This window comes from Microchirus variegatus, assembly GCF_963457635.1.
Source record: "Microchirus variegatus genome assembly, chromosome: 13".
NCBI classification, from domain to species: domain Eukaryota; kingdom Metazoa; phylum Chordata; class Actinopteri; order Pleuronectiformes; family Soleidae; genus Microchirus; species Microchirus variegatus.
In genome coordinates, this window is record NC_139814.1 from 16745023 (window position 1) to 16816678 (window position 71656).

A 71656-nucleotide genomic window follows, 5' to 3' on the forward strand; every position below is an offset into this window, starting at 1 on the left:
GTTCAATCCCTGACTCTGCTAGTCTATATGTGACCTTGAGCAAGACTTCTAACCCCATGTTGCAGCGGGTGAATGGCAAAACTATAGTGTAAAGCAGCTCATCAAGACTAGAAAAGCTCGATTTAAATACAGACCATAATACCAACTCTTCTTCTTTTGATTTTATTTGGTAGTAACTAGTAATAAAGATAGTTGGAGGAAATGTAGTGGAGTAAAAGTAAAAGCTGCTGGAAAGATAGATAAAAAATAATACAGATGCATGAACTTTGAACACCGCATGTAATACCGTGTTTTGAACACAGGGGGGCAGAAATGTGCCATCATACAGCCTAAAAGTGGAGACACCGTAAACTCAGTGGGAATAAAATCCCCAAAATCCATCCCGTGATATCTTAGTGCGCCGTCGCTATGGAGACGTCCTCACCTGTCAATCAAAAGTGTCTCATGCTCATATTAAAAGTTTATTCTAGTGCTCAGGTGTTTAATTTAACTTTATTTTTAAAACTTCAGCTTTAAAACTGAGGCGATGACCGAGTCTCTCTCTCTAGTGTTGGTGGGTAAGGAGTGGCTTAACTCTCTCTCTCTTTCTGTGTGTGTGTGTGTGTGTGTGTGTGTGTGTTTGTGTGTTTGTCTGTGTGCGCGCGCCACCCGCTGCGCTCGCACGGGAATAAACCGTCATCAGCCCCATAATAAAGAGGCCACCGTGCACAACAGCAGTTCCATGTTGTCAGCGTCTGCTGAGTGGACACAAAAAAACACACACAGTTTCCTGTGCGCCCGGAGCTCCTCAAGGTGTACTCAGCAGAGCTGGAGTGGTGAAGTTGTGTCCTCATTTGACTAAAAATAACCTGGGAAACTTTTTTCTTTCTTTTTTTTCTTTCTTTTCCCCCCTGACTCGTGATGCGCAGAGCGCTATGAAGGCAGTTTCTCGCTGAAGGTTTCCCCGGTGGATCACTGAAGGTAAGACTAACTTTGACACGGATGACAGGTCGGGAGAGTGTCTCTGTGGTTTATTCCATCAGCGTATTATTCACAGTGAAGTTGTTTCTACTGGATCAGAGTTTATTGGATGGGTAAAAAAAAAACTAGAAATTGATTATGTGTTACCTACTTCCATGGTTCTCAAACTGTGGTGTGTGTACCATCAGTGGTACACAAGGTGCTACTAAAATAAAAGTGCGTTTATGTACCACCAAAGCAATGGAAATTCATTGTAGAGCTGATACTAGTGATTCTTTTCTGGTTAACCTGTTGATCGCTGAGAATGATTTTAACCTACTATTCAACCATTTGGTCGACCACACTTTAAGTCACTATATCTCATTGAAAAAATGCATCAAGCTGAACTCACTAACACTTAATGTGACTTGTTGTGAATGTTGTACTTTATGTTGAACAGACGTCTCAACCATTTAGTAGAGGCCTGTATCTGAAATACTGTAGGATCTAATTTAAAAATAATAAATATTGATTGTCGTTATTGTTATCATAAGCAAATAAAATAAAATAAAATATTAAAAGATGCCAAGAAATAATTTTTCCTTTGCTTTTTTATTGGTGCGTACCTTAAAGGGTTAAATATCAATGAGGACGTCCTGAAAATGACTTGTTTTATCCACAAAATATTCACTTGAGGAGAAAATGGTCTAGAGAAAAATAGTAAACTCCTTTAGTTTTCAACAGCTGCCATTTCCAGCTGCCCGTCTGTCACATTGGTTGGTTTTTCTGCCACATAATGAACATTTTATGGGGCAGTGAAATCGACAACTGGTGTAAAAAGAGGTGGATTTTCCAGTTTGTCCCACCTGTTTCCAGCTTTGCCCCCCTTTAAGATCTGCACTGAGTCAGTGACACTGATATTGTGTGTACACAAATAGATAAAGATGAGAGAGAGTCAACTAAATCTCCTTTTGCTCTGTCTTTTACTAAATGAGGATCATGCACAACCTTTGGTAGAGAACTAGTCCAGAATTCCCGATGTCAACAAGCTGTTTGTTTACGTCTCAGTGAGGATCAATTATGGGCCACAAGCTGCCAACAACGCGAGGAGTTTGAAATGTGTTGACATAACCCTGGAAAGCTCCGAGTGCTTATTATTGTTGTTGCTCCTGAAGGCATCCTGTACACAACTACATGTTTTTAGTTCGGCGTAAGCTGGGAAAAACCCAAGAAAGTGTCGTAGAACTGTGCACTTTATGCATTCAGTGGCTGCAGTGAAGGCCCTTTGTCAGCCAGTGACTCGAGGGTCTATTACTTTTCACACAACACTCGCCATTGTTCCTCTCCAACGTCCCACCACACAACACGGTGGGAAGAAGAGGAGGGAAGGGGCAGGGAAAGGCAAGGGGGATGTGTCAGATTTCTCTGGAGAGGATGGAGCGCTAGCTGCTTCCTGTTTTGCGCCGTGTGTCGGAGAAAGCTCTTCCTGTTCGTCGAAGGGAAGAGGGTAGGACATCGGAGTGTGACCCTTTGCACAGTAGCAGCTCCTGACATGGAGGAAGATAACATATACAGTATATACAGTATAAAATTGTGACTTTTTCTGTCCTGAGCAGGTCTCTTAGGGCCACAGCATGCCAGCACCTCCTCCTCCTCCCCCTCCGCCTCCGCCGGCTCCACCTCCACCGCCCCCCACCGCTGCCTTGCCACAGGTAAAACTGTGCTCTGTCATCACTCTCTCTCTCCTGTGTCTCATGCAGATGTAAACACACACTTCTTCCTCCTCCTTCTCACTGACCATCATCCATATACCTGCCAGTTATTTGCATTATTGATCGAGGTAACACACACACACACACACACACACACACACACACACACACACACACACACACACACACACACACACACACACACACACACACACACACAGAGAGAGAGAGACAGCAGACTCTCAGTAGCAGACGAGTGTAATGTTTCTACAGCAGATGTCCTCATGTTGAATGAGCAAACAGAGCCACACTGCAGTTACGACATAACAATCCTAACCCAATTACTGTAATAAACTTAAGCAGTTCATCTGCGTCCAGGTTCACTTATGTTTTGTACATCTTGGTTGTGAGTTGATGTTGCCTTTCTTTGCCTCTGGCATCAAAAAAATTGATTTTCTCCGACAGAACTGCTGCTCACTGGATATTTCTTCTTTCATGGGTGAAAATCCCACTAGATCAGCGGTTCTGAATTACTCAGACCAGTCACCACGATCACCTCTCTTTCCCATTCTGATGCTCCATTTGACCTTCAGCGGCTCGTCTTGGCCGTGTTTACGAGGGATGTACATTTTTGGGTGGCTCACGATTGTCGATTCAAAAATTGATACAATGCATAGTGGAAATTATGGCATCAAAACAATGCAGTTTGTATAAGATAATGTGATAATGTGATCACACAAAGGCAAACTTAAGGGGAAAAGTTAACATTTATCAATTCAAAACAAATAAAAACTTACTTCCTGTACAAAAACATAACTTGCATAGATAAAATCTTAGACAAGCTGCCCTTTTCTCCCAGAAGTTACAAAAATAAATTGTACACAAATAACACAAACTGGTGTTCTGTGTGATTTTTCAAAATAGAAACAATAATTATTTTTTTGGACATTTATGAATCGATTCAGAATCGTGGATAATTAGAATCGCGATTCCTATGTGAATCGATTTTTTTCCCCTCACCCCTACTGTCTACATGGCTAAACGTGCTGAGTTGCTGCCACGTGATTGGCTGATTGGATTTGTCTTAACGAGCAATTAAAGGTGTACCTAATAAAGTGGCCAGCATACATAGTTGTGAGTCATAATCAAACGATATCCTCTTTAACAGATGATAAATAATATGAATGGAACAAGGTCAGAGCTGGAACAGCAGAACCATTATTAACAATGGCAACTTTTTTTTATTAGCGTATAAATAGCATATACGTGGACACTTAATGTGCTTTTATGGGTGTTTTATTGGGTGCTTCTTTTTCCTTTTTACTATGTAGTTGTGTGTTTTTATTGTTCTTACAATGTAGCACTTTGAGTGTGATATACACTCTAAGATATGATTATATGAAGGTGTTTTCCTCTCTCTCTTTCTGCCACAGTGTCCATCTGAGCCTCCTAAGCTCCAGTCTGGAGGAGGTGCAGGAAGGAATGCCCTGTTGGCCGACATCCAGAAAGGAGCCAGGCTCAAAAAAGTGGCTCAGGTCAACGACAGAAGTGCCCCTGCTGTTGACCGTAAGAAAAAAAACATCAACACCTCAATATACAGAGATTTGATGACACTTGCATGCAACGAGAATCACAGAGTCATCCTTTCTCATAGTGGAAGTGGGCTTTAACAGTGAGTGTGTGTCCACTTCAGGAAGGAATGCACTGCAGCAGATAAGGACAGGCATAGTTTACCCTGGCAAACACAAGAGGGCTGACGTGTATTGTATCACCATCAACTTAAGAAAAACAGAGGGGAAACTTTCTCTTATCATGGTCAACTAAAAACAAGTACAACTGCTTTAAGTTTTGGCATTCTGGGGTTGAAGATTTAAATTTGGTCATCTAGAAACAGTATTCAATTACTTTGAATACAAGTGTAGACCTTGACAGAGCAGTGACACTGTGGGAAACGGTGCGTTCTTCACTTTCATGGTCAAACTGCCCCGTGTGGTGCTTTACTCACGTTCTTGCCTGAAGAATTGCAGTGAAACTAATGACTCGCCTGCTCTGCACCTGTGTGTTTTCTTTGCCCAGAGCCAAAAACCAGCAGCGGAGATGCCCCGAGCAGTGTGGGAGCTTCTCAGACAGCTTCATCTGTGGGACCGTCCTTGGGTGGACTGTTCGCTGGAGGGTTTCCCACTCTCAGACCTGCAGGACAGAGAGATGCAGCAGGCAAAACTGCAGGTTGGTGTAAAGTGAAGTCAGGTTGAGATTAAAATCTCTTGTACACGATTCATACGGACACTGTTTTCATCCATGTGTGTTAAAGTGTCTCGCTCCAGCTCGTCTCTGTCTCTGAAGCCGCAGTGGAACGCTCCGGCGTCAGCAGAGCCCGACCATTACCGGACCCTGGAGCCCAGGAACTCCGTCCACCGTGCGCTCGCTCCGTCGTCCTCGGCTCCCCCCTCTCCGTCTCACGGCCACAAGCACCCGCCTCCCTTCCTCGCGTCCTCTCCTCCTCCTCTGACTCCTCCTGTCCATCCCTCTGTTCCTCCCCCACCTCCGCCACCTCAGGCCTTCCAGGACCGTCCAGCCAGCAGGCCTCCTCCAGTCCCCTCCTGCCCTCCTCCTCCCCCTCCATCCCAGGTCACCAAGCCCACCTGGCTTCCCATCCAGCCCTCTGCTCCACCCCCTCTTCTTCCTCCACCTGCTGTCCCCGGGGATCGCTCCTCAGGTTGCTTCTACCCTCCGCCCACATCTCCATTCCACATCCAGCGGGACAGCCCTCTGGGACCTCCTCCTCCGCCGCCTCCTCCTCCACCTTTGCCGGCATCCTACACCCCCACCTGTCCGTCTTCTCTCCCTCCACCACCACCAAAGATGCCCCCAGTGCCCTCCCCAGCCATGCGCCCCCTGCCACCGTCATACCCTTGCAACGCCCCCACTCGACGGCCTCCTGCTGTGCCTAGAAGTGCAGGTACGTGGACACGTTGAAACAAATCTCTTAGTTGACTCATGTATGCATTGAGTAAAGCTGATATTTATTATGTTAACCTTTCAAACTAAATAAATCAGAGGCCTGCACAATTAATAATTTGGATGGATGCTGGATATAAGATAAATAATACAAATCTTTGAATCTTTATTTTACTACACATGTCATTATCTCATCATTAACAATGGCTCTGCTCTAGGGCTGTGCAATGAACCGAAACTTGTGTTTCAACTATAATTATGACTCCAAATAATCAAAACAAAATGATTATTACAAAGCGGGGGGCTTTTATTTTGAAAATAAGGCTTTTAATGTTGTCTGGCAAAACCAGAACACCCACAGAAGACATTCAGTGGGTTAAATACACAGTGTGAGTAAAGATATATACAATATACAATAATTTATAGTTATTTTAAGGTAAATTCGAAAGGTTAATTCCTAAAAGCATGAAATAAATTCCATTTGTTTCAACTTCAACTCAATGAGTAATTGTTTGAAATAATTATGATTTAAATTTGACCAATGAGCAATTTTTTATTATAATTTTTTTAATAATGGAGCAGCCTTACTCTGTTCCGTTCATGTTAGTCAGGACAGTGCATCAGTTTGACACTGGGGAAGCTAAATGGAACTCAGCCATCATTTAATTGGGTTATTTACACCTGTGATTTGCCCACTGTGACCTGTGAAAAGGGCAGGAAAAAGAGCTCATTATTAGGATTTTGACACATTCCATTATGCGATACATTTATTTGAAAGGTTTTACTTTGTGTTGTCATTTCCTCGCTAATGTCAGACTCGTCTAATCGCACCCCCGCCCCCCGCCCTGTTGCAGGTGCCAGTCGCCTGGCTCCTCCCCCTGCTCCTCCAGCACGTTCCCCGTCCACCGAATTGTCCATGCGCGTTCCTCCTCCCCCTCCACCGCCTCCTCCGCTGCCCCTGTCCAGTCTCAGGAATGGACACCTGCACAGTCTGGGTGAGACTTACAGACAACGAGGTTGTGAGATTAGACTAGACACAAGTGAGTGAACGCGTCTGCTCTCTGTCCTGGCAGATGATTTCGAATCCAAGTTCCAGTTTCACCCGGTGGAGGATTTACCTCCGCCTGAAGAATTCAAGTCTTTCCCTCGCATCTACCCCAGCAAAGAACACAGAGGTAAAGAGAAACCAGCAGCTTCTCTCTATTCCACAGTGTGTCCATGACCTCTTATGTCGTTTCCTCTTCTCTTTCAGTGAACCCCAAACCACCGGGAATCAGGACACACCTCAGATGAGTCGAGGCCTGCTCTTCTCTCTTCTTCTTCTTCCCCCACACAGCAAAACAGACCTTCTGGATACAAGCTGAGCATGTGTGTGTGTGTGTGTGTGTGTGTGTGTGTGTGTTTTTGTGTTTACTGTATCAGTGTGTATGCGTGTGCGTGTGCGACAGATTGTCCCCGCCTTATACTGACTATGTGACATTTGACCTTTTCCAGTGTGGAATGTTTTGAATGTGTGTGAGGAGGAGGGCTCTCCCTACTCATGCTCACCAACGACATACGCCGCGGTTTGTGGGGCTATTCTTCTGAGGACGCCTGCGTCGACTTCCATACATTTGGACAACCTCAACAACAACCTTAACTATAACCAGTTAATCCTAACCTTAACCTAAACGCAAATTAGATCTTAGCCCTCCTACTTCCTCAGAAATGAGGTTCTGCCTCATGAGGACCACGTTTAGTTTCTCTATGAGGACACACACACACACACAACTCTATACTCCAACAACAGTGTCTTCCAGCAGCTATAATTAACATGACTCTTGCCACAGTTAGTAACAGCTTCTACACAGGGGACAGACCTTTTCTTTTCTCTCTCTTGAGAGACATATTGTCGTGACATAAACAGGAGTACTTTTAAAGTGAAGAATTTAACATTTAACAAACTTTAGGAAACCTTATTCATTTGTCGAAATACCTCACATATTTTAATGCCTCTGCATTACTTGGGGTTTGCACAGAGCCAACGATTTAGCCTGGTTTCACTGTAAGGCTTCCTGTGTAAATGAGATGAGATGCAGGGTCAACACACGCCACAATTCACTCGCACAACCTACCTGGATATTCATTTATAATTCCACTTATATTGTCATAGTGTGGCTTTTCTTCATTTTTATGTGATTCTTTTTTCTACGTACCAAAGCAAACTATGACTGCAAACAGTATGGAAATACATGGGTTTTATACTTCACCGAGTAGCTGTGTGTTATTAATAGTTGATGAGTGAGGTTTACTGTTTCCCCCAGCTCCCTCTGTCCGAGCCTATGCAGAGACAGTGCCACCTGCTGGTTCAACGTATACATGTGCACGTAATGACCACAAACAATTTTGACCACATACATTCAATCAATTGTTTATTTAGACATAAGGGAAAAAACAGATGCACAAATCTGCCCAAATCAGGGCAGCCATTTGCTTATTGGGATTAGTTCTGACTTGTTTACATGAGCAAAAGTAAATTCCAAAGAAACAGGATGATCTGGATTCTAGTCTGCGCTAAGGGAACATGTTCTGGTTTAATAGTGGAGTGTGCAATACTTCAAATACAGCCGGCAGCACTCTGGGAAAAAAATAATAACAGGTACAGTTATTACCCAGTGTGCCATCACATGAGTCTTCTCTGGATATGTAGATAAAATCTCTGTCAATCAAAGTCAATTTCTGGGTTTTCTCTTCTGAATGTGGCAGTAAAACTGTAGGACTGATCAATATATCCTTACTGTTTTTTTAGTACCGTGTTACTAAAGAGGTTTAAACTTTAAAAAGTCAGACCATTTTCCCAAAAAGACAACATTTGGTCATTTGCCATGGAAAGAACACACAAAAAAGACAAAAAAACTGCATCACATACGGTAGAAAATTAAACAAAAGTCACTGTCCCATCCCCTGCAACAACACCGCTTTAAAGAGATAATTTGGAGAAACCTGAGAGAATCTTCTTCATCCATGACTGCGAGAGACTTTACAGTTCATCGTGTCTGTATGTGAACTCTCTGGAGGATATGAAGCCATCTTTGTTCTTATCCTCTTTGGCAAAGATATCTGTCGCCATGTTCTCGTGCAGAGTGTCATTGGGAGGGTAGCCGTGACGCTCAAACTCCTTCTTCAGGTATTCTTTGACCTGAGATTTAGAGACCGGGTTGAAAGAGAAAAAGAAGATGTGTTTGTGCAGCATACAGATATAATAAACTATAGGTACCTTTCGTGATATGGTGAACGCTGAAGGGTCATCTAACAACCTAGTAAGACAAATCCTAAAGTCCTATGACCAATAATACACCTGAAAAGGTGATGCTTCCATGGGTCATAGATATGCATTACTAGCTTAGAGTTAGGGAATTAGAGGCTGATGGCTAAACTGTCAACAAATTGTCTTTACCTCATGTTTGGAGAGTTTCCAGTCATCGTTGAGGTCCATCTCCTGGAATGACTCGTGCGATCTCGGTCCATTCCTGATCTCAAGAACTTCTACGATGAAGGTTAGCGTGCTCTCAGGTGGGATCTTACCTGTTCAAAAGGATAAAAGACCATGAAGAGCTGAATTAACTATTGTCTACTACAACTAGTACTGAGTACTACCTGGTTTGGTTAACTCAAGCTGTGCAGTTAGTCATAGCAAAAGTTACAGAGGTGCAGAAGAAAAAGATGTTAGCTGGTGGTGTAAGAGTTATTGTTATTGGTTGTTATGCGTCTGCTTACCAGGACAAGGCTTAGTACAGTTCACATGCTCCATGTTGAGGAAAAAGTGGACTAATGTGACTGAATGAAACCGTCATTCAGTGTAGCAGTCCTAGAAAGCCAACAAGACTGGTTTACATCCAAACATGCATGACACACAGCATGTACAGTACAGAGAAAAGAGTGCAAGGTACGGCACCTTTTCCTTCCTTCCCATAAGCCAGTTCTGGAGGAACGATCAGTTTCCTCTTCTCTCCGGCACACATGTCCTGCAGGCCTTTATCCCAGCCTTTTATCACCTCCTTGATTCCAAGTGTGAACCACATGGCCTGCTTGTCGCCCTCGTTCCGACTTGTGAACAGACACAGACACAAGTTTATATCCGTATTAGACACACTTTCCAGCAATTATAATATGTTTATAATCTGTAATGATCTTTTTAAATGTCCACCTTCATTGTATTGGAGGACGTTTTAGAGATGAATAACACAAAATATTAGCATACACATGGATGTATTACAGGGATCAGCAGTAAATATGGTCAAAGGCCAATTTTTTTCGTAAGCAATTGAATATCGGGACAAAAAATCATATCTTCATCAATCAAAAGTGCCTTAAACCATCTTCAGTCAGAAAGCAAAAACATGTTTGCTGCCTTAAACTAAGAATAATGTGGATGTTGTCTTTAATCACCAGCTGGTACTGTTCATTTGTTTTGCATCTTTTCAGTTCTTTGAGCCTAATTTATAGTATATAAGTAGTTATTTTACATACAATATTAGTGTTTTTATTTTTGTTTTTCAAACCAAGTTCATATGTTTTCAAAATAAAAGCTATTATACCCGCAGCTATTGCAGGTGGAAATGTTCTAAATTAATTGAAACTTAGTTTATATTCTTTGTGCTGTGGAATTCAAAAATTATATACAAAATAATTTTTAATATCATTGTCACCAAGTTTCTTCAGTGTTACATAAATGTTTAAACTTTGGATCTGTGGCAATAGTATTGCAATAAAATGAAGATAAATTAAAAGAAGGCAGTTATTTAACATTATGGATGCTAACTGCTCTGCCCCTTGCTCACGTCCCCATAGGTAGAGGCGTAACCATGGGGATTCATTTCCAAACGAGCCCCCCCCCCATGTGCAGCACCTTGAAGGTCTCGTGTGAAACATACCTGGAATGAAACATGGTCCCGTTCTCAAAGTAGCCGTCGTGGTGCACGAGCAGGATGTCTCCATACTTAGACTTTCGGCGACAGAGGAAAGGTTTGTGCATCACTTCTATCTCCACCTCAGCCTCGGGCACTTTCCCCCCGCTGACCGAGAGCAGCAGCAACAGGAGGGAAGAGCAGAGGCAGCTGAACACGGTCAACATCAACATCGTCCCGCTTCTGCTCCGCCCGCTCACGAAAACACGAAAAATAGTGGATTCACTTTAAGTTGCACACGCAGGAACAACATGTGAGATCAATCAATCCTCTACGTGGCAGTGACGTTTCAACAAAGTAGTTGTTGCCGGATATATTCCTATGATTGGTTGCTTTCCACCCTTAGACACGCCCCCCTACAAGGGTTGCCAGGTCCGCTGAGCCAGTTGTTTTGAATTACAATGGATGACAATTTACAAAAACACCGTCTAAAACCGTGGTCGACCATGATAATGAGAAGGCAATAAATTAATTAAGAACTTTTTGAGGCCTACCCACTTTACTTTTTATGTTTATATAATTAAGTATTTGTTTCATATTAAATTCAAGAAAATAACATTCATGTTACACCTACAACAAACCAAAAACAAAACAACAACAATGGGAGTCTACATCGTCAGATTTCCATGTTTATTTTGTTATTTCTATTTGATCATTGTTCCACATGGTTTTATTTCATCCATACATGTAATGTATTTCATTAACAGGCAGGAAATGTCAAAACTTTAAACCAGGCCTCATATATACAGTATATAAATCATAAACTACCATAGTAATCAGTGAGCATGACTGTAACAATGTTATTTTAGGCTTAATAACAAAACTGAAAATATTGAAAATGACTACTCTTTTTTTATTAATTTTTTATAACCTCTCATGCATGGCCTACCTGCACTACTTTCACATCCCACCAGGAGATAAGGCAGTTTAAAAGGAATAGTTCAGGTTTTTTTTTTAATGTGGGGTTGTATGAAGGTGTGACCACCCTGTGTTGTTAGAAAGGACACTGGCTCTCACATTTCCTTTCAAGGCATCAGAGGTTAAGGTTGGAGCAGAAAGAAGGACTGGATATTCAATATCCAGTCCTTCTACACTATGGCTCCGTTTACACCTGGCATTAACATGCAGTTTCTGTGATCAGATTACAATCGGATATCGCATGACCTGGGACACACTGAGGAACAGAGCCGACCTGTGGCAGAGGCAGCATAGACAAATGCTAAGAGGAGGAAAGTGTAACCTTCACTATAATACTAAAACTAGTCAGTACTATTATTTATTAATCTGAAAAAATCCCACAATAATATGACTATATAGCAAATACTAGGACAGATTGTTATCCTGCCAGCAGGTGGTCAAAGATGCATTGTGACCTGGCATTAGAATGTGTTTTTTTGTGATCAGATAGCAATCAGATAGCTCTTCAACATGCATTTACAACTGGTATTTATGTGTCTCCAGTGTCCACACCAAGATCTGATTGTGATTGCTATCTGATCACAGTCATATCGCCCTTATGTCACCTCCCCCTCTGCATGCTGCCATATCATCAACAACAACAATAACGTTCGCCACACGTGTAGTCGCACTCTTGTACGGACTTCTCTTTGCTTTTTCAACACAGCAAAGAGGAGTCCGTACTATAGCGCGACTTCACGTCATCTTCGACAAGCTGGAAACGGGCGAAAGAAGAGGAGACTGTGCAGTTTTGTCGCCGATGTCTCGTTAGCTGTGCTCGGAGCCACCAAGTACCTCCGCTCCGCTCTTCGTAGTTGTTATAGTCAACTAGAAAAAACAAGGACGACAAAGAACAATAACTTAAAGAATGGTATAAAAAATGGTATGAAATGTGAATTCTGAATCACTAATTAAATCAATTGTTTTGGATTTCTTCTGCAGGAAAAAGTATGTGTTTAACACCCAGTTAAAATACACCAGAATGGCATCTACTTCTTTAAAACTTTATGGGGGACACCCCCCCCACTCCCCACATTACAAATGCTGCTGACGCCCCTGCCCAAGTGTAAATACAATGCGTCTCCGCTCCTCCCGCAACAACTACTATAACCGGAAATACGTCATCGAGCTGCGCTAGCTTGACACCAGCGACACTGGCAAAACAACAACAACAACAATTTGTTTGCAGACAACAGGCAAATGGAAGATTACAGAGGATGGAGCTCCGACGAGACGAGGTGTTTGCTCGCGCTGTGGTCGGACAAAAGTGTGCAGGTGAAACTGGACATGTCGTACCGTAACCGCGCCATTTACGAGGAGATAGCGAAGTCCATGGCGGGCATTGGGTATAAACGCACTTGGCTACAGTGTCAGCGGAAGATTAAACATCTGAAACTGGCGTATAGAAAAGCAAAGGATAGCAACGGAGGGAGCGGTAAAGGCAGGACAGCCTGTCCCTTCTTCGAGGAGATAGACGCGGTGGTCGGCGGCAGACCCGTGTCTTGCCCCGGTTCCAGGGACGCGTCGGATTACATGGAGCCTTTGAATGGAGAAGAGCAGACCGGTATGTTATTGTTTGACTCCTGGATAAACTGTTTACTGTTCTTAATGTGTTATTAACGTGGTTTTACGCTGTTTACTGTAACTGATAACCGTCCAGACAAGAAATGTGAGTTATTGTGTGACAAGCACAATATTTGCTGTCAAATATGTAAGTTATTTGTTTGTGTATTAGGATCTTCATTAACTTTACTTTGAGCACATCTAGACTTCCACCTCTAAAACATACTTTTCTATTGTGCCTGCCTAAAGTTATAGCCACTTATTGTTATGCTAATACTATTATAAGTCAAATTTGTGATGATAACTTCTCTGTTTTGTGTGCAGAGAGTGAAGACGATGCTGTTAGGATACCAACTGCCTCTGAACCGTCCACGTCATCCACACCATCAACGTCTGCAGCCTCAGAAGCCGAGGGCCGGAGGAAACGTTGCTCTAAAGTCAATGCAGCAGGTACAGGTTAATATTCTTATATGTGTCCTTAAACCAGGGGTTCTCAAAGTGTTGATACCTGAGGGCCAATTTAGGAACCCAACATTGGACTGAGGGCCGCCAAAGGAAAAAAAAGAATAAAAACCAGAAAGAAATCCCATTTGTAATCATTTTAATGACCAGATTGCAGTTCTAGAGTTTAGCGTTAAGTAATATAAGCGTTAATATAATGTAATTTAAGCGTTAATATAATAACTCTTTATAATTTACTGGGTAATTACCCAGTATGTAAGCCATTGTTCATACCTTCTAATTACAGGTTAATACCAATAACACATTTCTGTTACCATATATTTTCTGGGTAAATAGCTAGTAATTGGGGGCTGTAGCTACCTGCTTATTACCAGCTTATAACCCAATAATACACTAAAATTCACCATATAGAAACCAGGTAAATACCCATAATTTTTGTTTACACTTATTGGTCTGTAACCAGTAATGTCCAATAAACATTTAACAAGCTTAGTACCTCCTGGATTAAAACTATCAACTGTAATTCATTGCGGGCCGCCAGAAATGTTTCTGCGGGCCGCCATTGGCACGCGGGCCGCACTTTGAGAACCAATTGCCTTACTCAATGGCTTGCACTGGTCCAAAACAGACATGAGTGGAAATCCTTTGTTGCTGCCCTACATGCCAGTAGGCTTAAAGGGAAGTAACTAACTAACTTAAACAATGGCTCAGTTTCAGAGTATGATCTACCTGTGCTGTGAAGTGAGTCAGACTAATAACATGTTCTGCTGTGTTCTCATTCTTCAAACAGGCGGCAGCAGCAGGAGGAAAAAGTCCCGATTCGACACAGCCATAGAGACTCTCACAAAAGCTTTGGAAAAATCAGAGAAAGCTGAACAGGACCTGCAACTTAAACTGCAAGCTGCTCAGCACGCACACGAGACCAAGCTGATTTCTATGATGTTGCAGGCGATGAACGGTCAGTCCGCTTTTCAACCCCCTCAACAAACCACGCTCCCACCAGGATCTCCGTCTGCGCTCTCTCCTGGTACTGGTCCTGGCCTGGCTGCTGCAGCGGCATGTTTTGCCTTCGTTTGTTGCAATATGTTTAACACAAACATGGGACAGACACCCTGAGCACAAATGCAGACTTTCACAACTCATATACTCAACTTCCTCCTGTTGTTTTGTAAATTATTGTACTTTTGAGAAATAAATTAAATATTGTTAGAACGCCACCCTTGTGCCCCTTCCAGTGTTTGTCACAACCTTGGAGCCAGGTCACGACGGAGGTTATGCACATTATAAAGACAGTTAAAAACCACGATGCGCAGGCATGCTTGCTCTGCAAGATCAGCTTGGGCGCGAATAATATCCTTAATCGCACTAAATTAACTCCAAAATTGTCAGACATGGGACAGTGGAAGTTTATTGCAAACTAAAACTGTTTTGTAAGTTAAATATGTGTTCCTGATTACAGCTGGAAGCGGCGTTAAGGTCTTGAAAAAGTCTTAAAAAGGTATTGAAATTAACTAACTATTGCCCTAAAAGACAATAGCCTTATAGTAGACACCAACATGATGATATGATGTTGCATTTTGACAGTCCTGATAGCTCTGAATGACAATTTAAACAGTGAGACAGGTCTTTATTAGTGGACAGTGACGTATGAAATTTACACGGATGCAGGCAGATTATCAGTTAGTGACATTATAGTGAATCCATTCATTGTAAGAGATATAAATATTTTCATGCTGCTGTTTAAAAAACCCCTCCAAACACGCCTTTGTATGACATTCATTTTCCTCGGTGTGACATTATTTAATCTCTAGAGGGCCACACTTCATTCACAGCACTGGTTAAAGCACAGTCTACTGTGCGCCGAAAACACATTCACATGCAACATCACAGCACTGCACTCCATAAATATGTCTTCTAATACACTGTAAAGAACACATTTACACACCCCTGATTTGCATACTGCAGTACATATAGTGTCATAATTATAATAATAATATTGCTGCCTCTTCAGCATAAGCTCTTTTTTTTTCTCCGTGTCTACAAAAGAAGTAGCTTATTATTTCATTAACAGTCATTAAGTCATACACATTTAACTATTTTAGTAACTTTCAATCATTTTTTTTTTACACGTTAAACATTTCTTCTAAGTGTCCATAACAGTGCTGCAGCCAATGGTGTGACATTAGCGAGGGAGCTGCTCTAAAAGAGTTTAAACCTCCCTGTCCAAGAGGGACAGTCCATTCAAAGATGACTCCCGTGACAATCCGTGGCTCAGGACAAGGCACCAGAGTGTCTCTCGCTTTCTCACAGTCCCTCAGTTGTTGTTTTCAAGGGTTTGCCTTCAATTGGATTCTGAAGTGAAATCCCCTGTGATCAGACAAAGGAAGTTGCAATGTAGCAGCTTCTTTTTTTTTTTTTTTTTTTAATAATGTCTTCAGTTCAGGTGAAGTACTTGCAACCAGTGGAATCAATGAAGCAGGAGTCGGTGCATCTGAGCTGCCCGAAGGATCTGCAGATAGATAAGAAGGAAATATTACAAGGACTCAGTTATGTTCTCAGACTGCCACTAGCTGCAGTTTGACCTCTATTAATTGTAATGGCGATGATGTCTGAATGATAATGATGTAGCTGGAATCAACAATGGATTATTTTAGCTCAGCACAAAATGGGGGTCACCTATAAGGTTTTGTTGTGTTTTCCATTAAAAGTCACACTTTTATTCATCAAAAGAGTTGCAAAATGAATAGAAAATATAGTCAAGACATTGACAAGATTAGACATAATGATTTTTTTTTTCAAAATAATATTTTTTTGCCCTTTCGTCAAAGAACCAGCAAAACTGTTTTCAGCTGTGCTAACATCATTGCACAAGGGTTTTCTAATCATCCAATAGCCTTCTAACGCGATTAGCAAACACAATGTACCATTAGAACACAGACGTTTGCAGCTAAAATAGTCGTTTACCACATTAACAATGTAAAGAGTGTATTTATGATTCACTTAATGTTATATTCATTGAAAAAAAGTGCTTTTCCTTCAAAAATAAGGACACTTGTGAGTGACTTTTGAACATAAAAGTGTACATAAATATGCAAATATGCTCAATATGAATTAAAAGGAAGTGCATTGTGCATTAGTGTTGCACGTCCGACTAAAGACACATGCATGTTTATGTGTATTTATTGTAAAGCTGTGTCTGAGCATACCCAGGAAGATAGGATTTGCACGTCTGATAACCAAAGTCCTTTCCGTCGCACTCCTCCATGCCTTCATGTCGGTAGCCGTCTCCGCAGTAGGCCCACCTGCAGTCTGAAGAGAGGAGAGGAGGAGGAGGAGGAGGTTGTTGCAGACATAAGGGAGAGAGAGAGAGAGAAGACATTACTAATTGCTTTGGCAACTCCTCCTCCTCCGTGATTCAGTGATGCCCATACAGCATTTTCCTGCTAATTTAATTGAACAGCCAAGTGGAGAGCAGCGAGCGAGGGCATGGCAGAGAAGAGAGAGGGTGAGATTAATGAAAGATCAAGGAAAGGTTTCACAGCGCTTACCGCTTTCATCATCCTCTGCCATGTGTGGCTCACAGTGTGTGGTGCACTGGAGGTTAGGCTCTGCAGGGCATCTCACGAGCAGCTGGATATTATGCCTCAGCTACTTTGTAGTTAAAGAGCAGTTGTGTGTCTTTTGTAGTCTAACATATACATCTCTCAGATGAATTAAAACATTTGAAGTCTTTTTCCCCGTATACTGTTGGATTATGTAACTCACTGAGGCAAGTGTCGGTGACAATCTGGTTTCCATCGTCACACTCCTCTCCGTGCTGCGCCTGCACTTTTCCGTCCCCACACACACCGACTCTGTCTGGGACTTTCTCCGTAGACTGGAACGGCTGGAAGGGCTAGACGAGTGGTGAAGAGGAGATAAATTGTGATAAATCGACCTTCGATGCAAACACTGACAACCGGAGGCTGTTGTTTTTGAGGAAGCTGAGGGGATTTAATGTTGATAAAAACTCTTTTTAAAAATGTTTAATTCATCTTTTACGGATATTCTGGTTTGGCAACATCAGCATTGTGGACAGGAAGAGGCTGGGACATGGTATGGTCATATTTTCACCTGAGAGCCACTCAGAAGGTCACCCTAAGCATCCTCTGCATGCAGAATTTAGAGGGTTGCTGGTGTCTCGGAGAGCAAACATCATGTAGACATTTAAAGCCATTTGTTCTGCTGCTTCAGCTGTTGGTTTCCAATCCAATCCAAACAACGGCTTCATATTACAGGTACTGAGAGATGTTTGACAATGAGATTAGTGGTTGGCAGGTGAAACGGTGTCAAGGCATCTCGGCTAAAACTAGGCTTTAAAGCCTAATTAAAGCTGGTGTATTTAGATGTAAATGTTTGTTTTTTTCTTCCAGAGCTTTCAACTGAGCTGGTTTTTCTCAGTTTATTACTATAAAAATGAACCAACTGAAACTGGAAATCTAATGAAAGAGCCTGCAAAGTATAACATTAATCAAGATCTTCACAAAATCTGTTTATATGACTGTTTCTGCGGTCAAAAACAAACTTATAACTTACCAATATAGTGCATATTTCAGTCTTGACGTACAATTAAACTGTCAGCTGTAAATGATCACTACGAATTACTCATTGGATAGTGTTCAGATTATTACAGCTTCCAGCTCCAGCTGTAATTATTTAAAACCTTATATAACACTCCAGTACGCTCTTAGAAATAAAAGTGCAAAGTAGAACCATATAAGGTTCTTCGGCTTGTCCTCATAGGAGAACCCTTTTTGGTTCCCCTTTCGGAGCGTTCCACCACAAAACCTTTTAAAACCCTTTATTCTGGAAAGGGTTTTTCAGAAGCAAATGGTTCCAGGTAGAACCTCAGCCCTTGTAGAAGAACCCTTTTGCAACCCTTATTTCTAAGAATATAGGTGTTACCTGTATGGGCTTCCATCCGTCTGTATCTTTAAAGTAAAGTATCTTCTGATCCTTCCTGAATGCGATTGCATTGTCCAGAGTTAGACGGCCCATCTCCTCCTTATTGTTGACCACAAATATCTAGGACAAACACACAGAGGACAATAGTCAGACACAGTTAGTAAAGATGTGAGAAGATTTCTTTATGGAGGGACCAAGATCTCACTGCGGGGACTTTATTCGGGCCGTTCCGTTGTGTGTAACTTCCATAGGGGGCGTTGTTTGCTCCAAGCACGGTGTCGCAGTCACAGTGACCCGTTGGACCTGGAGGACCCTTCTCTCCCTTTTCCCCTACCAGATAAAGACCTGGAAGGACAACACACTGAATGTCAAGGACGCGACAAACAAGTGCCAAACACTGTATTTCATTTAGAGAGAGAGATTTGGCAGGAGCGACGCTGGTGTCCCTCAAAACCGCAAGTGCTCTTGGAGGTCGGAGAATGTTCCGAAAGAGGTCACAGAGTGATCGGAATATAAGCCACCACATTGGCACGTGTCACTCTAATAACTGTAAAACCACTCTGTCTCCACACAAGGATGAAGTTAAAGTTAAAGGCCTTTCAACTTTAAAACCATTAAGCGTCATTTTATCTGGACTGTATTTCAGTTATTGCATAATATGATGTATGATTCACCTGAGCCAGGTGGACCCGGTGGACCAGGGAGGCCATTTGAACCGGAGGGACCTGTAGGGCCACTGACTCCAGCAGCTCCACCGTGGCCCTTCATACCCTGCACGAACCAAGGAACATCGCAATAATATTAGTGAATGCACACACTTATACAAGCACTGAGGGTGACCTACATGTGCATAGCTGTGATAATCCATGGAAAAACAGTGTGTGCATGTGTGTAGACATAATGTTTACAAAGTGAGAAGATAGTAATATAATTAAGGAGCAGGAGTGTATTGTTCCCCTCACCTGTTTTCCTCTCTTGCCAGGTCGTCCAGTTGGCCCCCTTTTCCCTGAGACTCCTGGCTCTCCCTTTGGCCCTTGTTCACCCTGAGAGAAGAAGAAGAACAGCCTGATTACATTACCGTGAGCCCAAAATATTCTAATAACTCTTCTTTATTTGATGTTTCTTACCTTCTGTCCAAGCATCCCGGGCAAACCAATGGTACCCTACATAATGGTATAAAATGGTATAAATGACAGTGTAAGCTAACTCTGAGACTTAAATAGCTTGAAATCCATAGATCTCTTCCTCAAATCACGTGTAATAATCACAACTACTCTTAAAAAATGAAGTATTTCTCTCAAACCTTATCGCCTTTTGATCCTGCTGACCCTGGATCACCTTGAATACCCTTTTTTAAAAATGAGGAAAGTCAAATGTTGAATGTACCAGTTTCAGAAAAAAACTAATAGTGATTGTGAACTCACCTTATCTCCTTTGTAACCAGGTAAACCCTGAAAGAGAAGTGAGGAAAAAAAACAGCAGATTAGACGGAGGAAAATCCAACATGAGTGAGACGTGACTGTGAAGCTGTGACTGACCTTTGACCCTGGTGGTCCTCTCAGTCCTGGTAAGCCCATTAGTCCTGGATCACCTTTCTCACCCTAATTAAAAAAAGATAATGTGACTTGCCTTAAAAAGAACATTAGAGTGTTTAAAGTGCAATACAAGGCCAGTAATGAGTCACTTTGTATTATAAAAACCATGATGTTTACCTTGGGTCCCTCTGGACCAGGCCATCCTGAAAGTCCTTGTTTCCCCGGGAGACCTGGAGCTCCAGTGCGGCCCTTCACAAACACAAACCAATACTTCAACGCTCTTTCACTTCATTCTCCTCTTGTTGTTAAACTGTCAAGCCTCTAAGGTCCAGTGTGTAGCGTTTTATTGGCAGATGCCCACATAAAATGCTTGTTCGAGTGTGCGATTGCTTTAAAAAATTAAAGACTTTCACTCTTAAAAGTAAGTGGCTGACCATCTTGCATCACCACATTACAACAGTCAGAGTGAATGTCAGCCACGGACTGACACAGGCACACTGTACCTTTAAGGAAAGAGAATGAGATGATGGGTTTGCTGATTTCCTGAGGTTCCTGGGTGTCGATGATTTACAAATCTATGTTCATTAAGATTGTTTTGTTTTTTTATGGGGTACTAGTTTTAAAAAAATCAGGCAAAGTAAGAAAATCATACCAACTAGGGCTGAATAATTTGGGTAAAATAAAAAAAAAGTGTTATTGTTGTTATTATTATTGTATTTATTTTAACAAACTGAATTCACCTTTTTACACCCAAATTTGCATCCGTTCACTTGGCTTCTTCTCTATTGATCAAGCATAATATTCAACCACTAAAACTACGTTTTCTGTCCAGGAATGCAAGTAAATAATACAATTTTTACATCTTAATCAATAATTTATAATATGTTGTTTTGTAAAAACAGTACATTTGACAATTCATGGATAATAATAATAATATTTTAGCATTAGAAATATAATTTCGGATAAAGAGGGTCTATGTATTAACCATTACAGAGATATAAAAAGTGATTTTGATCATTACCAATACTGTTAATTTAGGGCAGCTGTGGCTTTGGGTGGTGATCTAATACATATGTTAAGCACTGTACAATTGCTTAATCAGAATACATATCATTCTGACCACATGGTCTTTTTTGTTAATTAGCAGATTGGGAGCAAAACCTTACTAGAGCTCTCCCCATCACCAGCTCAGAGTCAGATATACAGCATCCTCCAGTCTCTGTGACATCTGGATGAGTATCCCACAACTGCTGCCATGCTTGCAGTGTGCTCTCATTTAGCTGCTGCCTGCCTGAGACACTGTGGACCTGCTGCTGCTGCTGCTGCTGCTGCTGTGTGGAGTGATTTATCATGGAGAGCAAAAGCACTCTGGGAGATTAAAGTGCAGAGGTGGGGAATGCTGGAGAGGCTGGATCAGCAGGACTAGAGTCCAGTAAGATGGCTAATGGAGCCAGGCCAAGGAAAAAAACCAAGGAGGAGACAAGATGGAAGAAGCAGCAGCAGAGGAGAGAAAAAAAAGACGAGCGAGAGAGGACGAGAGCGAGCTTTGCTCCGTGGTCACGGTGACCACTGAGACTAATGGAGCATGAACCATTTAGCAGCTGCAGAGGATATTTCAAGCGCATCGATGGACAAATCACATCACAGAGAGATTGAGGACGCATCGAGTGGACAACAGGGGACAGATCCAGATTGCATTATTCTGAGGACATGGACCACAGAGAGAGAAGAAGAAGAAGAAGAGAGATTCACCTTCAACCCTGGGCGTCCAATTTCTCCCTGGAGGACAAATGAGAGGCGCATTAGGGCAGTGGGACACAAGGACACGCAAATATGTCTATCGCAAAATACATTAGAGGCATCATTTCAGCTTTGTAAACGAGATTTCTATCTTAAGTGATCTGGTTAAATAAAGGTTTATATTAATAAAAAAGAAAAAAGAAATGCACCTTTTCACCCTTCGGTCCTCTGATGCCAGGTAGTCCACTGTGACCCTGACACATGACACCAAAGTTACACACTCAGCTCACACATATCCACAAACGTGCAGAAAAATCAATACTAAACAGTTCATGTGGTTTTGTTGCCACACATCATTTGCATCCATGTCTTAAATATGGCTGCAGCACACTTGACCGCACTATGATTTAATCCAATTTTAAGGAGCAGTGCAACAGTGTGTGGTGTTTTATTTTGAAGCATGGTCCTTACATCTGGACCCTGGGGTCCTGAAGGTCCTGGAGGTCCAGGCAAACACCCAGGTGTGCCAGGTTTTTCTTTTGGCTCCTCCTCTTTCCCAACTACACTTGGCTCCAACACACCGACGCCATCCTTTAAACACAGTCAACGTAGAGATATAGATCTATATATGACATGTTTGTGAATGCCAACAGGTGCCTGCTGTGAGGGAGCGGATGAGGATGAAGACGTACGGGGATTCCTCGCTTCGTCAGCTGAGGCGGCGGAGGGAAGAGCGGCGGCGGAGGCGGCGACATGAGGCAACAGGGGTCGAAGCCCCTCGGCTCATCCAGAAACCTGAGGACTGAGAGAGAGGTATGCAGGGTTTGTGATTGACAGTTAGTCATCACACACACACACACACGGACACACATGGATGTCTTACCTGACCTGGCTGAGAGGATGCTGTCCATGAGAGGGTGATGAGATGAGGCCCACGCAGGACACATGAGGATGTGGAGGGACACGGTGAGTCTGACCAGCTCCATGCTGCTGCTGCTGCTGCTGCTGCTGCTGCTGCTGCTGCTGCTGCTGCTGCTGCTGCTGCTGCTTCACTCTCACTGAAACACACCACACGAGCTGTTACACACTCACACACTGCTGAGCAGAATGCAGTTACTGGCAGCTGTCACTTTAGCCTACTTTGCAGGGTGTCAGTATTTCATCACTCCCTTTCCTTCAGCCCCCCCCCCCTCTCTCTCTCTTCACAGCATAATAAACTTGTTGCAGCTCAACACTGCAGTAGTAGCTGCAGCTGCAGCCACCTCTGTAATCCCAGACCTCTGCCAGAATTAGATCACTCACAGACGAGCCATGGCATAATATAGCAGGTGTATCCACACACACACACACACATTTACTGCATGCACCATACACACATTAATATATATACACCTTAATTAAAAACAACAACATTACATTGAAGCACGTGCAGGTTGTTTTGCACAGACGCTGCTTCACTTATGTGAGTCATTATAATCTCATTCCTTCTGTTTGTATCCAAACCTTCACCTTCACTTCACGTCCTGAAGGAATCAATGTCATCCACATCATTTCACGAGGGCACTGAACGCGTCTTACCTTCCACTTGGATTTGTGCCGCACTTGTGGACCCACTGGTGCTTCTTCTCTTTCTCCCCCAGAAAAACAGCGCGTGGTGCGCAGACCCACGGATTAAAGGAAGTGGCTGCTCACATTTCCCCCACCGCTGCACAGCCAGTGTGGACCGTTAATTAATCCGAACCACTTATCGACCTGTGTCTTTTCCCTCCGCCTGTCAACATGACACAGTGGTGTGTGTGTGTGTGTGCAGGGTGGAGTTACAGTGGGTGTCCAGCAGGGGGCGCTGAGCGGAGACAGCAGCACTCCCACAGTGGCAGGTGTGGCACTGACTTCAGAATGAGCAGAGACGCTCGTTTGACAGGTTTTGTGACCACAGTCATCCTGGTGGTCTGTTTAGTGGCGAAATGGCGCCACCTGCTGGATGTTTTAGTCTACAACAGGCCTTATTTATGCTCTTACATAACTCCAGTGTCATTACTACACAAGAGAATTAAGGCCACATGTAAAAAGATTTTTTGAAAGTAAGTGAAAAAAAACAAAACAGCACGAATTCTGAGAAAAAAAAAATAATTCCGAGATTTAAATCAAAGTTTTCTGAGATTAAAGTCAAGATTCTGAGATTAAAGCCCGAATTAGTCAGAATTCTGAGATTGAAGTCAGATTTAAATCAAAGTTTTCTGAGATTAAAGTCAAAATTCTGAGATTAAAGTCAGGATATAAGTGTGGAATTCTACGAAATCATAATTCTGGGATTTAAAGTTAGAATCCTGAGATTAAAGTCAGATTTAATCAAAATGTTCTGAGATTAAAGTAAAAATTCTGAGATTAAAGTAATAATTCTGCTATCAATGGCCGAATTAAAGTCAGAATTCTGAGATTATAGTAGAATTCTGAGATTAAAAATCAGAATTAAAGTCAAATTCTGCACAAAATCTTAGTTAAAGTTAATATTCCTGAGAAATAAATCATTACGGATTACATTACTGGTAACAACATGATAGTAATATACATTATGTATTATCACATTAAGCTGATTAAAGGTGGGTTCAAAACCACTTACACTTAAGAGCATAATGTGTATTTAATTATCCATCCTGATAATACACATTTAGATGCACCTTTAGTTAACGCAAAGACACACAGACGGTAAAATGTCTAATTAACGGACCATACTGATAAATAAATAATTCAATACAGTTTTAACTCAATGCATTATTGGGATTTTGAAAGGAAATAATCGATTCATTGAAATACCGAAAATGTCACATATGTTTATTTAAATCAGGTCCAATGCGTTGTGTGGAGCACCATAAACAGCAATTCATACATAAACTTAACTTTATTCAATACCTTGTCATGAGATGTTGACTGTAACACAAATACATGTTTATTTTTTACGGTAAAAAGTGTAAATATTTATATCTGACCTTGCTGTCCTTATAAAAGAGAAACTATAACCTTACAAAACTCATCTTAAAGTGCAACTTAACAACAATAAAAGCCTGAAAGAGAGAAATAAAAGTCCAGCATCGTTCAACACATGGATAACAAATGATATCTATGTTGAGACAAACAGTAGAAAAGCACATATAAAGTGAAAGAGGCCCAACATAAACTAAGTAAAGATGCAAATCTATGAAACCGTAGTTTCTGTGCAAGTGGCAGTAGAACATTTTAGTTTTTAGGAAAAACCCAGCGGAAGGAAACCCCTCAGGAATCATAATTCCACAGAACTGTGATAAGAAAGTAAACAAAAATGTAGTCCTGAAAGAAACACCCTCTGCTCTTCTTCCTGTAGATGTAGCGGTGCTTCTATACAGTTAGTATATTATGAGCTGGCGTCCTTTAAATAAGCGATAACGTCCTGTCTTTCCTTTTTCCTCTTGAGCCCAGCGAAGACCATCTTGGTCCCGGGGATGTACTTCCTCGGGTCTTTAAGGTAGACCTCCAGAGTCTCCTCACTCCATATGACACCTAAAGCCACAAGCGTTAAAACATGTGAAGGTCTGAAACATTTGACTCATTTGTGAGAGGGTTTTTACGGCTTCATGCCAGAGCGGTGCGTAAAGTTTTCGGCTACAGCTGTTCTTCCTGTTCAGACCTGACTGTCACGTACAGAAAATACAGATCGTCACTGGATCGTGATCTAATAATTACATCTTTGTGAAAAAGTGCAGCCACAGTTTAACCAAAAATAATATTCTGATGGATCTGTATTTAAAGTCAGACTTAAAAAAACAATTCCCTTATTGTTAATAAGCTATAGCTTGTAGTTAGAGCAGACTCAGGGAAACCTGAACCATGTCTCAGTTATGCTGCTATAGACCTAGACTGCTCTCACTCTCTCACACTCAAAGTGTGAATATGACTTCATTACATGTCATTAATCTTGTTCTTTCTGTCCCTAGTTGGTGTCTTTCCTTCCTGTTCTCTGTTTCTCTCTGTGTGTGTCCTTATCTTACAGGCTGCAGGATCCAGGTCCAGTTTTGAGGTTATTATCATTATCATTATTATTATGCTATAACAAAATGCTATATATTCAGATTATTATTGTTATTATTCTGTGTCATTGCGGTCATTTTTGAGGGGGTTAACCTATGATGTCATGGTGACGTCATAATCAAGTAGCATTTTGGATTTCTGTTTGTTTATTTTTATTCTATTCTATTCGATTTGATTTATTAGTATTATTATTTAATACGACTGTACGGCACTTTGGTCAACTGCTGTTGTTTTTCAAATGTGCTTTATAAATAAAATAAACCATTGGATTGAACCATTCGATGCCCTTAAGGTCCCAAAACCCTTAGCTGAGCACAGTTAAAGGTGCCATATGTAAGAATGTGGCCAAAAACGGTTACTACATTCAAATTCAAAATACAGAGGTCTTTTAGGTTTCATTTTCTGACGTAACTGGCAACCCGTGAGACTCTACTGACTGCAATGATTGGTAGACGGCGGCAGGTGGCGCCACATGCCAAAACATGATTTCAAAACATAAACATGATTTGCAGTCTGCAAAAGATTTTTTTTAATGCAAATATTTTGGCTGTACTGTTGTTGTTGGTGAGTTCAGTTTGTTAGATGAACATTATTCCTGAGTCTCTGTGACATATTAGGAGGATTTTATGGCCAGTTGCTTTAGATTTATTACATAATGCACCTTTAATACATATAAATACATCTACTAGTGGTTTATAGTTTGTAAAATTATCTGTGATTGAATGAATTTACCTGAAACATGTATTGAAACACATGCCTCTTTCTCTATCATTGATCTAATTTGCATTATGTTTTGCCTGTAGCTGAATCTTGATCTACAAAATAACCAGCAGACTCTCTCTCTCTCTCTCTCTCTCTCTCTCGCTCTCTCTCTCTCTCTCTCTCTCTCTCTCTCTCTCTCTCTCTCTCTCTCTCTCTCTCGAAGCAGTGGATCCATACCTTTCTCGATGTTGGCCTGTGTGTAGGAGAAGCCAGGTGCCTGACCCGTCTTCCTCCCAAACAGACCCCACAGGTTGGGCCCCACCTTGTTGCGCCCGTCCTTCTCCACCGTGTGACACTGGGAACATTTCTGGACAAACAGCTTCTTCCCTTTTACAACGTCGGCCATGACCAGCAGCTGGTGAGCAGAGACAGCGATGATCATTGATCAGTCACATTTGTCATTGGTGGAGTGGTTAGCACTCTAGCACTCTTGCCTTTGCAGCACTAGTTCAGTTGAAAACTCTAAATTGACCATAGGTGTGAGTATGAGAGTCTGGTGAACTGTCCAGGGAGCATCTATTGCCCTATGTCAGCTGAGATTGGCACAGCTCCCCCCTCATGTGAAGGATAAAGTGGTAGAAGATGGATAGTGAAAGAAAGAGCTGACATCAAAACAAACCAAAGTTAAGTCTCCAAATAATCATTATTATCTAATTTAAGAAGGTTCTGAGGGAGTTCTTGTTGCTCCTGTGGTTCTTGTTGCCCACTTTTAGTTCTGCGCTCCAGAGAATTGCCAGCTTGTCCACATAGTTGCATGCTGCGAGAGAATGAATGGCATGAAATACCAATGAGGCGGCGTATGAGTCACAGGAGGAAAAACAAACGTAGTCCTCAAACTTCCAGGTTGTTTTTGAAGAAGTAGTGAAATGAGGATTATTATGTTCACAGAAAACCAAGAGAACATACATCTACAGGTCTGTGTTTGCAAGCTGGAAAACAAAGTAGTGAAACTCAACACCCAGAGGGAGAGAGAGAGAGAGAGAGAGAGAGAGATTACATCAGGACACCAACATGATTTTTCCTGGTCTGAGGAACAGAGTGAAAACATAACACGCAGGAAAAAAACTGACAAACAGGAACTTTTCTCTTTACCTGGTGTGTGTGTGTGTGTGTGTTCCGCTCAAGACAGAAGTTTCCTCTTCTTTTCAAAGTCAAACTTGCTGGATTTTCGTTTTTGTCTGCTTGGAGACCGGATGTCAAACAACTATTTGAAGGGAGTGGTTAGATCGGGTTGGTTTATGATTGCGCAACTCAGGGTCACACCCTCGTTTCCATCAAACACCAGGTTATGCTCAGGGTTTGGCTTTTAAATGTTCTCTGAGGCGATAATATTCTCTACGAGTGCTTTATAAAAGAAAAAAGAATATATATATATTTTTTTTTTTCTAACAAGTACTATGTAATTAATCAAATCGCCTTTACTTACACAAAGTGGAACCACTAAAACATGACTGAGTCTTGTTTTTTCACATTTTGGGGACTGGTATGGCCCCCTGAATCCCAAATATAAGTACTAAAAGATTAAAAAGTTGATTTTGCACAATAGGGGACCTTTAACATGATGGAAGAGACTGGAAGTGCTTCATATCATTTAAAGGACAGTTTGTCTCCAGATATTCCATCGAAATCTGCATTTTAATAACACATATATAGAGATAATGTCTAAAAACTATATGAAAGTAATTACACAGACATTTGAATAAATAGCACCATGAAAGAGCATCATATTCACCACAGTACTGACTGTAAATACAACAGTATTATTCTTGATCCTGCGAATGACACGCTTTACTTGGTGTTTTGCGCCCTCTAGTGGTGTATCTCTGTAGTGAACAGCACCTGGCACAGTACCACTTTTAACATTTATTTTTAAGAGCCTCAAGTCATTTCTAGAGCAAGATTAAAAACAACCAGGGTTGACCAAAGTGCTTTACAAAGTAAAAGACTTAAGAATAAAAAAACAACAACAGTAAATTAGAAAAAAAATAGTAAAATCAGAGAAAGTCTGAAATTTATTTATGAGTCTATCAACTCATTTTCCGCAGGACGCAGACACCCTCGATACATGAGGATGAAGTCAATGTTTATTATTTTAAAACAAAAAAGACACACACACCACTTTTAACTTTTAATATTGTAATGTATGCTTACATCTACACTTATCTAATTATCTTTCAGTTTTCTCACTTTGACTTCAGTAAAAACAATGCATGTTGATATTTACATAGCAGACATAATAATCTAGTATAGCAGGGCTGTGTCTTCATTCTTTCCAGGCTTTTTCTTCCATGTCCACTTCTTAGTGGTAAAGTCATAAACTGCAGCCCTGTGCGAGAAGAGAATACACAGATTATTTATCACACAGTCACTTATATGAGGATTAGAGAAGGAGGCGGTTATGAACATAGAACAGCAGCAATATGTGTGGATGTATATGCCAAAGTTACCTGATTTAAAATACTCATAACACAACTCTGAACATAATAATGAAAATCCTACCAGTGCACGCCTGTGCTGATAATCTGTTCACCGGACAGAGAGTCGAGAAACCTCCAGTAAAGACTGTTCATCCCTAATCTCTGAGGCAGCGCTGGGTTTGGTTCTCCGTGACACTCGGCACACACTCGAGCCCAGGCCCGCCCGAACCTCTGAGGCATGTTGGGCGAGTTCCTCGACTTGTCGTCGTCGGGGTCGTTGTCTCTTCCGAAGCGCATGGGCATGTTGGCGTGCATGTGAGGCTGGATTGTGGGCCTGAAGAGCCTGACGATGGTGGGGCCGCTGCTTTTGCTTTTGCTCTTGCTCTTGCTGTTGCTGGTGGTCGGGGTCACCTGCATGTTCAGCCTCTCCAGATCCAAACTCCTGCGGGTTTCACTTCTTGTCTGGAATCAGAAATCTGTTGTTTAATACTATATATATATATATATATATATATTTCATTATAAACAATAATTTGATTATTTAATTCTAGTTTTAGGCACAGCACCCCACTGCGACCCTCATGTGGAGGATGAAGTGGTAGAAAATGGATGGATAGATTTATACGTTATTTTATTTTGAAATCAATGAATGGAAACACAGCAGGTTTTAAAGATGGGTCAAGAAAAGTCTGTTTCAAATAAATAACCTTCACCAAGGTTGTTCATTTTCACAATATCAAGATTATGGATTTTGACCCAACTGCACAAAACTATAAGACCTATAAGAATAAAAATAGTGTTTATTCTAGAAATAGAAATCTCATCAAAGTAGACTTATCTCATCCACCAGCTATGTTTCTCACAGAGAGAAAGACAAATGCACAAAGTTATAAAATAAGTAAACGCAGAACAATGAAAGCAGAAAGCAGAAAGGGCCAACAACAAGATAAAAAACCCTGAAAAACAAGCAACAGCCTTATAATTAAAAACAAATCCAACATTCCCAAAGGCTTTCGTGTAGAAAAAGGTGTTAAGATAAGAAAAAGCTTATAATTTTTAAGAAAAACCCTAAGTTTGGCACATTTTGTGACTCATAACCTCTAAGGTGAATTTCAATACGACAAATTAAGGTATTGATGAGTGATTCTTACGTGTTGATGCGGCTGCTGCCTCCTCGCTCCGTGTCGTCCGTCGTTGCCACTCAGCGAACTTTTATCGCCGTAGATTGATTTCCCAGAGACCTGGAGGTCAGATGATGATGATGCTGCTGCTGCTGCTGCTGCTGCTGCTCCTCCAAGGCCTCCCACCACCAGGAGCACTGACAGAAACATGGTGGTCAACATGCAACGCAGGGAGACATATTATCTCTCAAGATGGCACCTCACTTCCCACCGACCGCTGCCACCGGCTATTTAACAGCCCCAGGAAATGTACGTCACACATGTGCACGGACATCAAAACCGTTGGTTTCCAAAGAACAAATTCCTGAATCGATAATCACCCACGTCTGAAGAACACGTGTGAAAAGAATCTGTTTGTCCTAATTGGGCTGCTGAATGAATTCTGTTCAGTCTGGATATTTATAAAGTGGAAGTGATCATGAGAGGAGATCAGTGAAACACTATGAGGTTAAAAACATGCAATAAAAGTAGAGATTGGCACAAACGTCCATGTTCAACAACATGTAAAAAAAATGTGGTTTTCTACATTTACTGTAACATTATTGTATTGTATGTTATTGTTACAGTACATGAGGCCAGTTGCATCAGTAATTAACACATTCTGGTCTTCGCTAATGAGCTGCAGGTTATGAAAGGTGTTTTCATAACCTGCAGTGAGTGTTTTTGATAACGGACTGAACAGCAGCGCTGGAAACAATGAGAGTAAATGTTATGATCTTATATTGAGGAGTTCTTTTGAAGCGAATTTATTACCTGTAAGTATGTTTGCAGGAGTGTCTGATCACTTTAAAATAGAAAAAAAAATTGGTTTTCAGAGCCTCAGAATAAGTCCTTTAACCCTTATTAGTGCTCACATGGCACTTGGTTAATTACCTTATAACTCCTTATATGGACATCCTGTGTGTGTGTGTTTATAGGTCATATCTTCAGGCTTTACAAAATGCATGATTTTGTCTTCTTATGAGTCAAAGTTATGATGAGTTTTGAATCCAATATTGGTTTCAAAAAATCCCTGGAGTAGCGATAATTGTGCAGAAATCACAAAATAGACAGAAAATTAGAAAACTTGACAATTTTTTAACTGTCCAAATTACATAAATTCAATCCGATTTTAAAACACTTATATGATGAGTACTTTTTGCTCAGGTGTGTTTGTATAGGATTGCCTATAGGTTGTGCTGAAAAATATAGGACTCTGCACTTTCTTATAGCCTCTGTGTTTATGATTTCACATAGTTAAAGCAGCCTAAATGCTCTATGTTCTAAGGTTAATTATGTTATTATGCAAACGAAGAACATCCTCTCTATGCTAAGACGAGAGCAGAAGAGTCTTACCATTAGATTATCACTAATTCTTACACACTGCACTCTTAGAAATAAAAGTGCTAAGTAGAACCATATAAGGTTCTTTTGGCTTGTCCTCATAGGAGAACCTTTGGCCCAAGAACCCTTTTGGAGGGTTCCACCAAGAACCCCTTTAAAACCCTTTATTCAGGAAAGGGGTTTTAAAGGGTTTCTTTCTTTGGGATCTTAGGGTTTTTCAGAAGCAAAATGGTTCCAGGTAGAACCTCAGCCCTTGTAGAAGGACCCTTTTGGAACCCTTATTTCTAAGAGTGTGGACCATTGAATCCCTTTTAAATATCTGAAAAATATAGATAATATATAAATTAATAGTCAGTCATTTTTAATATTAATAAGCCTCTAAAAGTGTGAGAATGTTTATTTTCAGTTACTATCTTAAATTCTTAGATTCTTTTTAGGGCAGTCAACCCCCAGAGGGTTGCTGGTTTGAATCCTTCCAGGGCAAACGTCAAGGTCAGAGGTGCCTTTGAGCAAGATACCCAATCCCCATTGATGGGGTTAATTGGACACTCTAAATTGACCCCAGCCTCAGCGGGGTCACATCCAGTGTACTGTGAGTGTCGGTCCAAACCTCTGATAAATGGGAGGGTTGCATCAGGAGGAGCAGCCGGCTTAAAAACTCTCTGCCAAATGAAATATGTGGATCATGCAGTTGATCCGCTGTGGCGACCTCTGGAGAGGGAGAGGCTGAAAGAAGAAGAAGAAGAAAAAACAGATTCCTTTGAAGCATACAGTGAAGCTGAACCTGGACAATTTCATTAGTGTATGCTCTCATATGAGATAGTGTGTGTGATATATTTCCCCTGAGATGATTTGCTGCTAGTTGGAATTAGTAGGAAAGTTTTAAAGACTGATCCTATAATCACTCACTCACTTATCTTCTACCGATCTAACCTCCACATGAGGGTCACGGGGGTCACCGGTGACAATCCCAGCTGACATAGGGTGAAAGGAGAGGTACAACCTGGACAAGTCGCCAGTCCATCACAGGGACACATAGAGACAAACACTCTCACACTCACACCTATGGTCATTTTAGAATGCCCAATTTACCTAATCCCCTAATCTGCATGTTTTTGGACTGTGGGAGGAAAGCGGAGAATCTGGAGAAAACCCACGCACACACAGGGAGAACATGCAAACTCCATGCAGAAAGGCCCAGTTCTATCAGTATCTCTACATCTTTAAGACTTAAGACTAAATTCTCTTTCTTGCAAAAGACAGACCAGAGGCCGAGGACTGTGAAAACAGTTAATTTCCCCAAAACAGTGGGTGCACGCTGCACGTCTGCAAATGCAGCACCATGACTTCTTTTCATTAGATCGTGCATTTCCAGACGCCCACGTCTTTAAACCTCTAATTTCTTATGCGGCTTTATTTTGGTCTCCAAACTCAGCTGGAGAAAACTGTTGACATCAGCGCTGGCAAAGCTATCGCAGAGGGCCCAGAATGCATTGCAAACCCAGGTTGTGGTGCCAATCTAACTTTTGTTAATCTTCATAATTGAAATTTGATTCTTGAATTGTGCTAAACAAGACAAACATTATGTATTCTCCCAAATAAAAAGTACTTCAAATTTTCTCATTCAGATCAAGTCATTTTTAGGTCTTTGGAAATAGCGCAGACATGAGCATCTCTTTTGTTTTCTGTTACCTTTTCCATTCATTTAAGCTGCTGCATCCATAGAAACCATTAGAGGCAGGTATTTGTGTGACGTCAGCCACCGTTCCTGTTTGAAAAACTGTCGATAGTGTATTTATATTCACATAAAGGACTCGCCGGGCAATGTATTCTGCGAGTAGACAGAATGCTAGGAATGCCTGGTGCGAAACACGGGGTGATAATGACAACCCTCGGAGAACTTTAATTTGATCCATGCGTCATGACCCTGACATTGCTGCCATTTGCCACATTGCCACGTCCAGTCCCGCCACTGAGCGCGGAGAGCGTTCTGCACAGACTGCAGCTGGTTTCAGTGATTGTATTAACCCTAAGATGTTTTTTATGGTTATGGTTTCAGTCTATATCTTCCTGTATTATCACCTCCCACCTCTCCTAAGACCTTCTCTTTGTGCTCTCCCTCTCTGACCCTGGCCCCGGCTCGCAGACTATGGGGTCTGGGATTTACGGCGCTGTCTCCAACACTTATCCAGAGTCTTATCTGCAGAGGGCTTCCCTCTACTTCAAGCTTTTTCTCTTTGTTCTTTCACCGGGGCTCTCATGAGCACTCCCGCAAAGACCTTGTTCTCTGCCAATGTAACTCTCTCTTCTTAATGTTTTTAATGTGCATCCCTCGCCACCCTGGCGGCCTTTTCATCTTTCCATTTCCCTGCCTGTGGCCTCCTCCTCCTCCTCCTCCTCCTCTTCTCTACCTCCCCATGTAGCTCACTTGCCTGAAAACAGACGGTGTCCTCTTGACTGAAATATAGCCCCCGCAGGTTTGATTTAAAATGCAGCAGCCTCCATAAATATCAATGCTTTTTGGAGTAAGGTTGCATCCATGTTTCATGTATATTCTGTATGAGACATATATGGAGAATGAAACGTGCCATAAATAATTTTCCAAACTGGTGGAAAACAAATCAAGAAGAGAAAAAGTGACAGATGGAGGCCAAAATAAATACAGGTAAATCCACAGAAGGAGAGGGGGGGAAACAGGGGGGGGGGATAGAAACAGGAAGCAGAGCGAACGAGTCGACAATGACACTGTTGATCCTCGCCCTGTCTTTTTGTGTCTGCCACTTGGCAACGCTCCCAGAATTCCCCTTGCACAAGAGTGGGACACCCTCAGATTCCCAGGATGATTTGTGGGAATGTGCTGTTATGTCCCTGTTGAGCAGATTTATGTCCAGTTTTATCTTCGCCCTCACTTAGACATCAGCCGGGTCATCATCACAACACTTTACATGCCCGTACACTCAGCGAGGAGACACATTCATCAAGCCCTCGTGATGGGTTATAGTTTTATCAATGATCAAATCCATTTCTTCGGGGATCACCGCACGATATGTGATGTATGGGAAGACGCTCTGACGCCGTGGAGACAGACACACAGGCTCATGCTACTGTCCCGCGCTGTATATGAATGGCTGGTGCAGTTTCTGAGTTGTGTTGTTGTGACTGTGGCGAACGATGATGGCTCCAGGGATCTGACATGAGCACATCCAATAAAAAAAAAGAAGAAGAAGGAAAAAGAAACTTTGAGCTTATAAACAACGTCCAAGAGACAAAACTTGGAGCAGACAGGACATGGTAGTCAACTTTTATGTCTTTCCACATGCAGGGAGACAGAAATAGTTTTAGGTTAAAGACGAGTGTTTTTTTTGGGGGGGGGGGGGCTATAAACAGAATCTGACAGCTCCTGCACTGGAATCAGCTCAGGAAAAAGTCATAAACAATCTGGGTTAGATTATGTCTAATGATGGGTTGAGACATGATGTGACTCATCATACTCACGGTATTAAAAAGACCAGACTGGAAATATTCTAAAAAGGAAAAAAGGGGAAAAAGATTAAAGTACACATACATAATATATATGGGTCCCCAGGATACAGTATTGAAAGATTTAACCCTTTAAGGTACGACTCAACCATTCGGTCGACCACACTTTAAGTCGCTATATCTCATTGAAAAATGCATCGAACTGAACTCACTAACACTTAATGTGACTTGTTCTGATTGTTGTACTTTATGAATTATGCAAACCAGGTTTATTATAAACAGACGTCGCAACCGTTTGGTAGAGGCCTGTATCTGTAATACTGTAGGGTCTATAAAAAAAAAAAAAAAAAAAAAAGTAAATATTGATTGTCATAGGCATCATGAGTAAATTTTAAAAATAAAATAAAATAAAAAAATGCAAAGAAATAATTTTTCCTTTGCTTTTTTCTTGGTGCATACCTTAAAGGGTTAAAATGTATCTTTTATTAGATGAATTACATGATTTTGGATTTGTTTAAAACTGCAGATTTATGAAAAGTCAGTATACCTTCATTCCCAGAACCTAAAACTAACTTTTTCTGCTACGCTTTACTTGTTTTTATATTCATATGCAGGATTTGTATATAGTTTCGTGTTAAACCTCTAGTTGTGTCTGATCCAGTGTCTTTAGGGCCTCTCAACATGTTATTTTACATTTCCTTAACTTAAATCTTTTATTTCATTGTATTTGTATGTGGTGGTTTAATTATCAGTGTGTGAGGTGTAGTCCACTAGGTGGCAGTCTAACACACCTGTCCTCTCGTGATGGAGCTGGAGCACTTCAGAGGAGGTGGAGACTCAGAAGAGAGAGTGGGAGTGGCCTCAAAAAAAGGAGGAGGAGGAGGAGGCGCTTCCTCGTCTGCGAACAAGGGGAGGCGCCTGCAAGCAGTGGCCAATCAGCTTCGAGCAGAAACGCACCAATCAGAGTCGAGGAGATGCAGGCGCTCAGCCAGGAGAGGCAGTCAGGAAACTGAGCAAATGACTCTTGATGAGAGAGAAGGAGGAGGAGGGGCTGATGAAGGGAAGGATGGAGGGAGGAGAGGATGAGGGGCCACAGGAGAGGAGTGTGTGTGAGTATGTAAAAAAAAAAAAGTGTTGGCTTGTTTGAAAAATATGCCACAGCATTTTGATTTATCTGATGTTTTTATTCAAACATATATCCCTTTTCCCCCTCAAACATAAGCACTTCACTTCTGGTCAAGAAACAAACAGCAAAGTCATGATAGAGAAGATGAGAGATTGCATTTTATCAGTCTAAATACTATACTATGTGTAAGTAGAGCAATGTTTGGAATCTCCTGCTGTTTTGGGTGAAAAAACCCAAAACTAAATCCCTGTCATTTTGCGGTTTTTCCTTTCTTGTACTTGATTTGAATGTTTACAAGGTCATTTATCTGTTGAGTGAGTTTCACGATCCTTGGGCCCTGGAAACCGATAAAAACAGGGCCCGGTGCATAAATTCTTGTGGCACTGGCATCAATAAAAAAAAACAAAAAAACAACAACAACAAAACCTTTACTTCACTCCTGTTGCTGAAGAGATTAGATATTGTAAATAGTGTTGGTGCAGTTACAGCAACAAAAGCTACAGGGGAAAAAGAAGCAGAAAATGGAGTTGTGTGTGTTTGTGTGTGTGTGTGTTGAAGCTCTTTCCCTTAGTGTTTTCTCCTGACCTTTGGGGGGCGTCTCTCTGATGACCAGTTTGGCTGCTGTTCAGAGGGTCAGAGAGGGTCAAAGGTCGTCTCACTGTTACCTCTGACCCCTTCCTACCACGCAGCTGAACCCTGCGCAGCGCCTAAAGCAAATCAGGGAGCAGGGTATGTGCTACATTTTTGAGCTCGCACGCAACAAACCTGACCTTACTCCTAAAAATGTATATTTTTTTTGCCATGTGGTCAAAGTCGGACGCAAGTAAAAACAGTTTCATGAGTGAACTCATGAGAGGAGGCTGATTTACTGCTCTGTCATGATTGTTTGAGAGGGAAAAAGTGCCTCAGTAATATTCCTTTAATTTGATCATATCTTAGTGTTTGTGCAGAAAAACCTGGAGGCACAAACACTGTAAACCAAATCGTTTTTTACCTAATTTGAAGATAATGAACTTAAAACCTTGAACACATTTTATGTGCATAGTTAAAGCTCCATCTAAATAAAGCTACACGTTAAGTGGTGCTGTCCGTTTGCCGGCGTGTATGTCCCGAACAGAACAATCTAATTAAATCAACGCAGATATAATATAACAGCCCTCAAAAAAAAAAAGAAAAAAAAAAAGGCTTAAATACAAACATTAAAGTGGATGCACTTAACAGTGGCTGTGTACACTCATGTTTCACTTCCAGGAAGCTTTCAACCCCTCAATGCGTTAACTTCCATAAATAAAGAGCATAAAGTAGTCAGGCTTTATTAAATGCACTGTTGTGCTGTAATTCTACGGTGCAGAAACATGTCATATCTATCTATATCTCTCTCTTAGTGCTAATTCTTTTTTTATTCTTCCAAAATAAAGAGTAAAGTGTTAGGAAGAAAACATATTATGTTATATTGTGCATATTTCATCATTTAAATATGGTTAAAATGAAGCCGGGCATTTTTTGTCAAAGTTTTTCATCACTATGTCAGTAGTGGTGGTAGATTCTTAAACTATATTTACATTGAAAAATATACTTATTTATTGAAAGCTGTTAAAAGGGAGTAGCTTAAACTTTTTAAATAACATTTAAAAAAAATCATTTTTTCTATATAATTTGATTTTAATTGTGTTTTGTCATCGCATCATTTATCATCAATTGTATACCCTCCTTTTTTTTTAAAGGGGAAATAAAAAAAATAAATAAAAAATTGTAACGGAAGAGAAAGGGCATTAAGTTTGACAAAACAGACCGAGGGAGGCGCACACCCTTCAAAACAGCACTCAACTACGACACTGTCGGTATTGAGTTTCTCTCTATTTCCACATATGCGCACACTGCTGAGAGTGTATGTGATACGGTGTGAATAAAACGCCGCTATCCTCTGATGGTTTGTGATGGTTTCTGCTGTAAAAGCATCCCAACTTTCTCGTCTCCCCCTCCCCTCCTCCCTTTCCCACTCTCTTCTCATGCCATTCCCGGCAGATAGAATCGGAGTATATATATTGTGTGTGTGTGTGTGTGTACAGAGGGAACTTGAGCTGGAGCAAAGCTTTCAGCGCAGCCTGCAGGATCCCCAGAGTTTTGAAAGAAGAGAGGGAGACAGAGGGAGAGAGAGAGTCCAGTTTGACCTCAGAGGTTTTTACTCACACACACACACACATACACACATGGACACACAAAGTGCAGTGAGCACTGAGTGGTAGGGACAGCTGTGGGATAGTGACATCATTTTTCGTTGCCGACTAGTATATTTGATCTGGTCTGAAGGGAAGATTGAAACTGAAACACCAGACTACTCTCTGGACCCACATCCTCTGCCAGCAAAAACCCAGTGGGTGTCTCTCTCTCTCTCTCTCTCTGTGTGTGTGTGTGTGTGTGTGTGTGTGTTCTTTCATGCACGACTGCATATGTGTGCACAAAGGTTTCAGAGCACCAATAAAACCCACAACACTGAACAATTTTTCTCTCTCTGTGTCTGTCTCCGTTTGCCTCTTGTTGTCTCCCTCCCTCCCTCCCCGCCCGCCCGCCCGCCTGCTAATGGATGTGTTGTATATATTCCTCGTGGTAATCAGATCCTTTTCTTCCAGAGGTTGCTGTAAATACACTTTGCAGAGGTGCCATGGCTTGCCAGGCAGACAGGCTGACTGTCTCTGGGGATTTAAGGATTTAGCCAACACTGTGAAGCCTGGCACCGTGCTGCGGGGACGGGGGGAAAGCAAACGCACACGCAAACGCACACGCACACGCACACGCACACGCACACACACACATACACACACACCCCGATGCCTCCGCCGTGATGATTGAGTGCAGAGACACGGGTCACTTCAGGTCTGCGTTAGCACAGACGTGTAGATTCATTAGACACCTTGACTTGATTTGAGTGTTAAATTAGCTGTTAGCGTGAAAATGCGTCGCGTCGATGTGACTTTTTGCAGGTCGGTGAAGGTGACACAGGAGGCACGCATGCACACGCGTGTCATACAATTCGAATAGCACCTCACACGGCTACGGCACCTCGAGTATACGCTGACCTAGAAGATGTCACAGGAGAAAGATTGTATTTGCATTATTTTTCAACCCCTAATCCTTTCTGGGAGAAGGTGACGTCTTATTATGCACTTCCAGATACTCCTGAACTCCAGGTTGAAAGTTCAAAGCCACATTTGCCGTTTTCTTCTTCTGCTGCTGCTACTCCTCTCACCTTCTTATCCAATTTCTGCATACTCCGTTCTAGTGACTTTCATAGGATGCAAAGACTTTTGAGTACAATTATACTTCTCCGACTGCGTAATGCGCTATCTGACTGCGTCACCACTGAGACCCCTCGAGCCTTCATAGTTCTCCGTCGTGGTGACGGATACGCACTGCAATTTCCCGCCCGATCAGTAGGGGTCGCTACGCAAGGTTGTTGTGCTTCTGGCTACAGTGAGCAATGGTGTCCGAGAGAGAAAGACTGTTGTTGTTGTTGAAATATTTTTCTGTCCCGGAACGCAGTTTTAAGATGATTTGAGAGGAGAAATTAGCCAATTTAAGTCTAAACATGTGGTATGTGTATTGAGATATGACGTATTTATAGTTTGGCAGCGGTGATCAGCTCCGCCTCTGTGGACGCTCGGTGCGCACAGTCGCCGGCACAGAGCAGCGTTAGCTCGGCCTGAGGACCAATCGCAGCCCTTGCAGTCTCCGTTGTCCCTTGACGGACTGACGGACACTTTAGTAATATTTCATGCAAGTGGAGACGACGCAGAGGCTCTCCGGCGACGTAGAGGGGTCTCCGTAAGCTACGTAGAGCACTTTACGCAGTATAAATTGGGCTTTACAGTATGCAGATATGTGCCAGAAATGGGAGTTATGTCCATGTGCAACCAGACTCCTATTGGACAATATCAACTGTGTTGTTCTTTACTGTCTATTTTTCTCTAAATAGGAACATTATTTATAAATAATGACACCATGTGCTCTAGAAGAAGTTCTGAAACTAATGATTGACACCATTAAGTCCTCAAAATGTTCCCTTAATCATCAATTTAAACAGAATTGAAACGTTGTGCAACCAGTGGAGTGAATGGCACAATCAACAAGGCAAAAGTGTGATTTTGCAACTATTTTTTTTTGTGTTATTGATGATAAACGTGATTTGAAGGCTGTTTTTCCTAGTTTGGGTGTGAATCTTTAGTTCCAGTTAAGATAAATGACAGTGCTCCATTACAACAATACTGTTGATTAGAATGTAGTGCTTCCAACGTTTTCTGATTTCACCGTGTTAAAAACTACATTTGCTGGCACCTCTGGGAAACGTTTACCCCGTATGTTATTCTCAGAAACGTAGACGCTACTTGTAACGCACATGTTTAAAACGTTTATTTAGCTTTGCTAGTGTTTCCTCAGTTGCCCGTTGAAGCTCATTTGAAACCGACTGATTTGACGTGTCGAGAAACAAGAGAGCCACAGACAAAGAGGCCCAGCGAGAGAGGCTAATGAAAGCGAGCAGAGGGCTACCACCCACTGAAACAGACAGCGCACACTGTCTCACTCCACAGAAAGTCAGCATAGACACAAAAGGTACAAAAGCCATCTGGGCTAGGCGGCTACGCTACATCCAGAGACAATAGGGGCTCATTCACACAGTCCAGCCCAGCCAGAACCATCTGCTCTTGGTGAGAGTGAGTGGGAGAGAGGACCCCCTGCACCTCCAGGACCCCCTGACTCCAAAATGCAGAAGCACGCTCGTCTGAAATCAGCATAATTTTACAATCAGGGAATGGAAATATGAATGAAAAGATGAGCCAATAACAATAGAGGTGTAGTGAGCGAGGCGTGTGTGTGTGTGTGTGCGGCTGCACCTTCCTACAGTGGGAATGAGAGCGTGTGTGTGGCGTTTTTTTCTGAGGCGAAAAAGCAGAGCAACTGTTACAACAGCAGGGGGCAAGGAAGGCAGTGTGGGAGTGTGACTGCATGTGACCATCTATACGTGCGACTGTAACGCAACAGCAGCCATTCATCAGTGTAAAAAGATGAAACAAAAAAGGCGAGAGACAAAGAGGCTCCATAGAAGCCTTTGACTTTATTTAATTTCGTGTAAACGGCTTCACGTGTGGCAGATCCGTGCTATACAGTGTCGTGGCGTGATGAATATTCAACTTCGCATGCGGGTTTTTGAAGCTTGGGAACCCACACAGACACACACACAAACTAATCCACCAACACATGTTTACCATTTACCATCGTCAAACCATGGCATTGACGGTCCATGTAACAATGTAAAAGGATCATTGGCAAAAATTCAAAAAAAGTATTTTTATTTATTCTGGTACCTTATGCAAAGGCCTTGCTTTCCAGAGTCTGCAATCTCGTGCAACTGTGTTTCTGAAGCAGCGAGAAAGCACTCTTCATGTTTTAGCGATGGCTATATATAGGTTACTTCACGATACGATACGTGATACGTGGTCAACGATACCAATAATATCAGGATACAACGATTCTGTGATAATCGATATATTACAAGACAATCGTATAGCGATACGTCACGATATCTGTCCAAATGAACGTCCGTGAAAAGTTAAAGGGATACTTCACCATTGAGCAGATGAATGTCTATTAAAACTAGGTCATCTATGTAGTAGAAATGTGAAATAATATTTGAAGCAAGTGCCTTCTTGGCTGAGGAAGGCAGAAAAATTTATTTATCGCTCATGTACACGAATGACAACAACTCCCAGAATGCACGCCGCTCGCTTCCTGTTAGAGTTCACACTCCCGCGCCTGCTTCCGCCGAGTAGCAGACGCGTCCATGAGCAGACAGCGTGACTTGTCTGAAGACACAAATCCCAGAGGGGAATTAGTTGATACAAAAAATATTACTGCTTTTCTAGCAACACAAAGCCATATGCAAATCAGTGAAGTATTCCTTTAATAGTGCAGGATTTCTATATTTATTCACAACACAGAGAGCAAAGTGCATAAAGTCTATGTGCTGAACGTGGATGGAGCATCTCTTAATGTAGCTTTCTCCACCATTATCTTGGTGTAAACGCCCTCTTCTTCTGACCATGAAATAGCGACGCCCAACGATTGAAACTAGCAGGGACTGTTTACTCTAGAGCGCCTTAATTTAGTCATTAAAATATCAATATTTGCCCTTATTGATTATCATATTGCATGAGGAAGGACGACGATATATCACATAATCGATATATTGCCTGTCCTGGGATTGAACCAGCAAACTTTACAAGCCCACTTCCTTTCCTCTCGGGCCAAAATGTGTTCGAAGTTAGCGTGCGACTTGTGTTTGTTAGGAAACAGTATCCTCGTTTCACATCACATTAATATCTGAATATTTCTGGATCATGTGGTTTATGTTAATCACATTTCATTTCAGTAATGGTGCCAGCAGGTTTCCTTGGAGCAGCTCTAATCACAATCACACAGACAAAATAATGTGTAGGAGGTCGCTCACACTGCGTTTCATAGCCCCAGACTTTTAATGTCTTGGTTCATTCTCACTGATCCGCTTCATTTCTCCGTCGCCGTGGGTGTCTGCTTTTTGCCAAAAAGATCTGTTAAACCAATTGTGAGATATCTGCTTATACACTATATAGCCACACATCAAAGTAAAAAAGACGAGATTATCTCATACACCAACACTTGCCTGTCATCAGTAGCTGTTGTTAAACTGTGTCGGTGTTTGCTCTCCACAGATTGTGCAGACGCGTCAACGCCGCCAGCTCTGAGCCTTTTGTGCATCAACTGTTTCCTGTCACTGGCTGTTTACGTTGGGTAAGTGTGCAGACACGTTAGCGTTAGCACGATGGCTACGCCCGAGCGAAAGTGACTTACTCAGGATTGTGCGTGCACTGTCAGTGTGGGAACTAATGTGGGTGTATCTGTCTACCTTTGCGGTGTTTACGAGCGCGCCGCTCAAACACAGACGGGGTGAACTCAGAGAAGCAGCCACTGATGACAGATCCCACGTGAAAATGTATGCCTTGTGCTAATGAATGGTTTTGTGCTCAGTGACAGAACGTGTGGAAATCCCCCCCCCCTCCCCCGTACCCTCAGCTACTGACAGACAGTTGTCAGAATCCTCAGATTAATGAAGCACTCTCTCACTCAACCAAATCCCAAAGGCCGACACAGCTCATCCCCAGAGGCTCGGGTCACCTTTAACTTGTCAGGAATTCTATGTTAACACCGAATCTGCAGAAGTAACACAAACATCAGCAAATCATTTGTTATTCTTTAAAAAGAAAACCAGAAGCAGAGCTGCAAAAATGATGAGTCGTGGCAGATCCCTCTCGTGTTTATAATGCTATTGTTCTGCAATTTGTTTCATTCTGAACACAATTTTTTTTTTAATCCGTCATTATATTATGTATCTGCAGGCGTGTCAGACGAAGCATCTGTATCACATCACTGTTGTTGCATAGAATGAGGGGATGGATCCGACGATGGTGAGGAGTTCAAAGTGAACCGATCATCGCCAGAGGGACGCGCGATGACAGCAGCCGCGAAAAAACAACACACTGGACAGTTCACTAACATTTAGAGGAGCCAACGCAGAGCTGTGGGAGGGTCAAAGGGTTGACCGAGTGGTTCGGTCTGTCCATGTTTCTTTCAGTAATGATAATCAAATTATGGCTCAAACTACTTCAGTCAGTCATTGTTTTTCCTTCTCATGCAAGTGTCTCGAGAATCACATTTCCTAGAATAGAATAGAATTGTTATATATGAAGGAAACTGCAGAGAACTAGGATTGTATCTGGAGGGTTGGTGGGTTGAGTCCCCAACAGGTGAAAGGGCATTAAGTAAAAGTATTATGTGAAGAATCTCAGTTTTGGTTTTGGACAAACTTCTTTTTGGGGATGCAACCACTCAGTTTTGGTCCCCACATAGTTTGTAGTAGCAATATCCTCTTAATTCCTGCTTATATGTGGGTGTTTTCCTGTATGGGTATATTTGTAAGGACCAAGAAAAAATATAAACCTAAAGGAGTGAGGACATTTGGGCTCATCCTCATCCTTAAAAGGGCTTTTTGAGGGTTAAGACCTGGTTTTAGGGTTAGGGTTAGGGTTGGGGCTAGGGAATGCATTAAGTCTATGAATGTCCTCACTACGAATGCTGAGCAAACGTGTGTGTGTGTGTGTGTGTGTGTGTGTGAGGGTGTGTTTATACCCGCTGGGCAGAAAGAGGTTTGTGACAGGCTTTGACAGGTACGGCATGGTGGCAGACCTCTCAGCTGTCAAACAAACAGCCAAACCAAAGACACTCGAGATAAATAAACCAAAGAAAAAGAGTGCCGATGTTAGCCGAGTGACTGACTGACAGCTGCTGAACACCAGAATGGGAACAGAGAGACAAAAACTTGGGAAGAATAAATTATCCCCAGTCACTCCTCCTCCCTATATGACTCCTCACATAGCTGTCTCATCGTTCACTGCCGGGCCTTGACATGGACAAAATGCAAAAAATGCAAAACTCCTCTTATTTTGCACAGGCGAATCCAAATACACCTCAGTGTCATAAACTTGCCCGAGCATGAGGGAGAGGTCTGGAAGTCGAACTGTGAGTGCGATGAGTCGCCGCCAAGTATGAACTTGCAGTTTGGGAAGATATGCAGCCGTACGAGTAAGAGAATTTGTAAAAAAAAAATATCATAAATTTGGTGAGAATCACACACTGAGCATTTGCAGGATAGATCTCTGAGTGTGTGTGTGTGTGTGTGTGTGTTCTAGTTCCTTGATGAAAGCTTGTTGACGGTTTAGCTGCAGTGTGCTGTCAGGGCCTGTCACCTTGACAACCAGGCCTGTATTTCACTCAATCGCTAAAGAGAGAGCGACCAAGAGAGGCCCCTGGCTTCTAAACCCCTGTCAAAGCCATGTATACAATCACACACATACTCTCTTTCTCTGTCTTTGTGTTACACACACACACACACACACACACACACACACACACACACACACACACACACACACACACACACACACAGAAAGAAGTGAGCTCGTGATTAATTTCCCAGAAATGTACTGAAACACTCCGCTCTCTGTGGTGTGTAAGAGTGTGTTGGTTACCTGGTATGCAAAGTGCAATCACACACACACACACACAGGTCATGGGAAACAGCATTTTTTGCCCCTTTGTGTGTTTGTTGTGCGTTGTGAAGCACACAGGTGTCTCTGGCCTCACACCGAAAGCACGCGAGCTTCATTGTCAGCCGAAAGCTATGTTCAGATTCCCAATCTGTCACCGTAACTCAGCGGAAAAGAAGAGCGCCGAGATCACAGCGGCTGCCACAACAACGTCAACCGCGCACAATGGACAGGATGGGCAGATAAGGGATGCGGCCCGAAAAGTAGAGGAGTGTGTAGCTTGAAAGATGAACGGTCTAATGAACGGATGATTTAAGTGACAAGAGAAATGACAGACGCCGGCCAGATAAATGGACGGACTGACAGACGGAGTGAAGGGCGGACAGATGAAAAAAGACGCAGAGCGACAAAAAAGGGAGGGGAAGAAATGTGAAAAGCAACAGATAGATTATCTCTGAGGCAGAAGACACTGAGTTTAACCAGTGAGTGATGAAAACAATAACCGCTAAATATGACTGAGTGCATTGAAAGTGATTTATTTTTTTTATACATTTTATGGCTCAACCTGAGGCGCACAGCGTTGACAGCTTCCCCCGAAAGTAGACGAGAACCAGCGTCTAAACCGGCGTTGGCACTCAGAGGATCAGAGCGGACTTCCTATTTGTTCTGCTCGGCTGGACGCGCAGAAAGGAAGGATGGGACGGCGGGTGGAGGTGGGGAGTGCGAGCATTCCGATGCTTCCCCTCAATAGAGACATCAAACGCCCGAAAAAAGGGGTAGATTCTCTCTTTTCTCCCTGCGTGGACCTGTCACATCTATCAATAGCTGCTGCTGACGAAAGAGCAGAGGCAGATCTCCCTCAGCGGTGCACGTTTCCCCATCAAACACTCGAAACAGCGAGTGTGGTAGTTTTGACTAATACCTCATAATTATGTTGCGTGGCTCCCGCCCTCAAAAGGCTTTTGTCAGTGTCTTGCTGTGAGTGTTGATGCCTTGTTATTTATGTCTCTGGTGTTTCCAATTTGTCGTCGGTCTTGTCTTGGTTTACTGTCTTCTGTGACACGAGCCGTCTTTGACGAGAATGTGATATGAATCACATGTGGTGCGTATTTACAGTGGGGTCCAGCACACAACAGTCACATCGCATAAAGACAACAAGAGCAGGACTTCATTACAGAGCGGGACTTGTTGTGACAAGAGCTCGTAAAAATATAATTAAAGGACAAGAAAATGTATTTGTTATTACAAGTTCTTTCTAAGTGAGTTTCTTTTTCGACCCACATGCTTCTTCATGGACTTAGAAAAGAGCTTATAAACACTTCATTTGTAGGTCAGTGTTGTCAGGATTACTCGGAGCTCTGGTAGCCAAGGTCGCACAATCCCATCATGCAACAGTTGGAATCAAAACAATGGCATTTTTGGCAGGAAGCTGCGCTGTTCAGATCCATAAATACAAACATACAACTATAGCCTCTTCTCTGACTGATCTCGATGCCAAAACAGTCGTACAAAAGAGGACAGAGCATTTTACCGGATCATCAAAGATCCCGAGACGTGACAGAGTTAGTTTCGCCTGTGTATGAATCAGCTGGTCAGCTTTGATTGTCGTATTTTCTAAAAATGGTCATGGTTCAGTAACTGGTGAGGATTGTTATTATCCCTAACCCTGAGGACCTTTCAATTACACACATAACCAATATATTTTACATTGCTTTCTATCACTACAGCTCTAACGCTGCACAAGAAACCAGAACCGACACAGTAGGTCCCTTGTGTCACATGTAAAAGCAGCAGAGGACAATATTTCATTCAGATACGAAAACATTAAATGTTAAAGGTCAAGTGTGAATGATTTACTCCATATTCAGTGTTCAGAGTCCCCTGTGTTTGTAATGGACCATGCTGCACTGTCACGTGTGGAGAGGAACCTTATATGTTTGCCGTAATATGCAACTTAACCACTATGATGTTGCTAAATTTTACACACTGAACCTTCAAACTATAAGTAAAGTAAGAGAAAATGAAAGGTAATAAAGTAACAATTTTGCATCAGTTTATGATCAGCAGCTATTTATTACATTTATTTAAAATATCAGTGTTTCTGTTTGCCCTAAAAGTGTTAAGTTTTTTCCTATCCTGACATTTCCCGAACAGCGGCCACATTCCTCGTTCAAAAGTCACAGGTAATGAAAATCTTATGAAAACATGACGTATTAGCGACAAACCCATGTCTTATCTCCCCTCATAAAAACATCTTCTTCTTTAAACTTCTGTACCAACAAAGCATTTGTGGCAGAATGAAGGTTTTGAGTTTAAATCGCTTTGGTTTTTGCAGAACGATTCTTCGAAGCCTCGAGGGCTTTTTGCAGCTTTGATGTGATTTATTGTTTGTTTACGGCAACATCTGCCAAAGATACTGATCTCAGTTTAGCTGTACTTTTCCTGTGATACCTGGACAGTTAGATTTGACACCAGGTGTAAATCATTGTTGTAGCTATATCATTTTTCAGACAGGGGAGACATTTTTTCTTTGCTTGTAGCAGTCGGGACTCGATGATGAAACTGTAACAAATGTACATGTGCAAATAATCATCTTCAGACACACAGACACAACAAACGAAGACATTTTGGACTTGTCGGATTGTGTGGTTTAGGTGAGCTTTGTGCTCTCTCGTGTCACTCTGCAGCTCACAGCTGTGCAACAAGAGGTGGTGAAAAGACGGAAAACGATATAGTATAAACTGGCACACACTCTCTCACAAACCACACACGTTTGTGCAGCATTTGTAGGGAGGACATTCATAGACATAATGGACCATTATAATGCGTGGTATGTCTGTCCTGACTGTTGTTTCTGAGTGTGTGTACTTTATGTCTTAACTGTATCTGTATGTTTTGTTTTGTATTTTTTTAACATAGTATCATATCGTATCATATTGTTTCGTATGGTATCTTTTTGTATGGTATCTTTTTGTATAGTATGGTTTGGTATGGTGTGGTGTGGTGTGATTTGGTATGGCATGGTATGGTATTGTTTCGTATAGTATGGTGTGTTATGGTATCGTTTCGTATAGTAAGTTGTGGTATGGTATGGTATCGTTTCGTATAGTATGGTATGGTGTGGTTTCATATAGTATGATATGGTATGCTATGGTATGGTTTGGTATGGTATGTTTTCGTATGGTATGGTATGGTAAGGTATGGTTTCGTATAGTATGGTATGCTATGGTATCGTTTGGTATGGTATGGTATGCTATGGTATCGTTTGGTATGGTATGGTATGCTATGGTATCGTTTGGTATGGTATGGTATGCTATGGTATCGTATAGTATGGTATGGCATCGTTTCGTATGGTATGGCATGGTGTGGTTTCGTATAGTATGATATGGTATGCTATCGTATGGTTTGGTATGGTAAGTTTTCGTATGGTATGCTATGGTATGGTATGGTATGGTATCGTTTGGTATGGTATGCTATGGTATCGTTTGGTATGGTATGGTATGCTATGGTATCGTTTGGTATGGTATGGTATGCTATGGTATCGTATAGTATGGTATGGCATCGTTTCGTATGGTATGCTATGGTATGGTATCGTTTCGTATAGTATGGCATGGTGTGGTTTCGTATAGTATGATATGGTATGCTATCGTATGGTTTGGTATGGTAAGTTTTCGTATGGTATGCTATGGTATGGTATGGTATGGTATCGTTTGGTATGGTAAGGTATGGCTTCGTATAGTATGGTTTCGTATGGTATGGTATCGTTTGGTGTGGTATGGTATGCTATGCTATGGTATCGTATAGTATGGTATGGCATCGTTTCGTATGGTATGGTATGCTATGGTTTGGTTTGGTATGGTATGTTTTTTTGTTCTTCACAAAGATGCCCATGCAAGAACACACAACCTTAACCATAACCAGTTAAAGCCCCAACCCTAACCCTAACCTAATCACAATCAAATGTAAGCCCTAAACTGAGTCAGTTCCTCTTAAATGAGGTTCTGCCATACAAGGACCAGGTTTAGGTCTCAATTAGGACTACAGGTCCTGACAAGGTCGGTGTTTGTGCCATATGAACACACACACACACACTCTCACACACACTGTAGGTATACACAAGCAAGTTTGTTCACTCTGACACATGTCTGCTGACCCCTCAGTCCTACACACACACACACACACACACACACACACACACACACACACACACACACACACACACACACACACACACAGGTCTCTTATTCATTAATCTTCATTTCAACACACACTGGCTGCCGTCAGCACATATGCTCCCAACAATCACTTGGCACTGTGCACTCTCTCCCTCTCTCTCTCTATCCCATGTGTGCAAGCGTGTACACACACACACACATAGACACACGCACGCAGACAAACACATAAACATGCTTTCAGGGGGTGAGATCTGATTGCCGACACTGATACCAGGTCCCCTCCTGCTGCTGAGCTGTCCATCTGGCTGCCTGATCAGAAGACAGAGTGGGGTCCTCACAGCGGGGCTCCTGTCACTGTGCATTAGGCGAGGGCTGACAGCAGATCCGAGCTGACATTGAGGATAATATTGGCATCAACAGAACCCTTTGGTGCCGGTATCACATTGGGATTTTAGTGCAACACGATGACACGTGAGGTTGGCGGGGTTGAGTCATTTCTAGGGCACAGTGTTCCCTCATGATCCCATGGATCATTTACCTGGACTCTGAAAGAGTTTTGGCCCTGAACACGGGGGACAAATCCACACGGTCTGTGAGCACTGTGAGTGGCTTGACTGTGAGATGCCCTGTTTAGTCTTAATGTCAAAAACTGCTCTTGACATGAAATTATATTTGTTTTTTTATTGTTGCGGTTTGATGAGGAAGTTAAATCCAGGCCTCTTGAAACATCATGTCATGAGTGCCAATCCACATTTTTACACTGTTGTGCACAAAGATTTCTAAATGGCGGGAGCTCAGTGTTTGTTTGAGTTCAGTTTTGAACAGGGAGTGACCGAATCCAGTCCGCTCCTCGTCTCTGATTCACTACAACAGAGACAAATAAACTCCAGCCCTATGTTTGGCCAAGCAAATCAGCGCTGTTGAATGATTCAATCCCAGCGTTTATTATGGTTTTTACGCCATGCATTCCAAATGAAGGCCCGAGCACGAACAGGCATGTAGGAAAAACCAGGCACTTATTCTTTGTATATTTCTCTATCTTCCACATTTTCTGCCTGTGGTATGCTCAATAAGCCTCTTGTTCTGAAAGATAGATTCGACTTTTTTTTCGTCGTAGTGCCGTGGTAAATGCAAACAATGCTTGAGAAGAAAAAGCTGAAAAACTACTACACCCTTTGTTTTTATATCACTGGCGTTTCATACAGGAAAGGCTGTGTGGGCTGCATTTTATGTCCGTGTCCCCATCTGTGACTTGGCTGTCAGTGAGACGTTTGGGGTGCTGGCTGGGGAGGGGGTGACAGGAAGGTTTAGGTGTTGTAATCAAACTCCCTTTATTCCCGGAAGGCTCGTTACAACGCTCAAATTCTGCACTAATTGGCCAGCGAGTCACATGGCAGCCAGGGATCCTGTCTGCCCAGTAACCCCCAGAGAGAGGAGACGAGAGGAGGGGAGTTTTATGATTTTCAATTTGTACCGATATATAACCTTTAAGTTGATTTTCCGCACTGTGACAAAAGCATGTGTCATGTGAAATGTAGGCTGCGGAAGGAACACAGACGTAGATTTCTACTGTTGTGGCACACGAGTGTCAAAACGCACACTGATTTCAAAAGGTACGTGCTTTTAATCTACAAAATGTCATTATTACACTGTGAAAAAAACATTTGCGTCACTGTCACGGTCAGAATACTGAATAATGCGTGTTTTCGTGTGATTTCTCAAAGATATTGCGGATGGATTTTTGGAAGTAAATGGATTCTGACGTGGCCCAGGTAGTAAAGATAATGAAGTGTAACACATAAAACCCGGTGATGCAACTGTGGATTTTCAATAATTGGACCTGTAAGATAAACAATCCTCCTTTATCTGCTCTGTATCTCTGCAACCATCTCCTCCCCTCGTCTGTCCACCCTCAATCTTCCTCGTTCCCCCCCCGGAGCCTCCCTTTCTGAGGTTTATGGCTTGCGGTTCTTTGACTGCTGAACCATTACCCCAAAGAGCAACAAACTGATCTGTGGTCACACTTTATAAGCTGTCAGCTGAACCGTGCTCCTCTGCCGACAGGTGAGGAATGTTTTTCGTTCACCTTTCTGCCTCTCTGCGGGTGTCATGCGAATACACACATACGACATGTACACACACATATACACACACACACACACATACCAAGTTAAACGCATCTTCTTCTCTGCACCTGGGCTCTGCACTTTAAAGATGAAAGGGAAGGGACAGCAGAAATGTGATCCATCATCAGAGGGTTTTCTTCTTCTTCTGAGCCCCCCTCCTCCTCCTCAGTCCTGTGAGATATACCTGAATCAAAACAGATTTAACCAAACTTCTAGCCCTTTATCCAAGAAGTCCTCCAAATGAAAAGACAAAATATGATTTGTCCATCATCTCCCAGATGAGTCATTTAAGTTTTTATTAATTTCGCACCACTAAAGGTCTCGCCATGCAGGAGAGGACGTTTGGGTCCACGTGTCCAGTAGTGGATGACTACGGACTCACGGATGTGGAAACTATGATTTAGCCGTATAGCAGTATACTCTTAGAAATGAGGGTTCCAAAAGGGTTCTTCTACAAGGGCTGAGGTTCTACCTGGAACCATTTGCTTCTGAAAAACGCTTTTTCTAGGGTTCTTGGTAACACTAATGGTTCCAGTAAGAACCATTTTGATCCAGAGAACCCTTTAAAACCCCTTTCCTGAATAAAGGGTTTTAAAAGGGTTCTTGGTGGAACATTTATATAAAAAGGTTCTACCTGGAGCCAAAAAGGGTTCTCCTATGAGGACAAGCCGAAGAACCTTATATGGTTCTAATTAGCACTTTTATTACTAAGAGTGTATGATCAATCTCATGACTGACAACAGTACAGTGAAAGTTGGTGAGATGTATGTCCACACAGTTTGGTTATTTGCTGATTTGTCTGCCCACCTGCCGCTCATCATGGGTAAAGCTGCTAACTGAAAGAGAAGAGAAGGATCGTGGGAAAACACAGGGCCCTGGGGTTGGTGTGTCATCATGCAGGAAGACATGCACACACACAAATGTCCCGGCAATCAGTTTGTACGTGACATCACAGTTGATTTGACAAAGACAAGCTGGCTCGGCAGTCTCAATTTTAACAAGCTCCAGCTGAGGGTGATCATAGGCCACTGTGAGTGTGTGTGAGTTGTGAGTTGTGTTGGTACCCACAATGGCACAAGGCAGCCTGTATGTGTGTGTCTACTTCATTTCCTGCTCCTGTGAGGCAGACCTGTCCTCTTAAAGAACATGGCAGCTCACCATTGGGGGGGCAAATATTCCTGTTGTGAGAGTGTTGTGTGTGTATGTGGGGAATGAAATGTCACACACACACACACACACACACACACACACACACACACACACACACACACACACACACACACACACACACACACACACACACACACACACACACACACACACACACACACACACACAAAGAGGAATCAGTCGTACTTGTTGCTGATTGAGCAATGACTCCGCCCCCTTGTTCTCCTACCTCCACCTCTAATCCCTCCTCCTTTTCAAGTTCTCCTCAGCTGTGAGTGATTAAGTTGATCCAGTGGGTCGGGGGGGCTGGGGGAGTGGAAGGGTGAGAGGAGGGGACAGGGTACTCACTCACTGACTGAGTAATGGCTTCCAGAGACCCCCGACTCCCCGGCTCTGTGCAGCACGAGGCCTAATCAGGAGTGACGGCTCGGCCCGTTTGGACAGTGTAAAGGCAGCCCTGCTCCTGTCAGGCACAGACATTGACAGCCCCCCCCCCTTTCCCCTTCACCACAGGACCCCCACTGCTAGACTGCTAGTTCCTGCCACAACCATCTGATGGTGAAATGTTAGGTAAAAAAAAAAAAGAGGAGGGGATGGACAGAGAGAAGAGGAAAAGCAAAAGGAGAGAATAATTCAAACAGATTTGAGGCTGAGAAAAAGAAAATGGAGCCAGAGACTGTAGCGCGCACAGGGAGATACATGCAAGGTTACGTACAGTGGTGTGGTTGAGGCGATGTGTTGGTTTCATGTTTGTGTGTCACACTGACTGTGTGTGTTTAATGGAACCTCTGAGCAGCTGGGAAAGCCCATCATGTTCATTTAACAGTACAGATCTCAGGCAAAAGCAATACTGGGGTTACCGTGCCTATTTGTGGGTGTGTGTGCGCGTGTGCACGCAGCATATGTGTTTGTTGTCGAGGTTTATGATGCGGTCTGCTGATTCGTGCTATTTCCACGGCGATTGGTTTCCATCACGCATCCGAGGGCTAAACCAATCGACAGCGCTCCCTCCGTCACCGCGACCTGACTTCTTTTCATTTTTCAATTTCACTTTCATCAACCGCTGCTGCCTGTTTTTTTTTTCTTTCATTTTTCTATTTGCCGCTGATGACAGAAAATGAGTGAAGTGTGAAATTAGAAAGGGGCGTGTGTAAATAATGTCGTGTAACACCACACACACACACACGTGAACAAACGCACATGAACATGCGGACGCTGTTGCGTAAGCGCGGAGACAAAACTCATTACCCTCAAACTGAGCGATGGGAAAAAAGTGAACAAAATAAATAGACCGGCCTCCAAGTGACATAATTACAAACAGAATATGATAGTGTGTATTTTTCTGTTGTGCAAAACATTGTATAAATGGGCCTGTGTTACTTTAAAGCACAGACGCAGACATTATGAGCAGAGTTTAAGTGTGTTATTTCATCCTTTTAGTTCTCTCTGTGAAGGAGCCCCTGTTCTGTGTCGCTCTTCGGCTCACACACTCACACACAAACACACATCTTGTCTCCCCCCCCCACCTGGATTTAACTGTCTGACAGAGTGAGATGTTGGCGTGGTGGAGGGCTGGAGAAGGAGGTCAGGGGCGCAAGGGCAATCAGGTCCCTCAGACGTCCATCAAAGTGACAGCTACCCCTGCCTCATAACTCCCTGACCCACACCAAAAACCCAGTTTCCCTCCTTTTTTTGCAGACACACACACATTCACATGTGGGAACACACATACTGAAATACCAGGCCTAAAAAGTAGCCCCGCAGCGAAGGAGACCAGCTCTCCGCAATTAGGACATTCTGCGGTCATGAAATCATTCTGAAAATTAGCTCCAGGAAGCGAGAGGAGGGAGACAGAGTCCTAAAGAGAGACAAAAAGAAAGGGGAAAAAAACGAGAGTGAAAGAAAAAGGGTGAAGTTAGGGGAGGAAGAAAGTGTTCTGGATCTCCTCAGCAGTCAAACGGACTGGCCACATGTGCTGGCAAAACCAGAATGAAAGAATTTAAAATGATCCCAGATAATGACGGCTGTAAAGATTAACAATTAATCCTCCGGCCTCCTGACATGTTAGATTTGGATCTGAAATGGCTCTAAAAAAAAAAGGGTTTCAGCGAGGACTCAGCGAGCTAAATTACTCTGCATGTATCTGTGTGTGCACCTCCGGTGGCTGACAGTGTCCAGGCCCCGGATCCTGACAGGAGAAGGAACCAGGGTTCGGATCTCAGCTCACGACTGTAGAGACCTGCTCTATGTTGGCCATTCTTCCTGCACTTGGCCACGGCGTCTGTTCTATTTTCTGCAGATCTGCAGTGCTCCTGTCACCACCGGTTTACCCTGCGCTGACCTTCTGCCATTACACAAACAGCATCTGCCAGCGATCAGCCCCTGACAAGCTCTAAGTAACACTGGGACAACATTACCCAGTGCCACCCATACCCTCAGGCCATGCTGTCTCCTATAAGCTAAGCATTTAGGAGATAGACTCGGAGTTCACTTGCTGCTGGCCAAATCTACTAACTTTAAAATAAATGGATGTGTGTCTAAGTGTGTGTGTGTGTGTGTGGAGCCAGCTGTGGGCTGTTAGTGGCAAACTCAGCGCAGTAGGGAAGGGGCACCAGATGGTTGGCGGGATGGAACGATTGAAAGTTGAAAGGAATAGGTGTAAATCGCAATTAGAGAAGACGAAGAAAAGCCTGCAGAACGCGGGGGAAAGTGCAGAGCGCAGCACGGCCATGATCCAAAGTATAACTTTTCCATCACCTCAATCCAGAAGTATCCTGCTGAGACGCACAAGCAACCGCGTCCAAGTCGACGCACGGTTGCTATGCAGTCAGTGCACAGCAGCTTTGCAAAGAGAAGCACTGTGGGCGCGTACATGCGAGGGCACGTGTGCCCGCGTTCGTGCGCCGCTGCGACTGCGAATGAAATCAGATCCTGAAATCTCTACCCCCAGCATGTTGCACAAGTTCCCGACCGTTCCCATGCACTTCTGCTCGTCTGCGGAGGGGAATTGGCAGGACACGCTGTTGTGTAAGGTATTTTAATTCAGATCTTGTATCGCTACAACAACACGTGTTTTTCTCGACACACGGGTGAGGGGGGACTTGACAGTCGAGCGAGGATCGCACGATCCGCTGAGCTGCTAATCAAGCGATTGGAGAGGTTGGGAATTCCTTGGGAAAAGCAGACAATGGAGGCAATGCGGTGTTTTTTTGTGGTATCCGGAGCAGCAGGCATTTGGAAATCAAGCTCAGCTGAAACCACCCCCCCACACACACACACACACACTGGCCGGAGACGTTCTTGTCTTGATTAAAGGCTGTGCTCTTGTGTGATGTATGTTTCTGCTGATGACATGTTTCTTTCCCAGTCTTGTCAGCGTGTATAGACATGTTAACTTTTCTTCTGTGTGAAGTTTTTGTGTGTGTGTGTGTGTCCCCTTTTTGATTAGCTGCTGTTTCTTTCAGGTGTCCCTCATTCCTTCTGCTCTCTAATCAGAGTTCAGGCCCCTGTCGTAGCAGGAAGGAAACCCTGGTCGAGGAAGTGCCTGTCTGATACTGTGCAGCTGGTCTCGCTGTGGCCCCTGGAGTGCCAATCGGACATCTATTCATGTGAGGAAAAGGAAAGCTGCCATTCCCATCCTCGGTTGTTCCCAAATCCAGTCACTGTAGAATCCTGTCCTATAATGGAAGGTGTGGTCTTCAGCGTGTTTGCTTTGAGCTCAGCGACTGACGTCTTGTTGACGGATTTGACAGAAACAAACACGAGTTACAGTCAATGACTCAACACCCCTGCATAAAATTTTCTATGGAATGTTTTTTTGGAAAAGTCAAACTCGAGTTGCGTTCGAAGTGCACCACGGGTCGCCAAGCCTCCACTTAGGCGCTGAGTGATGATGTCATACTTAGGAAACCGCCACTGGGACAGCAGAAGGAAAATAAGAGCTGTTGCATGAAAAGAGGGGAGAAAGACAGAGATTGGAGGCGACGGTTGTGATGGGAAAGCGTGTTTCTGGGCGTCGTGGCAGAGAGTGTGCAGTGCGGTTGCTGGCCCGACTGAGGCTTTTTAATAAACAGCCTGTTGAAACATGACAGGAATATTGGGTGAAATCATGGTTGTTTTACTCTGATGACTACACACTGACTCCCTGAACCTAGCCCTTAGAGACAACATAGATCAGGACAGGGTAAACGCTCACACATCAGCTGGTTTGATCGTCAGTGGTGACACAGTTGGTTCCAGAACATTTCCACAAGCTAGTGGGTTCATTTACGGCCATCAAAAACCCTTCAAGTTCATATATGAGCGTTCTTCTGTGAACTAGTGAGAGACAAGGGTGCTGTGAGCATAGTGCCTAATTTGATGATCAACCGACATCTTAAAACCTTAACCACCACAGCCAAAGCTGTATCTTTCATGTGTATCCAGGCCTGATGAGCTTGTAATAGTGTTAGGATTAGTAGAGTTGCTGGCAGAACAAGAAAGCTGAAGAGTGTGTACATTAATTGAGGGGTTCCGATGGCATTTTTGCTTGACTTCCTTGCACACAATTTGTTTGCTTGAATGTATTTTAGCCTGGGTTTGTATGTTAGTAACAGCCCAAAGCCAGAGAGTCCTGGAAAGTCACACTTAAGGAACAGAAAATGTCTGGAAAAATTGCGTTTGGTGTTTGCCATTGACACGTGAAAAATGCTGCAGGAAATGGTCTGGGTCACAGGTGCGGTCACAACAGCAGGAGAATGTTGGAATTATCCATGTGAGGTGTGGCGGCTAGTTTGAGCATGGAGAAGGCGGAACAGTGATGTTGAAATCTGACTTGAGACGACAGACACAACGGACTTTGCGACCGATTTTTGATGTTTTTAATCCTGAGAAAGCACTAAATGACTAAATGATCCAGTGAAGATGTAAGACCACACACTTAGTTTAATCCAAGGAGGTCCCAGGGATTTGGAATCTCACAGAAAGTCGCGTGATTTAACGTGACTTCAGATTGTTAGCAGACATGGAGGCGGGCTGGATGTTATATACTCACAATATGAAATCTGGGAAGACTCTGATGAAGTTAAAATCTCATCAGTTAACCCCTCACATTACCGGATAATTTGGCCAGATAATCTGTCAAATCCTAAATCACCCACGATTGAACCTAAGGGCCAGATTGGGATCGAAATCTAAAGGCCACATTGTACTTCTCTGACTGCGTAATACGTTATCCGACTGCGTAACCATGGAACCATGGCCTTCATACTTCTCTGTCGTGGTGACGGATATGCACTGCAATTTCCCGCCCCGATCAGTAGGGGTCGCTACATAAGGTTGTTGTGCTTTTGGCTACAGTGAGCAATGACGTCCGAGAGAGAAAGACTGTGGAAGCGGAATAACATTGAAACAGTGGCCGTTTCTCACTTTGCTGTGTCACGGAACGCAGTTTTGGCCATTTAGAGTCTAAACATGTGGTTTGTGTATTAAGATATGACGTATTTATAGTTTGGCAGCGACGTTGTCGGCGGTGATCAGCTCAGCCTCTGTGGACGCTCGGTGCGCACTGTGAGCCGGCACAGAGCAGCGATATCTCGGCCTGTCCTGAGGACCAATCGCAGCCCTTGCCGTCTCCGTTGTCCCTTGACGGAGTGACAGACACTTAATAAAATATTTTGTGCAGCCGGAGACGACAGCCTCTACGCAGGAGTATAAATTGGGCTTAACAAATCATCCTCTTCTGTGGAGTGGGCTTAACCCACTTTGCTTCAAAGTTCTGCTGCTATGTCCTCACAATAGCCTTTTGGACATTATCAGGCAATCTGACTCTGGATGAAGGAGACATTCCAGATCCAAGTCTGCAGCAACTTTCAAACATTTGCATCCTCACATCGTCCATCCACATAATTTCGAGAACATGCCCATACATCAGTGCATTTCTCGGAAACAGCTTTAAAAAATTAAAGCGCTTTGCAAGATCTTACTTCAGGTCCCTCGTGGACGACACTGATTCATGTGCTGCAATCAGAAAGACTTGGAGTAAACGCGGTTGTTAAGAGAAACCTTGTGAAAAATCACACAGATGCATCTTTGGTTAATTTAACGTCATTGAAATTCTGTGGCTGTGGATGTTTTTCCAGCGCACCACCTGTTCGGTCTGACCACGCCCTCAGGATCAGAGATTTCATGCAGTGAGGGTGTCTCAGTCAAGCAACTGCTGAAACCATGGAAAGCAGAACAGAAGTGGGTATATACCACCACCACCACCACCTCCACCACCCCCATGGCATGCTGCGCTTTCAAAGGCAATTTGGAGGACAGAGAGGATGCTGATGTGAGCAGAATGCAGCCTTGCCTACCCCCGATCCCTAAACAGACGTATTATGCTGCTGTTAAGGTGAAGGGTGATAGGTTAGAGGTGAGGTGAGGGTGTGGTGCTGCGGGGGGGAGGAGACTTGCCTCTGGATGACAGCTCTCTCCTTCATCCGTAAGCCAGCTGCTGTATGCACACACACACACATACGCATGCTGCTGATATTCATGCATAAGCACACGCTATACATTAACCCACTCAGCCTCCGTCCCCTCAAGCTCTAATCACTTCTAACCATTTTCAACGCAGACTTTTTCACAGCACGATGCATTATTCTCTCCTTTTTTCTAATGCAGGTGCCTCATGTCTTTACCAGATCTGTCCCGCAGACACACTTTGACATTTACTCACTCTGCTGCTCCCTCCGTGAAGGCTATGATGTATTTTATTAAACATGCACTGGCCCGTGGTTGATTGCGGCGCCACGCTGAGCCAAAATGGCACTTGAGTTGCAGCTGATAAGGGCTGTTATCAGCGCGACTGCAGGGCATCATGGATCTGAACTGTTAAGGGTGCTGAAAGGCTGTGAGAGGTACAGGCCTGAGGGGCAGATGTTAAACACACTGTGACTGAGGAGAGACAGAGCGAGAGAGAGACGAGGCTACTGTCAGAGCCAGAGACTGAAGGTAAAGCTCCAGTATACCTGCCATGGACAATGTGGGGGATGAAGGAAGGAGAAGTGATTTTGTTGGTTTAAGGAGAGCGAGTTCATCTTTCAAGATCGGGCCTCAAAGTGTTGAAACATCTGCACACTGCATCAAGTCTAATCAAGCTGTGATCAAAGATCTCACAGCTCTGGAAAAGTAATTCTTGGAAATTTTTGTGTAAAGAGGCCATAATCCTGAAAACATTCCCCCGGTGGTGTGATGTAGGTCCGAGCCATCAAGGTGATGAATATGAGCCTCGGCGCTGATCCATGGGCCTGATCGACACGTGTGCTGGCCCGTGAGTGCTCCGCAGATCTCCCCTTCTCCTTCTCCCTCTCTGTCATCCCTCCGTCTCTCCCATGGTTTCCTCCCATGGTTTATTATTACGGTTTAATCGTTTCCATCTGCCTGTCAAGCCACCGGGTAGACTGAGATCAGGAACAAAAGACAGCAATAGCAAGACAGAAAAAAGGCAGGAGGGATTTTTCCTTCCAACACAAACACGTCTCCCCCCCGCCTCCCTCCTCCCTTTTTCTGCTCTCACAGTCTCTCGTCAGACCAAATCAAAATGCTGCAGAGTCACTTTTCTCTTTCTGTCCAGGATATTATAATTCAGCATGACTTCTGGATAGTTTCATGCACAATTTGGAATTCGGCGGCTCCAGGCAAGAAAATGTGATTCAAAAGAGTGCTGTATTATTTTACTGTTTACTTATCATCTCTCTTGCCATCTCACACTCTCTCAGTTTTGCTTTTTGACGCCGTCCTCGTCTTTGGACACGTGAATGCACTTACACACATTCGAGGCGCTGTACGTGGCTTCCAAACATGAAAACTTGTGTATGTGGTGCTCCAAAATCTCACAGCGACGACCGGTAGCAATCAGCTGTGTTCCAAATGAATACGTTTGATGTGAACATCTCGGGTCAGTGGAGGGGGCGAGGGAATACTCACTCAAACAAACCACACAGGACCCCGAGATCTGTGATCTCCAATCAGATTAGTCCATCGCGCCAATTACAGCCAATCAGTGCCAATTAAATCCAATTATGAGCAATTATAGATAATTAGAATGCCCCGGAGATTGATAGCTCAGAGAGATGGGGCAGCAGGCTGTCACTTTCAAGTAAGCGTGATACTCATCGTTGTTGCTCCTTTGATCGCTCACTCCAGCTCTGTCCAGAACATAGTGCTGGATCTTTTTTAAAGGAGGCCTTGTGACTTCAAAAAGACTTCAAGATAAGCAAAAAAAAACAACATAAAAATATAAATAACTCTAGGAGAAAGTCTCAATTTGGCTTGCCCATCTCTGAATGACCAGCCATCTGCAGTGTGCTGTTAACACTTCCAGCTCAAAACGGTTTTCCTCTTTCCAAGATGCGCGACTGCTCTGATCGACAACCATTTTACCACAACACGATCCGCTCTTTCGACAGTTGGGTATTTTGGTAGCGCGGTTTGCAAGCCTCAAGTAAGACGACGACAAGACTTTATTCTTTATTCCCATCTCCATTTCCTGTCACGAGTAATGTTCTTAAGAACTATCGAATGCCATACCCTTGCATATTTGTTGGTGTCCCTAAATGAATGTTTTCACAATAGTTCAAGCCCTCTCACTGGGGCGCAATGGAATGTCTGTGTCCTGTGTTGTCCTATGGATTTGAGTTTCTGACTGCCAGAGTGTTGATGTTTGACTTGGGTTGATTCGCGGTGCACGGACACATAACTCCGTCTTTGCACATGGAGACATGGAGAAATGTGGAAAATTAAGCTGGATTTTTTTTCGGTTTAAACTCCAGCTGACATTCTTGAGCGTTGCAGCTCCATTGCCTTTGTCCGTCAAACTGCTGCGCTCCTGTCAGTCAAAAGTTCAACCCGCTGACCGTGTCCCGTCCACCCCTCTTGTTATCGGTCAGTCCACTTAAGGAAGTTATAACATGGCCTTTCATTTCAACAATTCTGTTTTCCATTCCACAGAGCAATTGATGTTATCATTTTGATTAAAATCACTGCGCAGATATTCGCCTCTAATGGCTGACAGAGAATAATGAGGCCTGTTCCAGAAAAAAAAAAGTCCTGCCAAGATAAAGTGAGTAAAGTGCAGAGGCATAGTCTTTTGCTTTTTTGAACATTCTGAAGATTTAGATAATTACTACAAAATACTCACATAAAAGCCTCCCTCTGTTTCACTTCTGTCAGATTTCCAAGATAGTACCTGCAGGGTTTTCATTCTGGATGTGAGCTCAGCACAAATCAAACAACCTCAGCCACAAATGCTACATGGTGACCTAACTTTGCATGAACCTCATCATCAGATGAAAGTTATATTTTTTATTACCATAATTAGTCCTCTTTCTGTGCTTGTCCCTTGTCCTCTGACACATGCACGCTCGACATTTTTCTGCATTTTTTTTTTGGGTCATATAAGTTCATATACTATCCGAGTGTGTTTGGACTTGGGGGGGGGGGGGGGTTCAAAGGAAACACGGAGAGTAAACAAACAGACTTGCAGAACCGTAGAAGGCTGTGCACTGATTGCTCGGCTTAGTTTGACTCTGCCCTGGTTTATTTGTCTATGTCACCGAGATAAACATCACAGTAAACCTTTGACAAGAAAAATGAACCCAAAAAGGAAAAGGAAGAATGCTCACACACTCACACATATACATGTGTTCACATGTATAAAAAAAACACACTCACAAACTACTACTTTACATACACACAAACACACACACACACATTCCCTCATGCTCCCCCCCCCACCCGGCCCCTGCAATGAAGAGAGCTCTTTAAGGGCTGTCAGTCAACGCCGGTCACCATGGAAGTGATTTGAGCTCGCAACAAAGATCCTTAAGAGTTTCTCACAAGGCAAAGCGAAGGCACACGGAGAACAACAACAAAGACGGAGACAGGAACAGACAGTGAGAGACACATCGGTGCTCGCGAGGCACAGAGATTGACTGACTGAGCAAGTGAGACGCCACGCAGATGAAGATGGACTGAAAGGACGTGATGGACAAATGAGACAGAAACATATTGAGATAAAGAGGCTGGGAGGCAGAGTTGAAGGAGATTAGGCAAAGAGGGAAGAGATGCAAGAGAGAGTCATTTTTTTTTCTGCTATCACCAGCACAAGCATCATTAAGCACCGTTGGGAAACCTCTCCTCACTGTAGCGCATACGTTTATGTCCACAATAGCAAGTGAGCACACAGATGTGCAGTGCACAAAAACAAGCGTCTCCATTTTGTACATTTTAAGGCTTGAAGGCTATAGTGTGAGTGGTGGTTGGATGAGGTGGCAAAAAAAAAGGCAGAGGGAGCGTGGGACAGTGGGTCAAGAGGTGAGGGGTCAAGGGGTAGAAAGGAGGCCAGGGCAACAGGCCTGTGGTTCCAGGGTCACATGGGTGTGTGGGCCCTGGGCATAGTGCCAGGCTGAAAGGCACTTGGGTGGGCTGCAGCGAGAGGAGCGCGGAGCGTGTGGTTGGAGGTCCAGGGGGTAAGGGTGGAGAGACACTCTGGAGGATTTCCCAAAGCCAACTGAGCATTAAAGTAACCCATCCATGTAATGTTTCAAAAATGCGATGCTCCAATAAAATCTCACTCCAAACCTTTGCCAAGAAACCTCAGCATCTGAGAGGAATTGCTTTGCGATGAGCAGAGATACTTTTTTTTTTAGGAAATGTGCAGGTGCAGAGAACGAGAAGAGCGGAGATTTATGCGGAGCACAAACACTTTGACGTAAGAAAATACCACCCTGAAGCTACTTCTGGTGCTAAACTTGGTCCTAAACTCAGTTTCTCTCAAACTGCGTTTCCTCTCGCACAACCTTTTTGACCAAGCAGAACTGAGAGGCAGTCAAGCTGTTTCTTCAGACTCACTGACACGGTGATAGAAAACAGCACAGAGCAGTGACAGACAGACTGAAAAGGGAGAAAGAGAGGGGGAGGAGGGGAGGGTTTGAAAAAAGGCAGAGGCTTTCAGTGGGGGCGAAAAATACCCACAGAGAGAGAGAGAGCGAGACTTGAGATGAGAGAGAGCCAAACAGAGGAAAAGGAGAGGCCGGCCAAGGAGAAGGAGAAAGAGTGAAGAGCAGTGCGGGAAAAGAGAAAGAGAATGAGTTAAAGAGATTACTTTCAGGTTCAGAGACGCTCTTTCTGGCTGCTTACTGGCTGTCACTCTGTGCCTGGCTCCTAGGGGGAGGGATGGCTGGCTCTCATTGGTGTCATTCACCTGTCAATTGGCCTGACAGGCGGACCACAGGGCCCCATGTTGTGGTGCGGAAACTGTCTGTCAGCCACGCAGCAGCTGCATATGACATCATCCAAGATCAGGTTTGGAAAACTCATAGGCAACGCGTGTGACAGAACATATGCGCACGCATGTTACATTTGGTAACTCAGAATAACGGCAAAAGACGCGCCATCGAACCTCTGCGACGCAATCGACGCACAGGTAGAGTCATCTCGACTCCCTGTGGACCACACCTCAAGGCCTTGCCAGTCTCCTGGCTGTCCTCCCCTCCACTTTGCTCCTATAAAGCCCTTGTTACTGGCAGGACAACAACCCGAGGACATCTGGACACCAGAATACAAACACACACACACACACACACACATGCACACACGCGTATATCTGCGCACACGACAGCTGGACAGTTAGGCAGCCAAAGAGGGAAAATGGAAGTGTTGTGCATTCATCTCAGCTGTAATTAGCCACACACACACACAAATGAAAAAGGAGACGAGTACATGAATAAACCCTGTCTTGCTCACCTACACACACACACACACACATTTTCATGCACCAACAGGACACACACACACACACATACTCTAGCTCTCACTGCTGAGAGAGAGAAAAAACTGGCATCAAGACAGCACCCATCTGTTTTGAGCTAATTTAACATGGTCAGTAAAACAAAAGAGACAAAGTCCCATCTTGTGAATAATGATGAAGCGACTGACCAGTGAAAAAACACTTTGAGTGCTTGTGTTTCCTTCTCTGTTGGCTCACACTGAAGTGCTTTGGTCGGAACATTGGCACACATGAGCCTCAGAGATGTGAGCTCATTGGTTTATAGAGTATGTGTGTGTGTGTGTGTGTGTGTGTGTGTACAGTATGTGTTGTGGAGTTGTCCTGCACGGGGAGGAAAGTGACTGGAAAATGAACTCACACGCTGGACGTGTATAGTGTCAGTGCTTCCTGGTGATGCATGAGAAGTCTGTGACCTGTCGTTGTGCATTTTCACATCACATACAAGTCACTCTTGTCATTATAAACTGTGAATGGTGACCATTCATATTATGTGAATGAAGATGCAGGTGTGAGTGAAGAACAGCAGGGAGAAGACGAAGCTTTGAGCGTGCAGGAGAAAGGACACCTGTCCATTCACCTGCTGCTTTCTCACATACAGTACACCTTAGTTCAGTGGTTGTCTGAAAGCAACTCAAGTGTGCAGCAAAATCTGTGTTAAAATAGGTCTATGCTGCTTTAAGGCATGCGTGGACCATAAACTACATTTCCCACAATGCATGGCGATTGCGTTACCCGCAAGTAATAAATACAGAAAGTTATTTATCAATATGTTAAAAGTAGTTGCCTTTATTTTACATTATATTTGGTTACATTTAGTTAAATTTATTCTGTATGACAGTTACATCTGGCCCTTTGAGGGTAACCATGATGCTGATGTGGCCCTCAGTGAAAATTAATTTGACACAACTGATTTAGATCATCAATAACTTTATATGCACTCTCATGTGTGGGAGCGTGGAATGGTTTGTGAGGTTATAAACAGGAAGGACGTCCTCGGATAAACAAATCTATTTTCTTGCTGGACCTTTTCCCTCTAATCTTTGATTTTTTTGGGGGTGAGAAATTGGATCAGTACATTAAGATTAACTGGAAACATGTGAGTTGCTGAAACAGAAAAGACAATATTGAGTTGAGCTGTTGACAACAGACAAACTGGAAAAGTTGGCTCTTTAGCAACGTTAGATTTCAAGTTTGTCGTGTCATCCATCGAAATAAAATCTTCATCTACAAGTGAAACTAAACCCTGTCTTCTTCAGATAACTCCAGCAAATGCCTTATTTAGAAAAATGCATACATCTGACAGTGAGTGGCAGCTGCTCACACCGTGCTTCACTGAGAAAGACTAAGAAAGTTTGAATCGCTGGTGCCGATTGTTTATCACAACATGTATAATTTCAATGTTTAACATTAAACGGTGCACATTTGCAACTGGGTCAACAAATAGCATTACTCACTGTTTTTCACCTGAAACAAATTGGTTTAGTTAAACTTTACAAGTAGTTTGTAACTGAAGCTGTCAAATCAAACTGCATGTGACTCAAAATGTTATTTTATCTTTGTCACTTTTCGAGAAGTAATTACATAATAAACATTAATTTATTCAAGAAGAACTTATAGAGCACTTATAGTTCCAATTCAGCCAAGTGCAAGATGAAAATATATACACATATAATATATTCACTGAGGCTACCAAACCAATTTTGAGTTAGCGCTGAAGGTATTGAAATCAATAAAATGACAAGGGTGTCAATGTATGCACACATAATTCTGTTTAAATAATTCTTGCACACTTACTGTAAATCATATAAACTTTATTTCACTTACTGCTTCTACTATATGATATATTTAACTGAAATTTCTTATCCAAGCAACCAATGATTTATAAAGGAAAATCATGAACATTTACAGGGGTAAAAGAGAAAAAAGTCATTCTGTTAAAAGTATTCTTTATACAATATAGAATTCTTTTTCAAACAATTGTTTTAACTTTTACTTGACAACAGAGTCAGAGTCAGATGGCCTCTGTATTTATGTAACAGCTGTCGTCGTTTGTTACTTTAATACTCTGAACAATATAGAGATACTATAAGCTGTCTACGGTATGTGATGTACTGATATAAAAATGAAAATGAACTGCTCAGTAGTATTGAGATGGAAGTATTTTTATTTCGGTCTATATGACACACACACACACACGCACACATTTATTTTGGTCTATATGACACAAACACACACGCGCGCGCGCACACACACGCACAGAGCAGACGAGGAAGCTGGAACTGTTGAACCATATCACTGTGACAGGTATTATGACAGATGACTGTATCATCTGAGAGAGGAAATCCTTTTATCTTCTCTCTCTCTCTCTGTGTGTCTCTCACTGGTTTGTGTCAGTGTCTTTGTATTGGGGTCAAAAGGTGACATTGCAAAGGTTGTGGCAGAAAATAAAACAACACATTCTTACACTGACACGACAAATCTAAGATAGACAGATAGATAATATATATCAGGTATTTCAATCTGTTGAAACAAGGGCAAAATTCGTACGCGTCATTGAGAGAAACTATCCAACTGTTGATATTAGAGGGCAAATGTTTATTGTCTTTTTTTTATAACCTTGTGGATCTTTGCTTTATACCAACCAGCATGCAGACATTCTTGCTGGAGAACAGGCTGCTCTGCTGAATGTCCTCCCCTCTCCGTCTGTGATGTGTTGCCTGCTGACAGATTTGTCCACTGGTGAAAAAGCAGCCAGGAGGCTGTTCATACACCCGTGACAGTCCCCAGATTCTCCGAGTGCCTCGCATGGACGCTCAGAGGCTTCGGAATGGTCGCCCCAGACACTGTTGCTCACAGTTACATCTCACTCAAATCACATAAAGATGCTGCTCACCAAAGGACGCCCTGCTATTTATACGAGGCTATATGTAACTTTTGAATTGAATGGCTTGATGTACGAGCAGAATGCGACCGGGCTGATGACTGTAAATTTGTGCTAACCTTTGGAGCCATAAAAATGATACACGGCACGGACAAAACCAGCAGTTTTTTTTCCCTAAGAAGTGCTGAGTATGATTATTCCACCGTGGACACGAGCAGATATCACAAACCTTTTGTACAGATTTTCTTCTTCTGTCTTTCTGTCCCTCATCTGTTTTTCCTCCTCGGTTCTGCAGCTTAGCATTATGCTGTTATTCCAGATGGCTTGGTGCTACATGAATAACAGACAGGAAGAATACTTCACTGAAAATATGTCAGCATGCGGACATCATTATGGCAGCCTAGATCATTTAAGCTCCCCTAAAATTACCTCCAGGCCTCACAGAGCAAAATAATAAATGTGTGTGTGTGCGTGTGTGAAGGCTCACATGTATATGCTTCTGCATTCTGCATGGAACTCAGATTTCAAACACATGTCTGCCTGTTTCTCCCAATTCTTTGAAACAAATCATATGTTTGCGGGCAACAATTACCTCCACATCAGGGTTTGAGAGCCGGACTTTGTCGAGAGAAATAGATAAATTAGAAAGAAAACAAAACAAACTGAGACAGAGTCTCCAGGGTCGCGACAGACCACACGAGTGAAATATATGTTTTACATTCCTCTTCTGCTCACACTTTTATATCACTCAGATTGGTGGAGGGGAGTTAGCCTCCATGTGGGGCTCAGTCTCTCCCTAAATCTGTCTCCGGTGGGTCCTGAAAGTGCCCCTGTGCCAAATGAGCAGTGTAAAGCATGCCCCAAGGCATGGCCCACAACGACACCCAAACAGCATAGCTGTCAGCCCATGAGCCAGCGCACTAAAACATGAGTGCAGCCGAACTGTTGGGTTTTATAGCCTACAACTCCTAGTCACAAGCCCTCTAATGCCCTGTTTAACAAGCTGAAAATCCTCCATTTATTCCCACTCCATCTCCCTTTAGGAGCTCCTCTATTACCCTTCACAAACAAAGACCGACTGAAATACACTCCATGTAGCGCATAGATGCCTGCATAAACGGTGTTAATGTGTGGGCGAGGTGTTGTGGATGCGTGTGTGGGCACCGTTGCATGCATGTAGTGTGTTTTTGAATGACTTTATAATTCCTGAACAGCACTTAGCTCATAAACGGGCAACATAAGGCCAGTTTAATCCAGGCTGCAATATCCTTTAATGCAAAAAGGTACACAAATGACCTTTGAGGTGGAAAGTAACGAAATACATTTACTCAAGTTACTGTATTGAATACTTTTTTTGTGTATTTTGTATTTTTTAAGTACAATTTAAAATCAGGATTTTGTATTTTACTTGAGTACGTATTGACTCAAGTATTGTACTTAGTTACTGTATAAATCCTATCCGTTACTGAGTAAAAATAAAAATTCAGCCCAATGAAGACCTACAGGGGGAAAATATACACCAGAACCAGACCAATGATGATGTGATTAGCACCAGCACTGGTGCGTGAACATAGAGAGTGCACGCCAAAAGTGATGTAATATCCTGTGTCGCTCCGGGCGCATGAGCTCCAAAATAGTTTGGGATTTCTGACCCCTTGTCATATTTCTACTACCCTCACACCCCACGCAAAGTAACTAAGTAACTTTTACTTAAAGTACATTTCAAATGAACTACTTTTTACTTCTAATTGAGTACATTTTCAGATGACTACTTTTACTTCTACTTGAGTAATATTTCATGAAAGTATTGGTACTTTTACTTGAGTACAATATTTTAGTCGTTTTTCCACCTAAATCACTAAACAGAAAGGCAACACCATGAATTAATTTTATTCAGCTTGAGCTGTACACGTTTTAAAAGGTCCAAAGGTCATGTTAAACCATTTACCTGATGAAAACACAGCTTGACCTTTAACCCTTTATCACCGAGGGTTGTGCAGACGACACGTTTGCGACAGTTTGTTCTCGCGGAATCAGCATTTTTTATCACCTGAGAGTTGGAAAAAGAATGAAACTGTGTACATAGTTTCCATATTTTTGGACAGTGAGACAAAGACTCCAACAAATGTCATTTTAAATATGTGTTATACTGTTTCAAATTTCTAATTTAACATGCAAAATCTGGTGTTCATGTATGCAACTACAGTATGTTTTTTTTTAGTAGTTTTTCTTCGTTATAAATCAATAATACACTATTTTAACATGCAGTAAATTGTAAATAACTGCTGGCAGACAGTTATTCTGGAAAAATGGGGAAACGCACAAAATCCAGACAGACATTTTGAGGCTTTGGTGTTAATTTGAGGTCGTCAGGAAGTGCAGATTATAGATTTTTTTATTTTTTAAATGTCGCAATCTCTGTATTCAGATTCATTAAAACTTGTTATGCACGTTGCTCCTAAAGATGGATTCAGTTAAAATGGAATTGGATGTGAACGACCCTTTGCTAACTTCATCTCTCATCGTGGCGCACTAAAAACGAACAAAAACATCTATTGTTAATGACACGATGATTGAGCAACTTTTTCGAAAGGTTGGACGTGTTTCTGAACAGGCCGAGTGCATTAAATACAGTAAACTGTGCATGAGGACACACTGTTGGGGTTAAAGCAGGAGAAGAGGGAAGTGAGTGTGTGGGGGGGGGGGGATAAGAGAAAGACGAGATAGCACTGAGAGGTCTGCTGAGGATAGGGGTCACTCACTCTCGCTCGCTCTCTGCTCTCCGTTCATGGACACAACAGATTGGATGAAGTCTTCATCGGCGTTACACTCCACCAGTCACAGCTCGGTGAAACCAGCACCGTGTCCCCAGCATTCCCTCCTCTCCGCCCCCCCCTTTCCACCAACAGTGTCACTCACAGAGGCTGAAGAGACTCAGGGAGTGCTTGATCGTGGCTATTAGCTATGGGGATCAGTTGCTTTAAACACAAGAGGAGGGCCATGTTTTTACAGCCTATCATGTAACGACTGCAAACGACTACCTTTGAAGTTGTGTCTCTATTTGCCTGAGGTATGTCTCATTCAGCACAAACGCCTCAATTACCTTGGCCTTGTGAACCAAAAAAAATATATCCTATTATTGTTTTATGTTCATCATAGGTTTCAAAGAGCTCTTTCCACTTCATTTCACTTTACAAGACATACTGTGGGGTCCCGGTTTACCATCGCTGGGAGAAGAAATTAAGTCAATCTCGAACGCACGACACAACAAAACAATGAAAGCCCTGTGTTAAGCAGATCTGGCTCGCCCGAGATGTTATATTTTCCAATGAGGTTTTGTTTGCTTGTTTGTTCAGGCCTCTTTTTTCTCCGCGCTGAAACACAGGCCGTGAGTGGAAACATACAAACGGCACTGTCGGTTGGAGCGGGGAGCAGGTTTTGGAAGCCAAATTGTTTTTTTCCCCCTCATAACGCCATCTGTTTTCTCCTTCTCGAGCATGGCAAATCAGGGGTCATCATCATTAATATGCGTGTTTGCTCAAGTCCTGCTCCTCCATAAGCCACGACTCCCGATCCATTTAAGTGAATTTATGTGAATGAATTAACACTTGTGAAGTGAACTCCAAACTTTCCTTTTTGAGTTTCGAAAGGCGCTCAAAGGGGAAAAGTATCATCATGCAGATTTGAAGCTGAAAACTAAAAGATGGCCCAAATGGGAGTTTTAAAAGTCCAATTCCCCGTAGGTGTGTGGCAATCTTTGAATGCCTCACCATAATGTTTCAGGATGAGCCGCAACCCAAAAACACAGACCGGAGTAGTCAAGCAAACCTTCACCAATACACCTCCAGAATGTTTTCTTTGTGCATGTGTTTATGACTTTGGGAAGACATGTTTATGTTCGACACCGTGACGGGACCAAAACCCTCATGAGTGCTATGATGTGGACAGGAAACTCTGAATCTCTCTCCCCTCACAAACCTCATACACATTTTCCCTCTCCTCGCCCAGTTCTCTAAAAAAAACAGCTTTGACACGATCCGCGCCGAGTCGCCGGTAACTCGAGAGCAGCGCTGCTCGAACGCGGAGTCGCCCGCGGAATCCCATGGCTGTGAAAGAGAGCCAGTCAGGGAACCAGTCCACACTGAAGTGGGTGGAAATCATTGGGATGGATGGTGGAGGGGGGCCCCACACAGGACCCACTTGGCCTGGGCCCCTGGCATGATAGACCCAAGCCATCTGGATAAGGGG

General features: G+C 42.9%; 5 protein-coding genes across 5 annotated transcripts; 2 read left to right on the forward strand and 3 right to left on the reverse strand.

Moving 5' to 3' along the window:
* The first annotated feature begins 479 nt into the window (after positions 1-479).
* wipf3 (WAS/WASL interacting protein family member 3) lies at positions 480-7838 on the forward strand. Its single transcript, XM_083899786.1, has 9 exons — positions 480-553; positions 909-960; positions 2556-2651; positions 4085-4217; positions 4728-4877; positions 4963-5610; positions 6464-6604; positions 6683-6784; positions 6862-7838. The coding sequence occupies exons 3-9, from the start codon at positions 2574-2576 to the stop codon at positions 6900-6902; spliced, it is 1293 nt and encodes a 430-aa protein (XP_083755912.1). The 5' UTR covers positions 480-553; positions 909-960; positions 2556-2573; the 3' UTR covers positions 6903-7838.
* Positions 7839-8038: 200 nt separating this feature from the next.
* On the reverse strand, positions 8039-10902 carry LOC310936184 (peptidyl-prolyl cis-trans isomerase FKBP14-like). Its single transcript, XM_083900204.1, has 4 exons — positions 10523-10902; positions 9544-9695; positions 9046-9173; positions 8039-8787 (listed from the first exon to the last, which is right to left on the reverse strand). Exons 1-4 carry the CDS (start codon positions 10726-10728, stop codon positions 8629-8631), a joined length of 645 nt encoding a protein of 214 aa, XP_083756330.1. The 5' UTR covers positions 10729-10902; the 3' UTR covers positions 8039-8628.
* A 1682-nt stretch (positions 10903-12584) lies between these two features.
* On the forward strand, positions 12585-14690 carry LOC310935903 (uncharacterized protein). Its single transcript, XM_083899900.1, has 3 exons — positions 12585-13076; positions 13400-13525; positions 14328-14690. Exons 1-3 carry the CDS (start codon positions 12713-12715, stop codon positions 14651-14653), a joined length of 816 nt encoding a protein of 271 aa, XP_083756026.1. The 5' UTR covers positions 12585-12712; the 3' UTR covers positions 14654-14690.
* Positions 14691-15976: 1286 nt separating this feature from the next.
* Positions 15977-22742, reverse strand: LOC310935468 (uncharacterized protein; the record flags this gene model as incomplete). Its single annotated transcript, XM_083899371.1, has 17 exons — positions 15977-16046; positions 16744-16846; positions 17303-17432; positions 18482-18601; positions 18687-18826; positions 19156-19252; positions 19444-19524; positions 19609-19644; positions 19785-19829; positions 19906-19932; positions 20020-20082; positions 20194-20265; positions 21769-21795; positions 21966-22010; positions 22228-22347; positions 22449-22558; positions 22640-22742. The coding sequence occupies 17 exons, from the start codon at positions 22740-22742 to the stop codon at positions 15977-15979; spliced, it is 1389 nt and encodes a 462-aa protein (XP_083755497.1).
* Positions 22743-25144: 2402 nt separating this feature from the next.
* LOC310935729 (cytochrome c-a-like) lies at positions 25145-27766 on the reverse strand (the record flags this gene model as incomplete). The annotated part of the gene is made up of 3 exons (XM_083899665.1): positions 27673-27766; positions 26758-26935; positions 25145-25290 (listed from the first exon to the last, which is right to left on the reverse strand). The coding sequence occupies exons 2-3, from the start codon at positions 26924-26926 to the stop codon at positions 25145-25147; spliced, it is 315 nt and encodes a 104-aa protein (XP_083755791.1). The 5' UTR covers positions 26927-26935; positions 27673-27766.
* Positions 27767-71656: the final 43890 nt, after the last annotated feature.

Coding starts and splice junctions, on each gene's coding strand:
- LOC310935903 (XM_083899900.1), top strand. CDS start 12,713: ATGGAAGATTACAGAGGATGGAGCTCCGACGAGACGAGGTGTTTGCTC. Junction 13,077..13,399: donor GAATGGAGAAGAGCAGACCG/GTATGTTATTGT, acceptor TTTTGTGTGCAG/AGAGTGAAGACGATGCTGTT. Junction 13,526..14,327: donor CTCTAAAGTCAATGCAGCAG/GTACAGGTTAAT, acceptor TTCTTCAAACAG/GCGGCAGCAGCAGGAGGAAA.
- wipf3 (XM_083899786.1), top strand. CDS start 2,574: ATGCCAGCACCTCCTCCTCCTCCCCCTCCGCCTCCGCCGGCTCCACCT. Junction 4,878..4,962: donor TGCAGCAGGCAAAACTGCAG/GTTGGTGTAAAG, acceptor TGTGTGTTAAAG/TGTCTCGCTCCAGCTCGTCT. Junction 5,611..6,463: donor TGCTGTGCCTAGAAGTGCAG/GTACGTGGACAC, acceptor GCCCTGTTGCAG/GTGCCAGTCGCCTGGCTCCT.
- LOC310936184 (XM_083900204.1), bottom strand. CDS start 10,728: ATGTTGATGTTGACCGTGTTCAGCTGCCTCTGCTCTTCCCTCCTGTTG. Junction 9,696..10,522: donor GGGACCATGTTTCATTCCAG/GTATGTTTCACA, acceptor TCTGTTCACAAG/TCGGAACGAGGGCGACAAGC. Junction 8,788..9,045: donor GGAAACTCTCCAAACATGAG/GTAAAGACAATT, acceptor TCTAAATCTCAG/GTCAAAGAATACCTGAAGAA.